This window comes from Cynocephalus volans, chromosome 12 (genome assembly GCF_027409185.1).
Source record: "Cynocephalus volans isolate mCynVol1 chromosome 12, mCynVol1.pri, whole genome shotgun sequence".
NCBI lineage: Eukaryota > Metazoa > Chordata > Mammalia > Dermoptera > Cynocephalidae > Cynocephalus > Cynocephalus volans.
Window position 1 is genome coordinate 91,131,819 of NC_084471.1, and position 72,089 is coordinate 91,203,907.

The following is a 72,089-nucleotide window of genomic DNA, read 5'->3' on the forward strand; positions in this document are numbered from 1 at the left end:
CTGCTTGCTCTAATGTTTTCAAAAATACCCTGGGATATAAGTTGGCTCTACAGTATGACCCAATTAAATTTGGGCCATTTTGCATTCTGAAGGAGACCCCAGGAGATCTCATCTTAGCTGTCTTTTCCCCTGGTTCTCCCTGGTGAGCAAGATGGCCTACAATCTATTTTATTGTTTTCATGGAGCTACTACTTGCTTACCACCAAAATTTCCATTGTTCTCCAGAGCACCCTTAGTCTTGAACTCCCCTCTACCCACAAAATTTTCTTCTAAATAAAGTCAGTTCCTTTGGGGAGAGCTTCAGAATTCTTTGTTCTTATATTCCACTTCTCCCTCTGGGCAATATCTCTGAGCCTGTACCCTGGAGCTTGGAATGGGAACAGTGGCCCATTTCTCTTGAAGTGACAGCCCCATTCTATGAGCAGGGCTCTAAAAGGGGTGGTAACCACCGGTCTTCTTGGCTTGCTTCTCCTGATGTGAACCTCTGGCCTATGAGTGACCTATGCCAGAGGCAATCAGGGCCCTTGTATCTTCATTCTGCCACACTGAAGGTAGAGCCTTCACCCTATGGGTGGAGGCTGGATGGAGGAAGGGAGCCGCCAAGCTCTTGGCTTCAGTCACCTGAAATTTAGCCTCTGCAAAATGGGCTGAAGCTGATGAGAAATGCTGAGGATCTGCCCTTCTCAGGGAGGTACAATAACCTTTTCTTGGGAGCCATCAAGAGAGGAGCCTCATGTTTTTTGGCCATACCTTCCTGTAGTGGGGTTTCCATGCTGAGCTGGCAGAGGTCATGACTGTGGCTCAACTTTGACAGACTCTCACTGTCCTTATCAAGGTTTAGTAGATTTTTTATTTTTCTTAATTTTATTTTGTCAATATACAATGTGGTTGATTATTGTGGCCCATTCCCGAAACCCCCCTCCCTCCTCCTTCACCCCCTCCCACCCAACAATGTCCTTTCTGTTTGCTTGTTGTCTCAATTTCAAGGAATTGTAGTTGTTATGTCTTCTCCCCCCCCACCCGGTTTTTTTTTTTTTGTGTGTGTGTGTGTGTGTGTGTGTGTGTGTGTGTGAATTTATTTATTTATTTTTAGCTCCCACCAATAAGTGAGAACATGTGGTATTTCTCTTTCTGTGCCTGACTTATTTCACTTAATATAATTCTCTCAAGGTCCATCCATGTTGTTGCAAATGGCAGTATTTCATTCGTTTTTATACCTGAGTAGTATTCCATTGTGTAGATATACCACATTTTCCGTATCCACTCATCCGATGATGGACATTTGGGCTGGTTCCAACTCTTGGCTATTGTAAAGAATGCTACAATGAACACTGAGGAACAGGTATACCTTCTACTTGATGATTTCCATTCCTCTGGGTATATTCCCAGCAGTGGGATAGCTGGATCATATGGCAGATCTATCTGCAAATGTTTAAGGAACCTCCATACCATTTTCCATAGAGGCTGCACCATTTTGCAGTCCCACCAACAATGTATGAGAGTTCCTTTTTCTCCGCAACCTCGCCAGCATTTATCGTTCAGAGTCTTTTGCATTTTAGCCATCCTAACTGGGGTTAAATGGTATCTCAGTGTAGTTTTGATTTGCATTTCCCGGATGCTGAGTGATGTTGAGCATTTTTTCAGATATCTGGTGGCCAGTTGTATATTTTCCTTAGAGAAATGCCTACTTAGCTCTTTTGCCCATTTTTTGATTGGGTTGCTTGTTTTTTTCTTGTAAAGTTGTTTGTGTTCCCTGTATATTGTGGATATTAATCCTTTGTCAGATGTATATTTTGCAAATATTTTCTCCCACTCTGTTGGTTGTCTTTTAACTCTTTTAATTGTTTCTTTTCCTGTACAGAAGCTCTTTAGTTTGATATAATCCCATTTGTTTACTTTTCCTTTGGTTGCCCGTGCTTTTGGGGTCGTATTCATGAAGTCTGTGTCCAGTCCTATTTCCTGAAGTGTTTCTCCTATGTTTTCTTTAAGAAGTTTTATTGTTTCAGGGTGTATATTTAATTCTTTAATCCATTTTGAGTTGACTTTAGTGTATGGTGAAAGGTATGGGTCTAGTTTCATTCTCCTGCATATTGATATCCAGTTCTCCCAGCACCATTTGCTAAAGAGGCAGTCTCTTCCCCAGTGTATAGGCTTGGTGCCTTTGTCAAAGACCAGATGGTTGTAGGTGTGTGGGTTGATTTTGGGATTCTCTATTCTATTCCATTGGTCAGTGTGTCTGTTTTTATGCCAGTACCATACTGTTTTGGTTATTATAGCTTTGTAGTATAGTTTAAAGTCAGGTAGTGTTATGCCTCCAGCTTTATTTTTTTTGCTCAGCATTGCTTTGGCTATGCGTGGTCTTTTGTTATTCCATATAAATGTCTGGATAGTTCTTTCCATTTCTGAGAAAAATGTCATTGGAATTTTGATGGGGATTGCATTAAATTTGTATATCACTTTGGGTAGTATGGACATTTTCACTATGTTGATTCTTCCAATCCAAGAGCATGGGATATCTTTCCATCTTCTTGTATCCTCTCTAATTTTTCTTTTTTTTTTTTTTTTTTTTGGGTATGTTTTAATTATTATTTTTATTTATTTATTTTTTTAAATTTTATTTTGTCGATATACATTGTAGCTGATTATTGCTCCCCATCACCAAAACCTCCCTCCCTTCTCCCACCCCCCCTCCCCCCAACAATGTCCTTTCTGTTTGCTTGTTGTATCAACTTCAAATAATTGTGGTTGTTATATCTTCTTCCCCCCCCCGCCGGTTTGTGTGTGTGTGTGTGTGAATTTATATATTAATTTTTAGCTCCCTCCAATAAGTGAGAACATGTGGTATTTCTCTTTCTGTGCCTGACTTGTTTCACTTAATATAATTCTCTCAAGGTCCATCCATGTTGTTGCAAATGGCAGTATTTCATTCGTTTTTATAGCTGAGTAGTATTCCATTGTGTAGATGTACCACATTTTCCGTATCCACTCATCTGATGATGGGCATTTGGGCTGGTTCCAACTCTTGGCTATTGTAAAGAGTGCTGCGATGAACATTGGGGAACAGGTATACCTTCGACTTGATGATTTCCATTCCTCTGGGTATATTCCCAACAGTGGGATGGCTGGGTCGTATGGTAGATCTATTTGCAATTGTTTAAGGAACCTCCATACCCTTTTCCATAGAGGCTGCACCATTTTGCAGTCCCACCAACAATGTATGAGAGTTCCTTTTTCTCCGCAGCCTCGCCAGCATTTATCGTTCATAGTCTTTTGGATTTTACCCATCCTAACTGGGGTTAGATGGTATCTCAATGTGGTTTTGATTTGCATTTCCCGGATGCTGAGTGATGTTGAGCATTTTTTCATATGTCTGTTGGCCATTTGGATATCTTCCTTAGAGAAATGCCTACTTAGCTCTTTTGCCCATTTTTTAATTGGGTTGCTTGTTTTCTTCTTGTAAAGTTGTTTGAGTTCCTTATATATTCTGGATATTAATCCTTTGTCAGATGTATATTTTGCAAATATTTTCTCCCACTCTGTTGGTTGTCTTTTAACTCTTTTAATTGTTTCTTTTGCTGTGCAGAAGCTTTTTAGTTTGATATAATCCCATTTGTTTATTTTTCCTTTGGTTGCTCGTGCTTTTGGGGTCGTATTCATGAAGTCTGTGCCCAGTCCTATTTCCTGAAGTGTTTCTCCTATGTTTTCTTTAAGAAGTTTTATTGTCTCAGGGTGTATATTTAAATCCTTAATCCATTTTGAGTTGATTTTAGTATACGGTGAGAGGTATGGATCTAGTTTCATTCTCTTGCATATCGATATCCAGTTATCACAGCACCACTTGCTGAAGAGGCAGTCCCTTCCCCAGTGAATAGGCTTGGTGCCTTTGTCAAAGATCAGATGGCAGTAAGTGTGTGGGTTGATTTCTGGATTCTCTATTCTATTCCATTGGTCAGTGTGTCTGTTTTTATGCCAGTACCATACTGTTTTGGTTATTATAGCTTTGTAGTATAGTTTAAAGTCAGGTAGTGTTATGCCTCCAGCTTTATTTTTTTTGCTCAGCATTGCTTTGGCTATGCGTGATCTTTTGTTATTCCATATAAATGTCTGGATAGTTCTTTCCATTTCTGAGAAAAATGTCATTGGAATTTTGATGGGGATTGCATTAAATTTGTATATCACTTTGGGTAGTATGGACATTTTCACTATGTTGATTCTTCCAATCCAAGAGCATGGGATATCTTTCCATCTTCTTGTATCCTCTCTAATTTTTCTCAGCAGTGGTTTGTAGTTCTCATTATAGAGATTTTTCACCTCCTTGGTTAACTCAATTCCTAAGTATTTTATTTTTTTGGTGGCTTTCTTGATTTCTCGTTCTGCATGTTCATTATTGGAGAATAGAAATGCTACTGATTTTTGTGTGTTGATTTTGTATCCTGCTACTGTGCTGAAATCATTTATCACCTCCACGAGTTTTTTTGTAGAGGCTTTAGGCTGTTCGATATATAGGATCATGTCATCTGCAAACAGGGACAGTTTGACTTCATCTTTTCCAATCTGGATGCCCTTTATTTCTTTCTCTTCTCTGATTGCCCTGGCTAGTACTTCCAACACTATGTTGAATAGGAGTGGTGAGAGTGGGCATCCTTGTCTAGTTCCTGTTCTTAAAGGAAAAGCTTTCAGCTTTTCCCCATTCAGGATGATATTGGCGGAGGGTTTATCATATATGGCTTTAATTTGTTGAGATACTTTCCATCTATACCTAACTTATAGAGGGTCTTTGTCATGAATGAGTGTTGAATTTTGTCAAATGCTTTTTCAGAATCTATAGAGATGATCATATGTTCCTTGTGTTTGACTTTATTAATATGGTGTATCACATTTATTGATTTGCATATGTTGAACCAACCTTGCATCCCTGGGATGAATCACACTTGATCGTGGTGAATAATTTTTCGTATGTGTTGCTGTATTCTGTTTGCTAGTATTTTAGTGAGGATTTTTGCATCTATATTCATCAAGGATATCGGCCTGTAGTTTTCTTTTTTGGTTATATCTTTACCTGGTTTTGGTATCAGGATGATGTTTGCTTCATAGAATGAGTTTGGGAGATTTGCGTCCATTTCAATCTTTTGGAATAGTTTGTAAAGAATCAGTGTCAATTCCTCTTTGAATGTTTGGTAAAATTCTGCTGTGAATCCATCTGGTCCTTGGCTTTTCTCTGTTGGGAGCTTTCTGATAACAGCTTCAATCTCCTTTATTGTTATTGGTCTGTTCAGATTTTCTACATCTTCATGGCTCAGTTTTGGGAGCTTGTGTGTATCCAGAAATTTATCCATTTCCTCCAGATTTTCATACTTGTTGGCGTATAGTTGTTTACAGTAGTCTCGAATGATTCCTTGTATTTCAGATGGATCAGTTGTAATATCACCTTTTTCATTTCTAATTTTTGTTATTTGAAGCTTCTCTCTTCTTTTTTTTGTTAGCCATGCTAATGGTTTGTCAATTTTATTTACCTTTTCAGAAACCAACTTTTTGATTCATTGATCTTTTGCATTGTTTTTTGGCTTTCAATTTCATTAAGTTCTGCTCTCTGATCGTAATGATTTCTTTCTGTCTGCTTACTTTAGGTTTGGATTGTTCTTGTTTTTCTAGATCTTTAAGGTGAAGTGTAAGGTTGTTCACTTGCCATCTTTCCATTCTTCTGAGGTGAGCATTTAATGCAATAAATTTCCCCCTTAATACTGCTTTTGCAGTATCCCACAGGTTTTGGTATGATGTATCATTATTTTCATTAGTTTCAATAAATGTTTTGATTTCTTGCTTGATTTCTTCTTGGACCCATATGTCATTAAGTAGAATGCTGTTTAATTTCCATGTGTTTGTATAGTTTCCAGAGTTTCGTTTGTTATTGATTTCTAGTTTTAATCCATTATGGTCTGAGAAAATACATGGGATAATTTCAATTATTTTGAATTTATTGAGACTTGATTTGTGACCTAGTATGTGATCTATCCTGGAGAATGATCCATGTGCTGATGAGAAGAATGAATATTCTGAGGTTGTTGGATGGAATGTTCTGTAGATATCTGCCAAGTCCAATTGGTCTAGAGTACTGTTTAGATCTTGTGTTTCTCTGCTAATTCTTTGCCTAGATGATCTGTCCAATATTGACAGTGGGGTGTTCAGGTCCCCTGCTATTTTGGTATTAGTGTCTATTTCCTTCTTTAGGTCTAATAGAGTTTGTTTTATAAATCTGGCTGCTCCAACATTGGGTGCGTACATATTTATGATTGTTATGTCTTCTTGATGGATCAGTCCTTTTATCATTATGTAGTGTCCCTCATTGTCTCTTTATGGTTTTTAGTTTAAAGTCTACTTTGTCAGATATAAGAATAGCTACTCCAGCTCGTTTTTCTTTTCTGTTTGCATGGTAAATATTTTTTCATCCTTTCACTCTTAGTCTATGTGAATCTTTATAGGTGAGGTAGGTCTCTTGTAGGCAGCATATAGTTGGGTCCTCCTTTTTAATCCAGTCAGCCAGTCGGTGTCTTTTGATTGGGGAATTTAAGCCTTTTACATTAAGAGTTGTTACTGAATAGTGTTAATTTATTCCTAGCATTTTATTGATTGTTGTTTGATTGTCTTAGGTGTCTTTTGTTCCTTGCTTTTTGATTTACTGTTTGGTTTCTGTGTTTGTTGGTTCCTTAGGTTGTACATAGCCTTTTTGTTTGTTTGTTTTCTCTTCATGAATGCCATTTTTATTTTACTAGTGGGTTTAGATTTTTCTTGGATTTTTATGGCAGTGGTAGTTATTTTTCAGGAACCAAACCCAGTATTCCCTTGAGAATTTCTTGTAAGGGTGGTCGTGTCATAGTGAACTCCCGCAGTTTTTGTTTGTCTGAGAAATATACTATTTGCCCTTCATTTCGGAAGGATAGCCTTGCAGGGTAGAGTATTCTTGGCTGACAATCTCTATCTTTTAGTATTTTGAATATGTCATCCCATTCCTTTCTGGCTTTTAGGGTTTGTGATGAATAGTCTGATGTTAGCCTGATTGGGGCTCCCTTATAGGTGATTTGATGCTTCTCTCTTGCAGCTTTTAAGATTCTCTCTTTGTCTTTGAGTTTTGCCAATTTGACTATAACATGTCTTGGAGAAGACTTTTATGGGTTGAATACGTTTGGAGATTGTTGAGCTTCCTGGATCTGCAGTTCTGTGATTTTTCCTATACCTGGGAAGTTTTCTGCCACTATTTTGTTGAATATGTTTTCTATGCAATCTCCTTTTTCCTCCCCTTCTGGGATACCCATGACTCGGATATTTGAGTGCTTAAGGTTGTCTGATATCTCTCTCAGATTTTCTTCAATGCCTTTGATTCTTTTTTCTTTTTTTTTTTTGTCTGCTTGTGTTATTTCAAACAGCCCATCTTCAAGTTCAGAGGTTCTCTCTTCAACTTCCACAAGCCTGCTGGTTAAACTCTCCGTTGTGTTTTGTATTTCGCTGAATAACTTCTTCAGTTCAGCAAGTTCTGCTACATTTTTTATCAGAGCATTGATTTCCTTGTACATTTCCTCTTTCAGGTCCTGTATACTTTTCCTTGTTTCATCATGATGTCTAGCTGAGTTTTCTTGTATCTCATTCAGTTTCTTTAGAATTATCACTCGAAATTCCTTGTCAGTCATTTCAAGGGCTTCTTGTTCTATAGGATCTAGAGCTTGAGATTTATTATCTTTGGGTGGTGTGTTTTCTTGATTTTTTGTATTTCTGGTATCTTTTCTTTGATGTTTACTCATTGTGGCAGGGGGTTTCACAGTCCACGGCTTTGACACTATTGACTAAGATGTTGCTGTGGTTGCCAATTTGGTATGGCTACCTCAGTGACTCCCTGTTCAGTGCACTCTGGCCCGGGGTTCTGGGATGCACTGAAGCACCGCAGAGCATGTGGTCTCTGCAGAGCTTCCCCTGCAGGATGTCTCCCTGCTCTGTGACCGCTAGGCCGGGCTTGGGATGGCACCGGGTGGCGGCGGTGAGTCCTACCTGCTGCTGGATTGTGCGGAGGTGGACCCCCACAGGGTGTGTGGACTCTACGGAGCTTCTATCTCCTTTGCTGGATGACTCTGTGCTCCGTACACATTGGGCCGGGCTGCTGGATTGCACGGCAGCAGCGTGGACCCGGCGGAGTTCCCGCCTCCCCTGCCAGACGTCTCCCCTCTCTGTGCACACTGGGCTGGGCTGGGAATGAAGCCGTCTGGCGGCGGTGAAGCCTACCTGCTGAATCATGCAGTGGCGGCCCCCGCAGGGCATGTGGTCTCCGTGGAGCTTCTGCCTCTCCCGCTGGACATCTCCCTGTCTCCGCCGGCGGGTTGATTCACTTCCAGCTCCAGGGACGGGTGGGTGGGGGTGGGGGGGTCAGAAGCCACGTCCCCATTACAGCCCGGGGTGCTGCACGCTGGCTCAGGCCTCCATGCTTCCACGTCTGCAGCTGCGGCTATGACGCGGGCCATGGTGCACCGGCCGGTTGCGTGCACGGGTTGGTGGAAGATTCCCAGTTCTCAGCAGGGTGGAGACGCCCTTTCAAAGCCTTTCCTTTGCGCCGATTCCACTACAGCTTCATCAGGCGTGGGCCTCAGGCCACTTCTACTCGTGGCAGAAATGCGGCAGGCAGCTCTCCTCTTCTGCCATCTTGACCTCTCAAGCTAGTAGATTTTCTTAAATAAATGTTTCTGCGTTTGCTGTCTGCTTTTAGGACCATTTCTAGAGACTTTAAATGTTTGTTTATTTATTTTACTTTTAAAAGAGCAGTCACCACTTATGGTTGTTTTATCAGGGAGTGGATCCACAGAGTTCCTCGTGCTGCCATTCCAGAAGTCAATCTCCCATATAGTGTTTTTAAATTTTCATTTTCTTAATGAAAAATGACTAATGATGTTGAACACCTTTCAAAGGCTTATTTATGGGTTTTTAAAAATCTTTTTTTGTTCTTGAGTTGTTTGAGTTTTTATTGTTGATTACTAGCAGTTCTTTAAAGAGCCTATAAATGAGTACAGTCTTAAATATATGTATTATAATATTTTATTATTTAATAAGGACCATATTTGCTATGTGTCTTGTTCAGAGTCAGTGTTTATAAATAAGTGTTAATAGATTTGACAAAAGATGTCATCCCAGAGCCAGTTAATGTTCTTCATAAATTCAAGGGTCTTCAGAAGAACTTCTGAATTCTCTGTATTCTTTTGATGCAAGAGATGATGTATTTCTAGTGTCCTACCCACAATCTGGTAAGTTTGTTTTAATGCATTTTTTTAAATGTAGAAATGCAATAATAAGAAGAATTACAAAAATATTTATTTTTCAGAATATTTCCACAGCTTATTCTACCTTACTTTCTCTTATGGTGACTTTTAATCAATAGAGGTTCTTAATTTAATGAAGTTGAATTATAAATATTTTCTTTAATGGTTAGTGCTTTTGTGTATCATGTTTAAGAAATCTTTGCCTTTCTAAAAATCATGAAAATATTCTCCTATGTTTTCTTCTAGACGATTTTTATTTTTAAAATTTAATTCTATAATCATCTTACATTTTTCTTTGTATGTAAGTGTAAGGTAGGATTTATTATACTCAATATATTAAGTCATTTAAATGAATACCATTCATTGAAAAAAAATTCTTTCCTCACTGAATTTCACCTTCAGCATGAATCAAGTGTCTGTCTTTTTTTGTATTCTTTATTCTATTCCATTGGTCTATATGTTTAGCCTTGGGCTCAGGCCACATTGTCTTAATTACTGTTACTGTGTGGTGAATCTGATAGTATAATTCTACAAATTTGTTCTTTTTTAAGATTTCATTGGCTACTCTGGGGCTTTTGCATTTCCATAGGAATGCTTGTCATTTTACAGACACAGATACACACACACACACACACACACACACACACACACACACACAGCCTGTTGCAATTTTGATCAAACTGAATTGACTTTGTAAATCAATAGGAGAATTTTGACATTTTAATAATATCGAGTTGTCTGATTCATGAACATGATATATTTCTCTATTTATTTAGGTTTTTAACTGGTCTTGGCAATACTTTGTAGTTTCAGTGTATTGCACATCTTTTACCAGATTTATTTCTTAAGACTTGATTTTTTTCATATTATTGTAAGTGGGGTTGTTTTTCCAATTTTATTTAATTGGTTGTTGCTAGAATACAAAAATACAGTTCATTTTCATGTATTGACCTCATATTTCAGCAGCCAATCTCAATTCACATGTTTATTCTAATTGTTTGTAGATTCTTTGGGATTTTCTATGTAACTGACATCATAAATTTCATTTCCGCCACTGTCAGGGATTATCTTTCTTCAATTATTTCTCCCACCGTAGATTGATAGTTTTTTGTGCTTGGTTAAAATGCTGATAGTTCCCTTGTTGTGTACATTTCCTTTGATGGCTAGACAAACAAACAAAGATTCCACTGTAGTTCACTGAAATAATTGGCACTTTGTGGCCATATCGAATTGAATTGAAAATATTACAATATTAGTCACAAAAGCTAAGAATGACTCAGGTAAGAGTTTATTTATTTCAACTTAAAACTTCTTGTTTATACACAAGTTCAAGATATCACTTCTCTGGCTTGTGTGACTTAACTGCCATGTTATCTTTTCTGGGCTGGCTGGTTAGCTCACTTCTTGATTAGAGCATGGTACTGATAATACCAAGGTCAAGGGTTCTGGTCTCCGTATGGGCAAGCTGCCAAAAAAAGAAAAAGGAAAAAAGACTTCATGTTATCTTTTCCAAAGTACTTCTCATAAGGTTTGTTTGTTTTCAGTCATAGATTTAACTGCCAATTCCTAGAAAAAATTTTATTACTCCTTTCTCACTCTATTCCTCCTCTTTCCTGAAATGCAATACTAGCTACTTCCTCTACTTAAAAAAAAAATCATATGTTAATACTAATAAGGAGAAATTTAACTTTTCTAATTATTTCCACAGTGAGGTACTTCATTATTGCCACTAAAAGCCTTTAGGCTAAAGAATCTGATTAATTTTAGTGCCTTAATACAATAATTACATTTTAATAGCTTGGTAGCTTTGTACGTAAGCAATCTTGAGAGTCAAGTTGTAGGAAACATTATGTAATATATGTTGGCAGTAAAACTGAGATAAAACCATTTTCACAGTCGACTTTGGCTCAGTTATGGTTTAGAAATTACTCTTGTGAAGAACTGCACATCGCATATATATATATGTTCCCCTAGTTGGAATGCCAGCTTAGTTGTTTTAAGATTACTTTGCCACTGAACTATCAAGGACCATACTTGCTCTGTGCCTGTCTAGAGTCAGTGTTTAGTAAATACTTTTTGATACATTGGACAAAATATGTCATCCCAGAACCAGTTTAATATTCTTCATAAATTCAAGGGGATTCTCTTTTCCGCTATGTCTTCTGAAGCACTTCTAAATTCTTTGGATTCTTTTGATGCAAGAGAAGATGATGTGTTTCTGGTGTCCTACCCAAAATCTGGTAAGTTTGTTTTAATGGATTTTTTAAATGAAGAAATACAATAATAAGAACTATAATAATAATTTTTATGAAATATTTATTATTCAGTATTTTTCCACAGCTTATTCTAATGAAAAAGTTTGCATTAGAGAGCTAAAAAATGTGCCTTGAAGAAGACTCAATTGGAAAAATTAAAGCTTTACTATGTTCTTGTTTCTCTTTTATTCATGAAGACATATAGATGTTGATATATATAATAAGCATAAAATCTATAACATTATAAAGTTCTCATCATACTTTGCCCCAGGCATAGCGATAACTAAATAATGTTTGTTCAACTCATATTTAATAATTGATTTATAAATGAACAAATTTTTTTTCTTTTGGAGTAAAAAGAACTTTTAATATTTTGATTGTTAAAGGGGTTTTACATTATAGTTTGCTCCTTCATATAGGTATACATCCGTGAAGGGACAATTATTATGAATATTATCATTTTGTAGATAATCAAAATTGTATATTATTTTTGTTTTTGAGAGATGATCGGGTTAGTATATAATATCCAACTGCCTTTTGCTATCTCCAGAATAGTGGGCATATGTGAATGGTCATATACCTGCTAGCATGAGTTGAGCAACTAAGAGCTAAGCTCACTTCGAGTTCTGTGTGCATTGTAATCTCTTCACCTGAGTCTGAAGAGGTCCTCCCTGTGGGAAGATGCAGAGTTCACATAGAGTCAGATCTCCCAAGGTGCTTTCTGAGAATAAATATAAACCATATACATATATACATACATATCTTTTATTTTGGAAAATATTGCTTCAAGGGGAAATTAAATGATTGCCCCAGAATACCTCAGGGTAAAATGTAACAGGTTGCTCTGTGAATAAATGTATCTTAAGTTGATCTATTAGTTTAGAAAGTAATTTATGATACTTTAAATGTTTTTGGAACAGGTGGCTAACTTATACCATATGTAAACAACCATACACAGGCTTCCACTGTACATGTTGGTGCCTGTAAGTTGACATTCCCAGTCATCTAAACCACTAGCTACCAGGAGGTCCCCTCCAGTAGCAAAAGCCATGTATGTTCTCTCTCTTTTATCAAAATAAATCAATATATTTTGTTAAAATAAAACAAATATTACTAATATGAGTCACATTTGTATGAATACTATAACTACAAATATTTTGACTTATTAACATTATAATCTAAAACAGTCTGAATATTAAAACATATAACGCAAATGAGAGCACTGTTTAAACTCTAAATATTTATTCAACTATAAATGTGTTAATATTGTACTTCATTGAAATTACAATGAGATAAATGGAGACTAGGCCTGATTTAAAGTCTTTGGAAACACTGCTTTCAAATTAGCAACACATCACCACCACCCCCTCGCCCCCGCCCCCTGCAAACTTCTATTTTCTGCTCCAGTTTACTATTGTCTGCAACACTGGAGCATGTCCACCATTTGCTTTATGTAAACATAAAGTTGTATTCCTTCCAGATTCCAAGCAGGCATGTACCCCTGTGATGTTTGAATACAGCATACATGCATTGTTCAAATGCTTTGTTTGCACAACTATTATATATCTGCACACAAACAGAAATGAGTCAGTATCTGTCTTCAAGAGGAAAATGAGGAGATAGACATGAACACAAACAATGCCAACTATACTCTCATGTGTACTCTGCTCAAGGTAGGATTTGGGTGCACTGGGGGAAGACAGGAACGCATGAGCAACTCTGCCAGGGGATGAGGATTCAGGAGACAGTTTATGCAACAGGAAGATTCATGAGCCTACAGGACCAGGAGGAATCATGTATGGAAAAATCTGTGTCAATCTGTGAATTGGAGAAGGATATAGGGGTGAGTGGTTACACAGGAGAGCATTTCAAGCCGGGAAACAGCACCTACAGTTTTCATATCCCTTTACTCTCTTTAAAATGTGATTCTACCAGTAAAATGAATTAGCATCTTAAGTGTTTCAACAGGTTTCAGTGGGTGTCGGGCGGTAATCATGACTATTTTTAATAAAATCAATGTGTTCATTGCTTTTATAAGATGCTAATTTTCTATATTCATTTGACCAAGAGTGACATTTAATTAAAATTGCATTTCATTTTATTTTTGCGTGAAGGCACTCATTGGATTGCAGAAGTTATTGAGAACATTCCTAATGCTGGAATTACTTTAACATCTCCCATTGAATTTGGAGACGTTTCTAAATTTGAAGAGCTAAAAATGTATTCTAAGAGAAGAGTAATTCCAACACATTTGAGCTACGATATGCTCCCCATGAATATTAAACAAAAGCAATGCAAGGTAAGTTCTATGATTAAGGGCAAAGACTCAGGAGTCAGACAAAACTGGGCTTGGATTCTTGCTCTGTCACACATCTTGAAAGTGGCAGAGCAAATGCCACTTATATTTTATCTATTTCATCTATCACTTTTGCAAGGGATTGTATAGGAAAAGAAAATAATAATTTGTAATATAAAACACTAAAGGACAGTTACCTCTAGCCATTTTTTATGTGCACGCAGTATTATTTTTTAAATGATTTGTAATTTAAAAGGACATTTTTTAATCTTATTCAAATTTATGTTTTCATGGAGAAATGCTAATGGGATAAGTAGAAACCATGTTTTTAAATCTATACATATTCGTCTGGCTGGCTAGCTCAGTTTGTTAGAGTGTAGCCTTATAACACCAAGGTCACGGGTTTGGATCCCTGTACTGGCCAGCCGCCAAAACAAAACAAAAAACCATATATACTGTCTAATCTGAATTTAGTTAAACTATATAGATGGATGCATTTAAAAAAAAAAGACAACACATAAATGTATCAACATGTCAAGTGGTTTTCTATAGTATGGCATAGGGCTGAATTTTATTTTCTTTAGAGAAATACATGCGAAGCATTTAAAAATTGTTTTGATCAGAAAAAAAGTTTGAAAAGTGAAGGCACGATACATGTCACAGCTGTAACAAGTTCCCAGTGATGAAACCTCTGCCAACAATGTCAGCCATATTCTAAACATAAAAACAAAAACAACCTGCCAGTCAAAGGTACCTAAAGCAAAGCACATCTTTCTCTGATGGCCACAGTGCCTCTGCACACACCATCTACGCTTCTGCCCACATGAAAGTAAACAGTCAACCTGAGGCAACATGTCAGAGTTGTGCCTTTATCTCCAGCGACTCTGTCAGAACAGGGGAAGGTGTATTAATGTGATGACGCTTTCACTCAACCAATCACTTTCATTTCAAATGGACTGTTTCTAAGACAGAGAGAAAGGGGGTTGAGGGGAGAAACAGAGAGAGAAAGAGAAACAGGGAGAGAGACAGAGGTAGACACAGATACAGACAGAGAGAAAGAGGAGGTAGAAGAGTGGGAGAGAGAGAGACTTGGGGAGAAAAGGAGTTGGGTAAGATCAGTAACTCTTACTCAGGGTAGTGCAGTAACACTGACGGCCAGTGGCTACTAGATACTAAGCTTTGTGTTTTATACATATTACAACAACGAGAAGTATAGGTATTGTCCTTTTATAAGCAAAGAAACCGAGGCTCAGAAGGGTTAGGGTGCTTCTTAACTACCACACTGAAGGCACAACCTTCAGGTGCATCCTCTTCGGCATGACCTTTAATAGGAACTGAGATCCTAGAGTTGCCCCTAGTCTCCTCAGAGGACGACCTGCCACTGTCGCTGATGGCTCAGCCCCTGAGAGCTTATGAGTCGGACACAAGCCTTCCCTGCCCCAGCATAGTCTGACAGACTGTTCCTCTTTCAGTCTTTACCTACCAACTCTCAACCCTACTTGGCCTTCTAAATTTTTTCCTAATCCTTGTTTCTCCTTTTTTATCTTTCTGAATTCTCTGGCATGAAATTTATGCTTTCTAGCTTATTTCATGATGTTTTGTTTAATATTTGATTTTTCCTCCTAGAGTATTATTCTTCCTTCCCTTAATATCCCCCAACCTCCTTCAATAATTCTTCTGATTTCCTGAGAATACATTCTTTGGCAAAATATGTATTAATGGGTTGCATTGTCTTTCCCAGTAAATGATACAGACATACAACTTAAGGAGATCTCCAAAGGCCCTAGAAAACAAATATGCCTGACTGAATGGCTGTGGCTTAAAATTCTGCCATTTTATCACTTTTTGTTAAGGCAGCACACTTTTTAAACTGTGCTTTCTGAGCCTTAGGGTTCTGTGAGTCTTTTCTGGAAGCCTATAGCAGTTAGAAAAAGCCTAGTGTGTTTGGTTACAATTATCTCTTGGGATAAAGTGAGGATATTAAGGGTGGAGGGCAGTAAAGGTGACTTCATTCCTGTATACAGTAGCCTTTACACGTCTCTCCAATAAAGAGCAGCAGGCACTGTTCATGTGGACCCACACAATACCTGGACTATGGACACCATAAAGATAGTCATGCATTACAAATGATTCAGCAAATGTGTGTACAAATACATCTACCCTGATTGTCAATTAAAAAGCAAGTAGAACATCTTGTCCTCATGCAATGTTGATGAGATTGAAAATACTACTATTACGTCCAGCTTTTCACACTGGTTTCTTGGGATTTCTTATAGGCTCCTTCTGCACTCTGCACTTCCCCTGTCTTAACCCTCATCACAACACTGCACTGTCAAGAACGTCTTTAATTATCCTCCTCTCTCACCTGACTATAAGTTTTAAAAGGGCTGGAACCATTTCTGTCTTGCTCATCATTATGTTCTGTGGACCAGGAGCACTGCACACGGCCTGGCATACAGTAGGTACTAAGGAAAGGTTTATTACATTGAATTAAATTGCAGTTGCAGTGTTCATGGAAACTGGGAGGGTATCTCAGATTCCCTACTCTTTCAGGTATTAAATTGTAGAAAAAGGAAATTCCAAAACATGATTTTTTTATAAATAAGAATAGAGAGTATTTTAGGTAGGATGAAGTTCTGGTGTTGCATTGCACAGTAGGGTGACTCCGGTTAACAGTTAAGTTTTGTGTATTACATAATAGCTAGAGAAGAGGCTTTTGAATTTCATCATAAAGAAATAATAAATGTATGAAGTGAGTGATCCATTAACCTCCTTGACCCAATCATTATACAACATTTATATGTATCAAATCATCAGATTGTACCCATATGTATGTACAGTTATAATGTGTCAATTAAAACATTTAAAAAACAATAGACAATTTGTAAGAGGTCTTGCTGTATGTAAATCAGCTTTATAATAGATGGATATTTAAAAAGTAATTTAGTCCTACAAATGAATAAGGTTTTCCTCCTGTGGGCCCCTAAAAGATAGAGCCAAATTTAGCACATAAATTTAAGAAGTGTGATTGGTGGGCTGGCAGTATCAGCATCACCCGGGAGCTTGTGAGAAATGCAGGGTGCCAGGCATCATCCTGGACCTCCTGAATCAGAATCTGTAATTTTACAAGATCCTCTGACGGTTCTTATGTGCATTAAGTCTAAAGAGACACTGGCCTAAGTCTATGTTTTTAATTATCCCTAGAAGCTGCCCAGCAAAATCATGACCTGCATCGGTAAATTTACCTCCTACTTTCTTTTAGAAAATGTTTAGTGTTGGCTTATTTCCATCCAAGAATAAATTGTTTTCTTTTTTCTTTTTTCTTTTTTTTTTAAAAACAGATTATCTACATTGTTAGGAATCCAAAAGATACAGCTGTTTCTCTATTCCACTACTACAAAGATAACCCTAACCTCCCCTGCATTGAAACATGGGCTACATTTTTAGAGCTGTTCCTAAGAGGAGATGGTAAATATCACACGATTTTTGTTCATAATGTAGAGGGAAATTTTTTGCTCAAAATGAAAGCATTGACCAAAAGTTTAAATGGATCCTAACTGCCTGTTTTCATAAATACATGATATAGATTATTCTTTCATTTCTTCTAAGCAAATTCTCACTTTGCTCTTTTACAGTCTTTTTTACCACCTATGGGTAGTACATATTAATGATTATTATTGAGCTGGTTTTAATGTTTTCAAAACTTATTAATTCTGTACAAGCACCTTTTGTTTTTCCATATACCATCAATCTTTTCAGTGAAATAATCACGCAGTGATTGGAGTGCAGAGAGATATAGCTGAAACCTGATTAGGTAGACTGAAAAATGCCTTATGTACACCTACTTAAAACAACCAAACACACACACACAATTTCCCCAAACAAACAAACAACTTGTGAAAGAACGGGTTTCATAAAAACAAACATAAAGTAATTTATCCTGAAAACACCACAGCAAAACATTTGATTGAACCATACAGCAAACCTTGACCTTTCAATTTATTTGTCTCATCCTGACTCAGGAATAACTGAAGCACTTAAAAAAAAAAAAAAAAATACTACTCTGAATGCCCAAGCCTTTCACTAAACAAAAATAATATACCAAGACATGTAGAATTTAGAAGAGATGTGATTTAGAAATGGTGGGTACCCAGAAAACCCTACCTCTTACTGGGTTTAAAATAGATCTTCTTAATTGCTAATTTTGCTCTTTTACTTGCAAATTGTTGAACATTTACTTGTGAATTTCAGAGAGGTCACAGCAAATATAATGATAACATGAGGTATTGGTAACTCACCAGCAATAGGTTTATTCCTTGTTTCACTTTATTTCCTATGGAAAAATATGCCATGCTCAAAGTATTTCAATACTTCTTTCTGATCTGTTTCCCTCCTTAACTAATGGCACACGTTGGAATCATAAAGTTTCAGGAATGACAGGAACGTTAAAGTTTATCCGGTCAAAATCCCCCGCCTGATATTTGAATAACTCTCACAACAACCCAAAGGGTTGTTATCGGTTAAGCTTGAACATCTTAACCCTGACAGCAGATCCACCACCCCTACAAAGCAACACATTATATCTTGGAACTGCTACATTGTTCTTTAAAAAATTCTTTCCGCTTACTCTGTGTTTACCATGTGATACAGACACTTAGCTAAGTGCTTGGCAAACATTATCTCATTTCATCCTCACTAGGATACCATGACATAGATGTTATTATCCTTATTTTACAGATGAGGAAAATGCAAACCTTGAGTGGCCAAATAACTTGTCTACAGATGCATAATTAATAAGGTACAAAGCCAAGATTTAAATTCAGCCGAAAACTCCGAAATCTTTGTACTTATTACTGCCATAAATTGTCCAGCAAAACAAAAGACAGAAAAAAAAAAAAAGGCCTCCTAATCATTAATTCCAAATTCCTCTTCTACATGATAGCCTTCTAAATATTTGAAGATGGTTAGCATGCTTCACTCTACCTCAATTCCATTTTTGGAGTAAGCAGAGCTTAAATACATAAATTATTTTTTTTCAAAAATAGACCTTGAGTCTGCTTTTCCTCAAGACTAGAAATGCTGTTTTGTCTCCCATTATTGCACACTGTGATTTCTCCCCCCTCTCTCTGCTGTGCGAGCTCTGGTGTGGCCACATATGTTACCATGCAGTGCCCAGAAGGCAGAACACACTACAGGTACGGTCTGCCTAAGGCAAGGTGGAGCCGCCCTACTACTGCTCCTGTTCTAGAGACTATTTTTCTGTAATTGCAGGCCCCCAAGAATGCCAGCTCCGGCCAGAGCTCAGTGATGCTAACCGGCCTTCCTGGAGCAACTGCCATTGTGACCATATTATCAGGAGTCATAGCAGAATATCTAGGAGGGGCAGAGTGTCTAGGAAAATATATCCCAGGTGATTCTCTTACACCTTCTTAGGTGAATGAATAGATTTTTAGCTGTAAAGGGATTTTGCTTATCAGTATGCTACATTTGGGCGATCCAGCCTAGGCAAACCCTGCCACCACCAGGAATCGTCGCTAAATGACTAATTAAAAAAAAAAAATCTATTCAGATGGGAGCAGTAGCTTCATTTTTTATCATTTATAAGATAGGGTTGTGTGTTTTCCTGTGCATATGTGTGCACATGTGCATGTGTGTATGGGTGTCTATGTATAGGTATATGACTGTTTCAAGGATGTTCTTCAATGACTTTTTGAAGGAAGCATTATTTCTCTTGCAAGTTAGAACATGATCTAGTAGAAAGAACAGGCAATGGAGGCAGAAGAACTGGCACTGAGTCCTGACTATAATTTATTCCCTGTGTGACTTTGGATAAGTGTCTTAAATATCCTGAAGCCAGCACTCTTAATATAAAACAGAATTAATCAAATGATCTACTTCCCAGGATTATTTAGAGGTTCAAATGAAGTAACGGCTGAAATACGCTATAGAAATCTACTCACCTATTATTCTAATAGATACAAGACTTTTATTAAACATTTCACCTTAGGGTGGAAATGTTGCTAGTAGGCATTTAATCTAAAAATGTTATTTTACAACTGAGCATCATGATATCCTGTATCCGTATCCAAATATAGTCATAGGTATAAGTTATATAGTGAGACAGTCCAAGAAAGAGATATAGATAACTAGACATTACATAACCACATAAGGTACCTTTCAGATAGCATATAAATACACTTTAGTTTTTCGAGTTTAAACAATAACTATAGATTATGTTCTGGTAATATCCTGACAGATCACCGTTTCGATGAAACTAATATCTTAGCATTTTATTCTTTTTGCCCCTAGAGCTACCTCTCCAATCTTACATTAGTACTTCATATTTCCTAGGCCACTTTATCTCAGACAGTTTTGCTTCTCTGCACAACTATCACGTCTTCAGAGCGCTTTCTAGAAACTAGAGACTAGGACACTTATTATAATCAGTTATAATACTAGGGCAGAAGGTTTTCAGAAAGTGTGGCAGGTTTGAAATAGCCAATGTGAATAATAGAATGTGTTGATGTAGGACAAGTAAGCTTCTTCAATGGCCTTTGAGCCCTTAAAGTTGGAAAAAAGAATTTGCAGTGATGTAAATACAGAGTTGTGTAAATTTCTCCAGCAGCACTCAGCAGGCACGGGAGAGAAGAAAAGGTAAAGTGTTTAGATTCAATACTGGGTGTTTTTTTTTTTTTTTTTTTTTTTTTAGGTGATCGACATAAGCAATAGAGAGGCAAGGAAGTTGAAGATTTTGGAAAGAAAACTGTTGAGGGGATTAACAAGGGGAAGAAAGTAGAAATAGAAGGGGACAGAAATGATCAGAGTAGAGTGTTGTAGAAGCTTGCCATTAAAGTCACTCCAGCTGATGAGGAGACACAGAAGTTTGTAACCTACGATCAAAGTCTTCAGTAACTAAGAGAAAGACCAGGAAGTTGATTTGTGACTTAAAGAAGGAAAGGGTGGTGTATTCAAAGGATATGAGTCTCAGAGAAAGCTGGATACTCTAGGAGGGGGAGTTCTGGAAGGAGTGAGATTTCTGACTCACTCTCCAGACCCTAAGACACTGCAGCAAGACTGAGCAACCTTTCTTCAGGGGCATTGAGGGAAGGAGTAATTTTGGAAAACAGAGAAAGGATAATCCAGGAATATGTTAAGGTCAGGAGGTGGTGGGATAATTCTGTAATTAACTGAAAAAAATGTGGAGAAAAACATTTCCCAGAAATAGGAGGTTTCAAATATCTGTTTTGGAAGCTACATCCTTTAAAGCCACAGGTGTACTAATGACCTGGACCATGAGGATTCTGATTTAAAAATTAACCCAACCTGTCATTTAAAAATTCTAACCCTTTTAAAAATACCTTTCAAATATATTAATACACTTTCCTATATTGTAAGGAAGCCACCAGTAGCCAATTTCTTTAAATTCTTTTGGCTGGCTAAGTCCTTTTGGAACAAGGTGTGGTATAAATTAATTAGTCAATAATAGGACAGCTGGCTCTCAAATTATGATCAGACTATGCTCCAAAAGTTCATTCTTAAATCTGTTTTGAGGCATGTTGCAATATATTTGCTACAGAAAACCCACAAAGGGCAAGGCCAATTACACCTAATAATGAGATGGAACACCGGGTCTCTAAGCCTGCCCAGCCTCCTGGCCACAGAAGCAAGGGCTTCCCTGACAATCTCAAGGGCTTCCACAGCATCAGCAACTCTACACAGTGACATCGCCTGGAAAGATGGGCTGTGGCTGCTGGTGAGAGGTGGGGCAGCATGTTTTCTTCATGAGCATAGTGTGGGGCACTAAGTAACTAGTTAACTTCCTAAATTTGCATGAGAGAAAATCAGTCTCCCTCCCACCAAGTCTTTGCATCTGGGAAAAGGTTGGCCATTCTTAGAGAATGAATTGATTATTCATTATTATTACTTATTACTGATATTGTCATTTGGGTAATTCTAAGATAAGGTGTTGTAAGTCACTGAAACAGCCCGAGGTTGTTGATAACTAAAGACTGTATCAGGGCAGCTCTTCTAAGCATGTATTCTCATTACATAACCTTGTGGTTCCATAAGGTAGAAAATCAGGCTGACTCTTTAATGACAACACAGTAGTCCTGGAAATTCTTGTTTTAAAAATACATTGTGGTTATTTTTGTGCCCTTTGTTTCCTCAAAAGCTGAGGCCATGAAAAATTGCAGTTAGTTTGAAGCTAATTATACTTCGATTTATTCAACGCTTGAATGTTCAAAATGTCTAGCACAATGTCTTGCAGACACTAATGGCTTAATAAATGTTTATTCAATGAATCAAAAGTCAGCAGACCTTCAGAAAATCATTAGCAGAGTAGCTCTTTTATACTTGGGGCGTTAGCTGGAATTCAAACTTCGGATGATGAGGATTCATGGACCCATGTACGTGTAGTATTTTAAAATACTATGTTTTGTGCTTTAGAACGTCAAGTTAGTCAACTTCACATGATGTCAAGAAGTTGCTCACTTTTTATTTTTAATCATCACTGGAGAAGATGTTATTTTTAATGATAATATTTTCCTTTTAAGCCCTCGAGGTTTTTTTAAGGCTGTCATTTAATAACAACAGTAAAGAGAAAATGTTAACTATAGATGAATCCCTAAGACTGTATTTTTAGCCTTAAACTAAGATAAGTAAAAAGAATCTTTTTTGAAGAAGTTTCTAAACTTTTTATGCTAAGAACCTATATTATGAAAAGCATGTCACTTTACAAGAAGAATATGATAAATTCTCAATGTTTCCCTATTTCTCCCAGGAGACAAAGCAATGATCAGAACACAATTATTGGGAAAGTGTATATCTCTTTGTTTCTGCTACTATTTCTCCTGATGATAAAAAAAAAAAATACTTACTAGCCTGTAATTATTTCTCCCATTTTAAAGATGTGCAAACTGAAGCTAACTCTAAGCACAACGTGTATTTCCTTTCATTAATAAAAGTAATATTGTAAAATCAAAAAAAAAAATTTACTAGAAATAAGAAAAAAACACCAATAGGCTTATTAAACGACATGGCCACCCAGCTTCATATTACAACATTGTATTTAGTTGAAACAATAGTGAAATTGAGCTCTTCTAAGAAAAACTCTTTCACTCCTGGGTCTAATATGTATGTGCTTACTTTCATTACTTCACCAAAGTGGGGAAAACCCAGAGACACAAAGCCACAATGTTTAATGTTAACACAATAATTCACTTTTCTTCCAGTTGTGTATGGATCCTGGTTTGATCATGTTTTAAACTGGGAAGAGCACGAAAATGACAAAAACATTCTAATTATATTCTATGAAGAAATGAAGGAAGTAAGTCCTCCCTAATGTTTTGACAATCAGATCGTAAATCAAATTAAGTTAAAACAGGAAATCAATCAATGAATTATGCTTTCAGGTGTTGGGGAATTAATTTGGTGTCTTGATAAGAGTTATACTTATTTTTGTTTATTTGCTTATTGCTCAGGATCTTTTTAAAAGCATAAAGAAAATAGCTACTTTCCTCGGTATAAATGTGAGTGACAGTGAAGTTAATAAGATTGTTCGGAAAACATCATTCAGTGAAATGAAAAATAATGCAGCCAAAATAAACTGTGACCCAAATCATACCATCTGTGCCCTCACATCCAACAGGAACCTGGTATTCAGGAAAGGTAAGCCAGAAAGCGATGTGGTGTTCGGGGCTTATATTTGGAAGTAGTTGGCGTTTTACCATTTTTAATCTCTCATTTGACCCTCATACAGCTCATCGCTTGCATGATGTACTGCAATCTGTTACCCCTTAGTGAATGCTTATTAAAAGAAATTCTTGAATTGCATTCTTTCCAGAGTTGAGACTTCCATGCTCAGTTAGAAAGCAGTGGCGAGAGAGACACAGAAGTCAAACAGATGGAAATGATAAAGCTGTTTGAGTGTTCCTCAAGTCTGCAGCCTAGCGTGTTTGCTAATAATTTACCCTGAATTATACGAACATACCCACTTAGTCACAGCCGATAGAACACAGCCCCCTCCCCCTGATGGGTCAAGCCACTTGAAAATGGTGGAGAGCTGAACAAGACACTCGTTCTCTTCAGGAGAGAGAAAGGAGCCAGTAAGTTTGGAGGGTGCATTTCCCCACACTCTATCCAGATAACTCACCCTCCAGAAGTAGGTGGGGAGAGAAGCTGGGATTATCTTCTTATCGGAAGACATTCCTCTGCAGGGAAACACAAAGAGAAGGAAATAAATCTGCCCCACTGATCCCTGAGGTTTAGAAGCAAGTTGTGTATATCTGGATATAGAATTGGTTGAAAGTCCACATGAGTTTTTAATCTAGATCTGGGGGGAAAATATTTCAATATAAGTTACAAACACAAAATTTTCTGCACTGATGTATTATTTGTTTCTTACTAGAAACACACATTTGTTTGCCTTCTTTGACTCAACTAAATTTAATTCCCCCAAAAGCAAAACATTTGCTAACTCACGTTGTACAGATATTGCAAATTATTAATGTCTTTTTTGGTGGTTCGTTTCTTATTTCCTTATACTTGCAAAACCAGGGCCAGGAGGGAGGTGGGAATTCAATTCAGCAAATATTTATTAGTAAACTATTACTTCTAGAAACTAAGATTCAAAACTTAATAAAACACATCCCTTTCCTTTAAAAGATCATACTCTAGACAGTAATGCAAGGTGATAAGGGCTATACTAGTAGTATGAACAGATGTGAATAGAAACATAGCTAAGGGGGAGGTAATTTTTCCCTAGCAAACTAGAGAGAGGACATCACATTGGACCCGCGACTGAAAGCACAGGCAGGATATTACCAGAAAAATGATGAGGAAGAAATACACTGCAGCGAGAGCTAACATCAAGAAGAAAAAGCTCAGAATCACCATGGAATTGGATGGCATTGTCTAAAAAGGGCAGGTAATCTCATGTGCTAAAGTGGTATAGGATGTGTGATGCAAAATAAGGGAGATAGAGAAAGATTGGTGCCAGAGAGCGAAAGCTTTGATGGACATCATGAAGAGCTTCCCCCACCCGCTGGTTTGTTTAGTGTTTTAAGAAGGAACCTAACGTGATCAGACCTGGGTCCTAGAAAATCATAGAGTCAGGGTAGAAAATTGATTAGAAGAGGATGAAAGTGGAGGCAGAAAGTCCAATTAAGAGGTTGTTGTAAAAGTTCAGGTAAGAAACATTGCGAGTCACAATTCTGGCCATGACAGGGGAATCACTGATGGCTGCAGCTCAGTTGAGGAGTTAGTGGACGAACCATAAACAGGTTGTGGAATTAGGTAGAATTGCCAGAGTGAGAGGGAAGGGCTAGTGGAGAAAGTGATCGTTGTTGGAGCCCTGGAGACCCTCACATCAGCAGGAAGAAAACAGCCCAAGGGAAGCCGAGAAAAGAGATCAGCCAGAATCAGGAGGAAAGCCAGGATCAAACAGGACAAGGCATTTATGATTTGTGAATTCTGAGAGCACAGTATCCATAGCAGTAGAGATGGGAGCCAGACTGAGGGGTATGAAGAGATGAGAGCTAAAGAAGGGGAGCAACGACTAAAGACCAATCTTCCAAAAAGTTTGAGAGTAGACGACAGGAACAAGGTAACGTGGGAGACTGAGACCGGCAGGGTCAAGGAAAAGATCTGGAGGGGTTGGGAGAGAAGATGAAGGGAGGACAGAAAACTTAGAAAAGGATGCACGAAGGAAGGCAAAATAAGCAAAGGGGAGAGAAACAGGAAGACAGAGAACATGGTGAAGAGGACAGTGAGAAACGAAGGAGTTCTGACGCTGAGCGAGTCCAGCGCTGCCCTTGGAGTCTTTTATCACTGTTCTTTGAGATTCTGATTAGCAAAATAATCAGTATTCACATGTTTTATCCTACAAACTTGTGAAATTTTACTCTAATGGGAATGGAGTTCATCTCTGATCTGCTACACTATAACCCTAGCAAATATCCCCAGGTGAAATTACATCAACATAATTGTAGCTAACAGCATTAACGCTAATGCATTTAAGTTCTATCTCATAAGCATTTTCCTTGTGCTGGATCTAAGCACAGAAAATTAGCAATGGAAACATCCTCCCTGACACTAGTTGCCATGAGTGCTTTTTGATAAATCTGCACTATATGAGGACTAAACACAACATGGACCAGTACAGCCCATTCACTTACTCCTTTCATTGGATGGATGAGGTGGGAGTTGGGAATCCCTACTCGGAAAATAATTGTTTCAAATAAACGACTTCACTTTACAGAGGAAAATTTGTGCCTGTAGTTGGCTTTCCTTTGAAGTGTGAAATAGAGCTGATATTCTAGAACGTGATGAAAGTGGCCATGGAGATAAAGTGGCAAGTGAGGATATGAGTGTCTGAAGTCCAAGGGCCCCCACATATTAAAAGGGGGAGAATTACAAGAGTGTGGAAAGAGGTATGGACAGGATGCATGTTGCAATATTGCTTATATCAGTGAAAACCTAGAATGCACTTAAATGGCCATTAATCAGTAACTCAAGTCATATCTATACAGGGGGTTACTATGGAATCATGAAAGTTATAGAAAATTATGTGAGAACAGTTAGCATTTACTAAGTGCTTTCTGTGTGCCAGAAAGTTTATCTTACTCTAATTTGACAACAGTCTTGAGGATGATATTCATGTTATCCACACTTTGCTGAGACACTAAACATCTGAGTAACTTGTCCAAAATCATAAAACTAATAGTTGGTAGGATCGAGATTTGAATCCAAACCATCTTACCTATTTGAGAGTGTGCTCTTTTTCTTGTAGTTAGTCTAGCTAAAGATCTGTCAATTTTATTTATCTTTTCAAAAAACCAGCTCTTAGTTTTGTTGATTTTTTTTTTTTGTCTGTTGTCTATATTGTTTATTTCTGCTTTAGCCAGCATTATTTCCTTCCTTCTGCTAACTTCAAGCTTAGTTTTTTCTTCTTTTTCTAGTTCCTTGAGGTATAGAGTTAGGTTGTTTGAGATCTTTCTTCTTTTTTAATATAGGTGTTGATCAATATAAATTACCCTCTTTGTACTGCTTTTGCTGCATCTCATAAGTTTTTGTATGTTTTGTTTTTCTTTTCATTTGTCTCAAGAAATTTTCTAATTTCTGTGGAGTATACTATAAAGCAAATATATTCCACAGGGCCTCGTTTCTTGCAGTTTCAGGTTTAGCCTGACTTCTTAAAAGTACATATAAAAATGTTAACCTTACAAAAGACAGAAGAGTTTCAAGATGGCGGCGGCTGCGGCGGCTGGCGCGGAGTAGCTGAGGTGGAAAAGGTGGCCACTGGGCCTCAGGCAGCCGGGAAACTTGTGGACCTTTCTCTGGCCATCTCTTAAGGGAGGACTGCTGCTGCTGGCCGGTCGTGGGGGCTCAACGCCACTTTGCCCCCGGCAGGAGAGGCTGCCTCATTTACAGGCAACAGCTTTGAAGTGTGGAGCAGGAAAAGAACTGATTCTTAGCTGCAAAAGCGAGTCTTGAAACAGGGAACACGGCGCCAGGGCTGCTGTGGATGCAGCCAGGATCCCGGAGGCTGGGGCCGCACTGAAGGAGGCCAGCTGCCCTATCCAGGATTCGAGGTTTCAGGCCGGCATTAAAGAAGACTCCTGGGAGCGCCCGAGCGGCGCCGCGACTGAACAGCCCGAGGCGGCAGCGCCGAGAACACGGAAGGCAACAAACCAGAGACAGAGCGAGCGCCCGACCTGGCACAGCACTGTGAGTGATCCCTGGCAAAGCTCTGTTCGGGGGGTGGATGCCCACGCGGCTCCCCGCCTGCACCACCAGGCCACTCATTGCCCCGGTGCTGCCTCCATTTTCCCAGGTGCGGGCAGCTCCGCCCTGCTCGGCCATCACTGAGCCCATTTGCTTGGCCTGGCGCGGGGCTTTCCGGACCCTGCGGGCCGACCTCCTCTCCCACTCCCTCCACGGTTCTCTGGCAGGGCTGGGGGTGTGGGGCGTCCCGACCAGTTTTGGGAGGGCTAGGAAGTACGGGCGGGCCGACTGTCACTCCACCACACCCTGGACTCCGGCCCCGGTAAACTTCCTGTTACTGGGAGGCAGATACCATCTCTGCGACCACCAGTTTGGAAAAAAGCCTAACGAATTTCTGGTTGGGAATAGTGTGGTAGGAGAGTTCCCAGGTCTGCTTGAACCTGCCGGAGAGCAGGCTGCAGGCGGGCACTAGACTCGGTTTATACCGGGGGGATACAAAGGTGAACAAGACCCGACACAGTGCTACAAAGGCACCCAGAGAGACCGGTCGTCTGTGCCTAGCAGAAACCTGGTAGACTTCCTGGGCGAGGCGGTGCTGAGCAGGGTCTTGAAGGCCCAGCTGATAGACGAGGGGTGCAGAAGACACGCCCCAACCCAGCACAGTGTGCACAGAGGGGGGAGACGTGCGGCCAGGGAGGCGGAGACTCGACAGAAACCACACACCCGGTGGGGTCGCCACTGTACGATCTAACAGCCTGGGCCAGAGCACACTGAACGGGGAGAAGTCCTGTACAGAAAGTGAAAGCTCAACAGAGATCACACACCCTGTGGTACGTGATCCACCAGCCCAGCAGAGTACAAGCTGACCAGAAAGGTGGATCCCCGGAGAAGCCCAAGACCCGAGGCAACCACACACACAAGACACTAGAGGCCAACTGAGCAGTCACGGCGGGAGCCATACCAAATTGGCAACCACAGCAACATCCTAGTTAGTCATTAGTCTTAAACCGGTGGACTGTGAAACCCCCTGCCACAATGAATAAACACCAAAAAAAAGACACCAGAAATACAAAAAATCAAGAAAGTACACCACCAAAAGTTAATAAATCTCATACTCTAGATCCTATAGAACAAGAAGCCCTTGAAATAACTGATAAGGAATTTCGAGTGATAATTCTAAGGAAACTGAATGAGATACAAGAAAACTCAGCTAGACATCACGATGAAATGAGGAAAAGTATACAGGATCTGAAAGAGGAAATATACAAGGAAATCAATGTCCTGAAAAAAAATGTAGCAGAACTTGCTGAACTGAAGAAGTTATTCAGCGAAATAAAAAACACAACGGAGAGTTTAACCAGCAGGCTTGTCGAAGTTGAAGAGAGAACCTCTGAACTTGAAGATGGGCTGTTTGAAATAACACAAGCAGACAAAAAGAAAGAAAAAAGAATCAAGGACATGGAAGAAAATCTGAGAGAGATATCAGACAACCTCAAGCGCTCAAATATCCGAGTCATGGGTATTCCAGAAGGGGAGGAAAATGGAGATTCCATTGAAAACATATTCAACAAAATATTGGCAGAAAACTTCCCAGGTATAGGAAAAATCACAGATCTTCAGATCCAGGAAGCTCAACGATCTCCAAACGTATTCAACCCAAAAAGGCCTTCTCCAAGACATGTCATAGTCAAATTGGCAAAACTCAGAGACAAAGAGAGAATCTTAAAAGCTGCAAGAGAGAAGCGTCAAATCACCTATAAGGGAGCCCCAATCAGGTTAACATCAGACTTTTCATCACAAACCCTAAAAGCTAGAAAGGAATGGGATGATATTTTCAAAATACTAAAAGACAAAGATTGCCAGCCAAGAATACTCTACCCTGCAAGGCTATCCTTCCGAAATGAGGGGCAAATAGTATATTTCTCAGACAAACAAAAACTGCGGGAGTTCACTACCACAAGACCACCCTTACAAGAAATCCTCAAGGGAGTACTGGGTTTGGTTCCTGAAAAATAACTACCACTGCCATAAAAACCTAAGAAAAATCTAAACCCGCTAGTACAATAAAAATGGCATTCATGAAGAGAAAACAAGCTAACAAAAACACTATCTACAACCTAAGGAACCAACAAACAAAGAAACCAAACAGTAAATCAGAAAGCAAGGAACAAAAGACACCTAAGACAACCAAACAACCAATAAAATGCTAAGAATAAATCAACACCTTTCAATAACAACTCTTAATGTTAAAGGCTTAAATTCCCCAATTAAAAGACACAGACTGGCTGACTGGATCAAAAAGCAGGACCCAACTATATGCTGCCTACAAGAGACCCACCTCACCCATAAAGATTCACACAGACTAAGAGTAAAAGGATGGAAAAAGATTTACCATGCAAACAGAAAAGAAAAACGAGCTGGAGTGGCTATTCTTATATCTGACAAAATAGACTTTAAACTAAAAACCATAAAAAGAGACAATGAGGGACACTACTTAATGATAAAAGGACTGATCCATCAAGAAGACATAACAATCATAAATATGTACGCACCCAATGTTGGAGCAGCCAGATTTATAAAACAAACTCTATTAGACCTAAAGAAGGAAATAGACACTAATACCATAATAGCAGGGGACCTGAACACTCCACTGTCAATATTAGACAGATCATCTAGGCAAAGAATCAGTAGAGAAACACAAGATCTAAACAAGACTCTAGACCAATTGGAATTGGCAGATATCTACAGAACATTCCACCCAACAACCTCAGAATATTCATTCTTCTCATCAGCACATGGATCATTCTCCAAGATAGATCACATATTAGGTCACAAATCAAGTCTCAATAAATTCAAAAAAATTGGAATTATCCCATGTATCTTCTCAGACCACAATGGATTAAAACTAGAAATTAATAACAAACAAAACTCTGGAAACTATACAAACACATGGAAATTAAACAGCATTCTACTTAATGACATATGGGTCCAAGAAGAAATCAAGCAGGAAATCAAAAAGTTTATTGAAACTAATGAAAACAATGATACATCATACCAAAACCTGTGGGATACTGCAAAAGCAGTATTGAGGGGAAAATTTATTGCATTAAATGCTCACTTCAGAAGAATGGAAAGATGGCAAGTGAACAACCTAACACTTCACCTTAAAGAACTAGAAAAACAAGAACAATCCAATCCTAAAGTTAGCAGACGGAAAGAAATCATTAAGATCAGAGCAGAACTGAATGAAATTGAAAACCAAAAAACAATTCAAAAGATCAACGAATCAAAAAGTTGGTTTTTTGAAAAGATAAATAAAATTGACAAACCATTAGCATGGCTAACAAAAAAAAGAAGAGAGAAGACTCAAATAACAAAAATTAGAAATGAAAAAGGCGATATTACAACTGATTCATCTGAAATACAAGGAATCATTCGAGACTACTATAAACAACTATACGCCAACAAATTTGAAAATCTGGAGGAAATGGATAAATTTCTGGACACACACAAGCTCCCAAAACTGAACCGTGAAGACGTAGAAAATTTGAACAGACCAATAACAATAAACGAGATTGAAGCTGTTATCAGAAGGCTCCCAACAAAGAAAAGCCCAGGACCAGATAGATTCACAGCAGAATTTTATCAAACATTCAAAGAGGAATTGACACCGATTCTTTACAAACTATTCCAAAAGATTGAAACGGACGCAAATCTCCCAAACTCATTCTATGAAGCAAACATCATCCTGATACCAAAACCAGGTAAAGATATAACCAAAAAAGAAAACTACAGGCCGATATCCTTGATGAATATAGATGCAAAAATCCTCACTAAAATACTAGCAAACAGAATACAGCAACACATACGAAAAATTATTCATCACGATCAAGTGGGATTCATCCCAGGGATGCAAGGTTGGTTCAACATACGCAAATCAATAAATGTGATACACCATATTAATAAACTCAAACACAAGGACCATATGATCATCTCTATAGATGCTGAAAAAGCATTTGATAAAGTTCAGCACTCATTCATGACAAAGACCCTCTATAAGTTAGGTATAGAGGGAAAGTATCTCAACATAATTAAAGCCATATATGCCAAACCCACTGCCAATATCATCCTGAATGGGGAAAAGCTGAAAGCTTTTCCTTTAAGAACAGGCACTAGACAAGGATGCCCACTCTCACCACTCCTATTCAACATAGTGTTGGAAGTACTAGCCAGAGCAATCAGAGAAGAGAAGGAAATAAAGGGCATCCAGATTGGAAAAGATGAAGTCAAACTGTCCCTGTTTGCAGATGACATGATCCTATATATCGAACAGCCTAAAACCTCTACAAAAAAACTGTTGGAATTGATAAATGATTTCAGCACAGTAGCAGGATACAAAATCAACACACAAAAATCAGTAGCATTTTTTTTCTCCAATAGTGAACATGCAGAAGGAGAAATCAAGAAAGCCTGCCCATTTACAATAGCCACCAAAAAAAATAAAATACTTAGGAATTGAGTTAACCAAGGAGGTGAAAAATCTCTATAATGAGAACTACAAACCACTGCTGAGAGAAATTAGAGAGGATACAAGAAGATGGAAAGATATCCCATGCTCTTGGATTGGAAGAATCAACATAGTGAAAATGTCCATACTACCCAAAGTGATATACAAATTCAATGCAATCCCCATCAAAATTCCAAAGACATTTTTCTCAGAAATGGAAAAAACTATTCAGACATTTATATGGAACAATAAAAGACCACGAATAGCCAAAGCAATGCTCAGCCAAAAAAATAAAGCTGGAGGCATAACACTACCTGACTTTAAGCTATACTACAAAGCTATAATAACCAAAACAGTATGGTACTGGCATAAAAACAGACACACTGACCAATGGAATAGAATAGAGAATCCAGAAATCAACCCTCACACTTACTGCCATCTGATCTTTGACAAAGGCACCAAGCCTATTCACTGGGGAAGGGACTGCCTCTTCAGCAAGTGGTGCTGGGATAACTGGATATCGTTATGCAGGAGAATGAAACTAGATCCATACCTCTCACCATATACTAAAATCAACTCAAAATGGATTAAGGATTTAAATATACACCCTGAGACAATAAAACTTCTTAAAGAAAACATAGGGGAAACACTTCAGGAAATAGGACTGGGCACAGACTTCATGAATACGACCCCAAAAGCACGGGCAACCAAAGGAAAAATAAACAAATGGGATTATATCAAACTAAAAAGCTTCTGCACAGCAAAAGAAACAATTAAAAGAGTTAAAAGACAACCAACAGAGTGGGAGAAAATATTTGCAAAATATACATCCGACAAAGGATTAATATCCAGAATATATAAGGAACTCAAACAACTTTACAAGAAGAAAACAAGCAACCCAATTAAAAAATGGGCAAAAGAGCTAAGTAGGCATTTCTCTAAGGAAGATATCCAAATGGCCAACAGACATATGAAAAAATGCTCAACATCACTCAGCATCCGGGAAATGCAAATCAAAACCACATTGAGATACCATCTAACCCCAGTTAGGATGGCTAAAATCCAAAAGACTATGAACGATAAATGCTGGCGAGGCTGCGGAGAAAAAGGAACTCTCATACATTGTTGGTGGGACTGCAAAATGGTGCAGCCTCTATGGAAAATGGTATGGAGGTTCCTTAAACAATTGCAAATAGATCTACCATACGACCCAGCCATCCCACTGTTGGGAATATACCCAGAGGAATGGAAATCATCAAGTCGAAGGTATACCTGTTCCCCAATGTTCATCGCAGCACTCTTTACAATAGCCAAGAGTTGGAACCAGCCCAAATGCCCATCATCAGATGAGTGGATACGGAAAATGTGGTACATCTACACAATGGAATACTACTCAGCTATAAAAACGAATGAAATACTGCCATTTGCAACAACATGGATGGACCTCGAGAGAATTATATTAAGTGAAACAAGTCAGGCACAGAAAGAGAAATACCACATGTTCTCACTTATTGGTGGGAGCTAAAAATTAATATATAAATTCACACACACACATACACACATACACACACAATCCGGGGGGGGGGGGAAGAAGATATAACAACCACAATTATTTGAAGTTGATACAACAAACAAACAGAAAGGACATGGTTGGGGGGGAGGGGGGGAGGGAGAAGGGAGGGAGGTTTTGGTGATGGGGAGCATTAATCAGCTACAATGTATATCGACAAAATAAAATAAAAAAAAAAAAAAAAAAAAAACAAAAGACAGGAAATTTTCCCCAGGCTAGTCTCTGTTGTAAGATAAAGAATTGTAGCACAGCAAGGTTGCTGGCTCAAGGACAAAGTTACTGATTAATATGTAAAAATACTGGGAAATTTCTGTAGGGAGAGAGAATGTCCGCTAAGATTAAGCTTTTGTTGGTGGATCGACTTAACCTCTTGCAAATTGCATTATGGAATGTCACCTTGCTTGTTTGACTGATATTACCAGGCTGTATTGTTAAACTATAACCCCACCTATGTTCTTTTCCTGTAACTTCCTGGTCTGGAGAATAAATGTGGGAAGAGAACCCCAGTTCTTGGTTAATTTCCCAAATGGAAGGAATGCCTCTGTCTTGAGGGTTCTGGGAGATGAATCCCTTCAAGGCTTATCACTGCTCAGAAGAGATGGGCTTCGAGTAATCCTTTGCAGCTCCATCACGCAGGGGAAGAGGGGTGACAAATCTGTGGGAGGCAAAGCAACAAATTTCCCTTTTGATTTCTTCTTTGACATATTGGTTGTTCATCTTACTCTACTCAGCCATAATATTTACTGTAATATTTAATGTGTATATACATTAAGATGGAAGATTATTGAGGTATAATAAGTGAACAAAGCAGGATGTAATTATGTGATTTTTAAATGTAGTTTATATGCATATATATTTTTGCAAAGAAGAGCATTTGGGATAATGCATACCAGCACATCTGTTAGCTGTGTTAACTGAGTACATTTCCTTGATTTTTAAATTCCTTTGCTTATATGTATTTTCTGTAACCTACCACATTATTTTAACTACCACATTATTTTTTAAAATAAGTCTTTTCTTAAAAAATCAAGTAAAAGAAAATCAGTGTGAAAGAACAAATTAGAAACAAGACAAGCAGACAAAAGACAGTCAAATGAAGAAAGATAACAGTAATTCAGGCAGACTTGATGCCACAGGTAGGGTCGGCGGGGCCTGATAGTTGGCCTCAACCCACCCAGTCCTCTTACCAGGTTCTAAAAAATTCAAGGGCAGAGTCACAGTAGACAGTGAGAACAAGTTTAATATCACAGATAAGAAATACAGGCTCCATAGAGAGTGTGGCATGTTGTGGAGACTGAGCAGGCCCACCCCAGGTTTAACACAGAAGTAAGTTCAGTACAGACATCAAGTTTAACACAAAAGCAAGAAAAACACACTTAATGCTCAGAACAGAGTGCAGGCTGGCTCAAGAGAATGAGCTGCTTGCTGAAAGTAAGTCAGATGCAAAGTAAAGTATACACACCTCAGCCAGTCAAGGGCAGGTGACCTCTAGGAAAGTGAGCAACAAGCAACAACCCCTCCTTCTGCTTGGATTCCACTTTTATAGTTTCTCTATCTAATGAATATTCCATTAAGGGGGTGGTTCCCAGTTATATGCACCAGGCATATTCAAGAATATTCTATGCTCTCTATTGAGCATGCCCAGCCACTGGATTTGCATAAGCCAGCCCCTTGTGGTCTCATTTTCCTCCTGTTGTGCTAAAAACTGGCAACAGTTACTGTCCTGCAGGGGAGAACTCAGAGAAGGGGGCCTGAGACCTCAGGGAGTGGCTGGAAACCCAGAGGCATGTCCTGAAACCTGAACCCAAGGAAACTGAGCACCTCCTATATCAGACTGATACAGAAGCTGGGAAAACTAGGAAGGACCAAAGAATATAAGTAAAATTAATATTGCTACAGGCCAAACAATTGGACTTCATTAAGTTGGCCTTGTGTCCCAACTGGTGTGTTTTAGAAGCTATGTCATTTCCTGACTCTGAGATCTTCCCTCTGGTACTATTCTGTTTTCCATTCCTCTTTGTTCCTTCTTCAACCCAGTCTTTTGGACCAGGAATCACCACCACCCAAAATTCTTACTTTGTAGTATATTTTTTTGCTGTACATGACATTGTCTGACATCCAATCAAGCCACATGTATTTATTGAGCACCTACTGGATGCTGGTCAGTACTGGACTGGGTGCCGCAGGATTACGCACAAACAATTCATCACAGTCCCTAACTTGAAAGACTTTATAAGCTAATTGGAAAGAAAAGATAATAGAAAGTAATACAAGACAGTCTGTAATGGAGGGATAAAGTGATATATCACTGGCCCCCGTACATGTAGACCCCAGGGATGAAGCTTGAGGTGAGAAATGGCAAAAAAACATGGTGGCCAAGACCGAGGGTTGGTGTTTGGCATAGTGTGCATAGTGGAGGTGAGAAAGGCAGTCCTGAGGGGTTGACCCCATGGTCAAGCTGAGGGAGAGGGGTGAGTTGTATGATCAGGAGAGGCTGCTGGACTATGCAAAGTGTATATCTTGTCTCAATCACCAAACCTTACATTGAACGTGAAGGTGTTGCACAAGTAACTTGGTGTTTATGTTTTCAGTCCTCTATCAATTTTGTAAAATAAATTTCCTTAAAATGAGACCAATTACCCACCGGTATGGCGTGTGATTAGTACAGATTCTGCTGTGGAGGTGCACAGGTAGGGAAATAAATAAAGTACCATTATGTCTACATTGTCTGCTTTATGTTTTTATTAAGTTTATGAGAGAAACTTCTTTTCCTGCTATAATAAAACCTATGACGTTGACATATTTTAAATTTTCCTTTTTTTGTATTTTTTAAAATTTTATTTTTTATATGTATATTTTTGATCTTCCTTTCTTTTTAAGAGATAACTTTTTAAACTGCACAAATTAATGCACGACCATTATAGAAGGAATAAGAAACAACAGACAAGTAAATGGAGGATTATCCCTTCTCATTTTATCACCAAAAGATAACAAATGTTCACGTTTTATTATAAAGCTGACAGAGTTGTTTTGTGAATATTATACATTTAAATTGGTTCTTGTCTGATACATTTCCAATTTTTCCAGGCGCAGTGGGTGATTGGATAAACTACTTTACTTCAAAGCAGAAGAGAGTATTTGATGAGCTATTCAGAGAGAAAATGAAACACAGTGAACTGGCAAGACACTTTGAGGACTACTCTTAATATAAATGGGAAATGAAACTAATTTCCTTTTCATGCAGTGCTTGGGGAATATGTAAATATTTTTCACCAATGTGGAAAGAAGATATTTCAGTGAAAAATAAAATTATGATGTATCAAAAGTACCATATGTGACAGACTATTAAATTTGGTAATTGAGAAATTAATAAAAGGAAGTACAAAATTTTTGAACTGATGCACTATATGTCTGTTGTCATGATATTCAGTAAGGCAAGGAGATTACTTCTGTTCAGAAAGAGCATGTTACTATCGGTGTTCTATAGCCTGCACTAACATACAACGAAAGAGGTGAGGGATTATCTAAAATAACAAATTCCAGCAAGAATTTACTTTCTGTCTATTGGGACAATCATAACCTCTAGATAAACATTTGTATTTCAACATTTCCTGGTGTCTGTGTAGAAATTTTTCCCAGTGTCCTAACTATGACAAACATAAACTTACTAAGGTGGAAGCACCTAACGGATAGATTAATCAAATGACTCCATTCCAGTATATTGGTGAGAATGAGGAACGAAAACATACTCTTTCACATTAACACCGGCTTAGCATTCCAGAATTTTCTTCATCTTTAATCAAGTCAAATTACAAAATTTTTTATTTTCCAGTTTTGAGAAGTATTATTTTCTTTGAAGTGTTTGTCTTTATTTACAGAGTTTTGAATATGTATACTTTTTTCCAGAAGCATATCCGACATTAATCTAATCTCTAGAATTCTCTCTCTCATAATGAGTGTTATTTTATAGTTTTAGCCTAGAGAATATTGTAATGAAATTCAGTGAATTTATTTTAGAATTATTACCTAAATAACAATATACATATTATATATTTTACATTTGTCATAATATCTAACAAAAGGCTTAATGGGAAATCAGAATGATATATTGTGTATGTCTCTTGGCTCTGAACTTAAAGCAATGAGCTGTTAGTGAATTTAAACACTTTGATTTAGTCACTTAATGTATTGTGAATCTTATTTTTAGTAACAAATCTGTTCAAGTCTTTTGCATCGTTTATCACAATTCAACAAAAAATTAGATTTTCACAAATCTTATGTATATGTTTGTGACAATAAAATTTATTCCTGTTGATTTTATGCAATACAGTTTTTTTCCTTCAAAATTAACATTTATAAAGATTTACTTAGACATCTCCCTTCTCCAAATAAACAAGGTTATTGAATGAGAGAGGCAATCAGGTGTGATCTTGGTCAAGTCTTCATGTTGTAGCTAAAATCACACATGTTGGAGCTAAAATCACAGCTGATATTGACGTGTGGAGAATGACAAAGCCATAAGAGTGAAGTAAAGGGGATCTATGAAGCTCACAAATGAAGAAAACAACGTCTGTAATGTTGGAGGAACCAAACCTTATGAACTTCCATCATCTTCTCACAACATTAAAATGATCATTGAGATCTAAAGAACTGAAATATTTAATGACGTCATAATATTTTAGATCTGTAAGGTAACTGTGGGATGTTGTAATTCAATTCTGATAAGAAATTGCTTAAGGTCAGTATCTAAAAGTGTCACCAAGAACCTCAATTCCCAATTCATTATCAAGCAGTCAAAAATATTTTTGAGTGCCTTCTCTGTGCCAGGCTCTGTTGTATGTCAAAAAGTAGGACAGATTCTCCAAAGAGGAGTGAGACACTCTGACACACGCTTTTATGGACCTATGGGATGAAGGAAGAGGCAGGAATAAATGGCTTTCGTAATGGCGGAGGTGAGAGAAGAGGGGGCTTGGACTGTGACTGTAGCAGCAGAAATGGGGGGAAATGGTCAGTCTTAGGATGTAATATGGATAGTGAGCTAGCTAACCTATTCATATAGGAGTAAGAGACAGAAAGGAACAGATGACGAAGCCTGGATATTTGGTTAACCAACTGAACATCTGAGGGTGGCATTTATTTCGATGTGAAGGCTTGAGAGCAGAATGATTTTGTGGGGTGGAGGAGATGTGTGGATAAAGACTTCTGTTTTGATTATGCTGTTTGAAAGCATCTACAGATCTAGACACCAGGTCGTTGCCTGGATATAAGAATCCTTGATGACTGGTGTGTTGTTCCCTGGGGCCCAGCGGGAGATTCGAGAATGTCAGGGGGTGTGAAAGGTTGAGGGGGACAGAAGATTTACAGAGCAGTATGGAAAATGAGAATTTAAACAATGATGAATAACCTGGGAATCAGGGACTTTTAATAGTGGCTGAGATAGTTTGGGATTAAATCAAGATAGATTGATCCTGCAAGTCAGAGCATACATAAATGGAGATGCTGTTCATTACCTGGATTGCTTCCATTAAAACAGATTAATGATACCTAACTGTATATGATGTTGAAAGTTAGCCTTCCCTATTTCATTTTCATGAAGTATTTTAATAACCAGTTTTAAAATCCTTTTCCTGGTTAATGTTTCTAAGATGAAAGTTTGGAAAAATTACTTTGTCAAAGCTTACTCTGTACCTATGAGTTCAATGCTACTGATAAACAACACCCAGGAGTTGTTTTGATGCACACAAATATAGCAGCATAAATTGTCAATGGTTCTTTCATTAAAGAGGCCAAAAGATAACTACGCTATCTTTAAATGGTCATTTATTATTTTTTTCTTTTACCTGCCATAAATGTCAGGTGCAATTAGGTACCTCATCAGTGGGCATCCACATTATAGTGAGAATAACTTTAACTCCCATTCACTGTGCATCTCTGCTTCTGGAGGACAGGGCAGGGTTGGAGAATGTACAAATAGACTAGTAATTTCTTTCGAACCCTACTACTCATCTTTTGCCCATTTCCTGGATCATTGCCCAGAAAATGGAAGCAATCACCAGTCACACCTATGGGGTGGGCTAAAGCAATCTGGGCAATCCTGGAGAGACCTGTAGAATGATTGCCCTGCTAGCCAGGCCCTCTGGGGTTTTTCCCTTTTTAAAAGTTCTGGATCTCTCTCCCTGGACTCTGACTGACCTACCCCTTTGCTTTTTCACTTCCTTGAAGGTTACAAAATAACAATATGCATTTCCTCATTCAAACTCTCCCATTTTCCCCTTTTGATTCCCTTTGTCACATACCTTTCCCTCTTCCTCCATTTCTCTGCCCTACCCCAGCCCTTTGTAGTCAATGAGTAACTGCTACATCTTAACGATGTTCCTAAGGTGTCATGCATGAGCCGGTGCTTTCTCACTTCCAAGCATTTGTTCGTGCCTTAAACACATTACACCCCACAATTGATGTAACACCAGCTCTATGAAAATCTGCTCTGATAATCCCTGTTCTTTACCCCTTTAATTTTAATATCTCCCTCTGTATCTCCCATAATTCTTCATTTGTATTTTACTTCCCACACTTAACCATTCCATTTGGGCCTTTTATTGTTAGGTAAATGCCCATCTCCTATGCTACTTTGTAAATTTCTTGCCAGGTAGAGTCCATGTTGTGTTCATTTTTGTAATCCCCACCACACCTAGCTCAGTACAGCACTCAGATGAGCTCAGCTCATAACAAATGTCGGCTGTGATTTGAGTTCATGGACCATCTGAAATTCTGTCTTCCAGAAAACTCCGGTCCAGTACTGCTGAAGAAAGTGAGCCAAAACTCCGGGTACCAATCAAGCTTTATTAAAGGAAAAGAATCTGCCGGGCTGTGCTCAAAATAGAGGGCAGCCCCAGGTGTGGGGGTGGGAGGGCTCATACAGGCGGTAGGGAAGGCTGACGTAATCAGGGAGGGGTTTGGGCTGGTGTAGAAGATAAGGCTGGCAGATTCCATCGAGTGGAAGGTTGCACCCATGTGGAATTAGAGGAGTTTCTATTTCTCAGAAAACACAAGGTTTCTCTTAAGGGAAAGGCTGGTGGCTATTTTGTGCTTATTATGTGCAAAATGGTGCTGGTCATGTCAAAGATCCATCATTCCCGCCTTTTAATTATAAGGAGAAGGGAAAAGGGGCAAAGGTCTCATTCTTCTGAAGCTACTTCTGAAGCTATCTCCTGCTGGAGATGGGCAAAGACATGAAAAAATAAAAGATTTATGTTGGTGGGTAAAACAATTAGGTGGCAGGGTATTGGTTTCATGTGGGGAGGCTGTATTCTTCCAGGGAAGGGTCGCTGATTCTGAGGGGCTGATATCCTCCTCCTATGAAGAATTCAGTGACCTTTTGATTGGTGACGGTCTGCATACGTTCCTCTAAGAAACTAGAAAAACACTGAAAGAGGCAGGGACCAAGAAGAGGGATAAGTCCCATCATGGTTAGGGGTCTGACATATATTGTCCTGAAGCCCTCCACATCACTATAGCCTAAGTGAGTGGTCTGGGTGAAGCAGAAATATTTTTATTGGCGGGGGGACTGGACTCCAGCAGAATCCCCTTTGGAAAGAGCTCTCCAGTCGTTTTTACCCCCATAAGAACATGGTGTGGCAGTTGTCTGGTCATAGCATGTTGTGGGAACATGTGCAGGGATGTGAATGTGTCCTGTAGGGTTCCCCCAAAGATTCTGGGTGGCTCGACCGGGGAGGTTGGAAAATGTCCTTCCACCCACCAAGACCTTTGGTTATACCATGTGTCTCTGTTAGGAAAAGAAGCAAGAGGAAGAGAAAAGTCAAGCGTTCAGGCGCTGAGAGGTTGAGAGGGTGCATAGTAGGAAAAAGGAGCAGAGGGTAGTCTCGTCAGGGGTGTAATCACAGAGAGCGCCCTGCCAGGCTAATTCAGTTACCCACTCAAGGATGTCTTCAACACTAGAGGTGGCAGGTTGGGACCAGTCTTGGAGCAGCTCCTGTATGAAGGACGCGAAGTGGGCCTGCAAGAGTGAGAGGATAATCGACAGGGGAAAGATCATCCTTCTTCTGGGATTGGGGGAAGAGTGGAGGTCCTGGAGATTTTCAATTTTGTGGGTCCTTACCCTACTCTTTGGGTAAAGTCTCAGGTGCTAGTTTTACCAAGGATAAGTGATACCAAGGGGGCCTTTCCTAGTACTTTTACTGCCGTGGGGGTGGTGAGAAGAACTGTATAAGGCCCTTCCCAACATGGCGAGAGAGGCTTTGGGATTTGAGTCTTAATATACACCTGCTGTCCCAGGCTCACTTTAAAGTCTGAGGGGGTGGTGAGGAAAGGATGAGGTGATAGAAGGTTGGCTTGTTCCCTAAGAAGATCCCTAATGAGCAAAAGAGTAGGGAGACCCTGGCCTAAAGGTGATGAGCTGGAAGGGAGAGGTGTGAGCGTGGCTGGATTTAGGGGAGGGCAAGGTTTGAAGGAAAACTGCGAATTCTCAGTGAACGTAAGGTGAATAAGTTGTAGGCAGGAAGGGGAGAGAATTGACTTGGCCTTATGGCTGAGAAGGTCTTGAAGATGATGGGGGGGAACAAATGACTGTTTGTTGTCCAAAAGTTAGTTTAGAGCTTTCTTGTGCTAAAAGAGGGACTGCCACCAAGGCCTATAAACAGGGAGCCCGTCCTCAAGCTGTGATGTCCAATTGTTTAGAAAGGTAAGCAGAAGGGGAGAAGATATCTCCTGCCTCTTGTCCAAAAACCCTGACCGCCAATCCTTGGGTTTCGGTGATGTATAGGATAAAAGGATGAGATAGGATTGAGAGAGATAGAGCTGGGGCTGCGAGGAGAGTGGCTTTTAATCCCTGGAAGGAAGAATGAATGGGCTTTGTAGGATCTAAGGGAACGGCAGGACCCCCTTTGGCTGCCTCATAAAGTGGTTTTGCTAACACACTAAAGTTGGGAATCCACACGCAAAGATATCCTGCAAGCCCCAGGAAAAAGAGAATTTCATTCTTTGTGGTAGGAGTTGGTAGTTCAGAAATTAAACTTTTGTGGGCCGAGCCTGTGGCGCACTCGGGAGAGTGCGGCGCTGGGAGTGCAGCGACGCTCCCGCCGTGGGTTCGGATCCTATATAGGACTGGCTAGTGCACTCACCGGCTGAGTGCCGGTCACGAAAAAGAAAAAAAAAGAAAAGAAAAGAAATTAAACTTTTGTGATCCACCATTATTTCTCTGGTGTTGGGGGTGAGGTGGACTCCCAAATCGGTGACTGAAGGAGAAGAAATTTGGTCCTTGCTGGGGGACACTCGATATCCCCTGGAGGCCAGGAAATTAAGGAGAGCAATGCATGGGCCTATGAATCCTCATAGGAGGGGCTACAAAGAAGGAGGTCATCCACATATTGTATTAAAGTGCCAGGAGTCAAAGGGAGCTCAGGTAAGTCTTGTGCTAAAGCCTGGCTAAAAAAGTGGGGGCTGTCCCAAAATCCATGGAGCAAAACTGTCCAAGTAAGTTGTTGGGAATGGCACGTGTCAGGATCAGTCCAAGTGAAAGTGAACAGGTTTTAGCAAGATGTGGGTGTAAGGGAATAGAAAAAAAATGCATCTTTGAGGTCAAGTACAGAGAAGAAATGGGTTCTTGTTGGGATTGTAGATAGAAGAATATAGGGTTAGAAATGATTGGGGTTATGGGTAAAATGGCCTCATTAATGGCCCTCAGGTCTTGAACTAAATGGTATGAGCCATTAGGCTTTATAACTGGAAGGATGGGTGTATTAAAAGGTGAGTGGGTAGGCCATAAGAGATGAGAAGAAAGGAGTTTGTGTATGACAGGTTTTAAGCCTATTAGGTGTTTGTTAGCAATGGGGTATTGTGGGACATTAGGGAACAAAGAGTGGTTCCCCAACTTAACAAGGATAGGGGAATGGTGCATAGCAATGGGGGAGAAGAAGCATCCCATACTAAGGTATTAACTTTGTCCAAGGGGAAGGGGAAGGTGGAAGCCTCAGGGGCCAGGTCTGGGGCAGTGTGTAACAGGAGTATTGTAGCTGGAGTTAAAGTGTTTAGCGTAAGGGAGCTTTGAATTTGGAAACGATGTCCCATCCCAGTAAGGGGGCTGGGCATTGAGGCATTATTAAAAATTTGTGTGTGATGTAGGGTGCAGGAAAGGGGTTGAGTGATCTGTGGGTGGCGTTCTGATCCTGTGACCCCTACTAGTGTGATAGAGGATGGGATTGTTGGTCCTGCATATTCAGGAAGGGTGGAATAAGTGGCCCCTGTATCGATGACAAAAGAGATCAGATTACCTGCTATGAGGAGAGTTACCCTGGGCTCACACGTAGTGATCTCCATGGCTGCCTCAGGCCCAGGGCATCATCAGTCCTCCTCTTGGGTGAATCCAAGAAGTTCCAGTAAGGATGGCCATGAAGCCAAAGGCTGTGGGTTAGGGACTGGGCCACTCCCTCTCTGGCAAGTGGAATGGTCAACACCCCAGTGACCTGGCTGTTTGCAGTGAGGACAGGGCCCAGGAGGAGGCCTGGGGTTAGGACAGGTCCATGCCCAGTGGCCCAGTTGACCACATGTAAAGCAGTTCCCGGATGGCTTGTCCCTAGAGGAAGCCAGCTTAGGGGTATGTGAGCCTTGTATGGCATTAGACAGGAATTGGTATTTGGCCCGATCTCTTTTGTATCGATCCTTCTTCTCCTCCTCCTCCTCCCTATTGTTAAAAATCTTGAAAGCTGTGTTGAGGAGGTCTCGTTGGGAGACCTCATCTGGCCTGTTGTTGGGCCATTATCCAGACCAACTCCCTGTCCTCGGGGGACAAAGTAGTAGTGAGAATCATAAGAATATTATGCCAGGTGAGATCATAAGACTGGGTGAGATATCTGAATTCCTTAAGATATGTGTCCAGGTTGGACTGGAAAGATCCCAGTCGTTTTTCTATTTGGGAGAGATTGTAAAGCAAAAAGGCGATATGGACCCGGACAATTCCCTCTATCCCAGCCACTTCATGGAGGGGGTATAAAGGAGCTGAGGTGAGGTTGTCATCTGACAAAGGGGGGGATGGGAGGGGTTGGGTGGCTGAGGGCAAGCATCTCAAGACCAGGTGTGGGGAAGAGAGGGGAAAAAGTGGAGGGGCTGGTGAAGGATCTGGAGCATAAGGAGGTAGTCAGGGAGCAGAGTGGTCTGACGGATCAAAAGATTGATCTGAGTCCAGAAGGGGAGGTCGGGCATGAACTAGGAGAATTTGAGATGTAGGACAGTTTTTGACAGAGAGAAGGATGTGATCAGAGATAGAAGAAGGCTTGAACATAAGGAATCTCTCTGGCTTGCCGCTTTGGTGACAAAACTTATCTAGGTCTCTGAGAGTATCCAAATCAAGAGTGCCATCTTCTGGACACTGGGATCCATTGTCTAATTTGTACTTAGGCCAAACCTGATTGTAGTAGAAAACGAGGCATTTGGGTTTAATATCTCCCTGGAGGCCAAGAGGTTGGCCAGGAGACAGCCCAGAGGGCATAGAAATTACAGTAGAAAATGAGATGTTTAAGTTTAATGTCTTCCTGGAGGCCAAGAGGTAAATTGGCCAGGAGATAGCCCAGAGGTGTAGAACATGGAGGTTTGGATTGTGAGGATCCCATTTAGAGGGTAAGAAAGGAAGTGATCAGTCCCAGTAGAAAAAGGGTAACACCAAGAAGCATCCTCATTGGTGTGTGCCTTCTTTTCAAGAGAGGAGCCACCGACCAGCTAGAGGAGCATCCTCCAATAGCTAGGGGGCATGAGAGGGGTTCCCTTGGCCAGGTGCCTGGGCTTCATAGCAAGTACACAGTAGTTGTAGAGAGTAGTTAGGGGAACCCATAAAAGTAAGACGGACCCACTGAGTCACCTTGAACTGAGGCCGATGTTGAATGTGTTGGTCTGAAACAGCAAAAGGAGAAAGTCCCAGAGGCACCCAGTTTGGCAGGTCCAGGAAGGGCAGCCAGGAGGGCCAATCAACCCAGGAGAGGGGATCGTCTGAAGGTCCTGGCCAGGATCCTTCCTGGGTTTTGGCAACAAAATGAAAGAAAATGAGCCGAAACACCGGGTACCGATCAAGCTTTATTAAAGGAAAAGAATCTGCTGGGCTGTGCTCAAAATGGAGGGAAGCCCCAGGTGTGGGGATGAGAGCTTATGTAGGCTGTAGGGAAGGCTGACATAATCAGAGAGGGATTGGTGCTGGAGTGGAAGATAAGGCTGGCTGATGCAATCAGGTGGAAGATTGCACCCACGCGGGAGTAGAGGAGTTTCTATCTCTCAGAAACCACAAGGTTTCCCGTAAGGGAAAGGCTGGTGGCCATTTTGTGCTTATTATGTGCAAAATGGCACTGGTCACGTCCAAGATCCATCAACTGCAACCTATACAGATACTATTTTTGTATTCTCCTAATACTTCTGTCTGCATTAGTCAAATTTTTTTTACCTAATCATATATTCCCTTCCATTATTACTCAACTGTTTCACATTGTGTAAATCTTTTCTTCCCAATTTTACTGTAAACTTACCGAGACCTGGTAGGAAGCCTCTGCAAGGGTTGATACAGTGTATTTCCCACAGAAATTATTCAATAAGTCTGTGTTGAATGGAAGAATTAATGAATGATTTAAAGAAAGAACACATTCCTGTCGCTTTATATACCTGCCCAGCTTCTTGTTCCTGTAGGCATGAATGCTGAGAGTTATTTAATTCTTTGTATTTTCTCCACATTCCAAATCAAACCAGTCACAATATACTATTGATTCTTGCTTTTCATTATCTCTTAATTCATTCTGAGTGTAATAAAAGGCATTACCAATCCTCCTTCAAACATAAAGGTAAGCAAAAATCAGTTATAAGTTATAAGAATAACCTGTAGCTACCACCTATATGGTAGATAAATCTAGTGGAGAAGTCTGTGGGATTCGTGTATGTTTTAACCCTTTCTTTTCTTTCTTCTTCTTTTTTTTTTTTTTTTTTTGGTTTTTTTGGTAGTTTCTCCTTGTAATGTGTAAGACAATAAAATAGAAATATTTCTGTCTTTCAGCAGCTCTTCACACATATACAAAATACTAAAGTCAGGTAACTGAAAATTTGTGCCAAAGAGGAATGATGCAGCATTAAACAATGTTTACATTGCTTTTATTTATTTTTAATTTGATTTAATAAGATAATTGTTGGTCTCTTTTCTAGGTGCACAAGTATAGGTCTAGATGAAATTTCCAATCAGCAGAGGAGGGAGTAGGAAATGGTTTTCATGGCTACTTTGGATGAAAAGCCACATGACAAATAGCTATATAAGGAGTCATAGTAGGAAACAAATTATGGGCAAACACAGTGTCCCACTAAGATAAGGACAATTTGGATTATTACATTTCCAAAGTATGAGGAGTATAATCTCAAGCTGTGTAACTAAACAGAGCTGGGTAAATAAATCAGAGCGTTTTTTTGTTCATTTACACTATAAACATTAGTAGTTTCAAATCTTCGTGACTTTTGGTGTATAGCTATGAGGGTTTACTAATCCTTAATTGTGGACTGGCTGTATTATCATTATCCCTGAGATGAAAACGAATCTCTCAAGTGGTCATTAATAACTGGAGTACAAATCTGAGTCAATCTGTCTATGACAGATACATATATGTATGTAAATTGCTAAAAAATATGATTTTGTTCAATTCATATTTGCTATTTATTTCAACAGTTCATATTAATTCACAGCAACAAATTTGCTCTCATAGAAATGAGAAAATGTGTCTTGAGATGTTCTCAATTGTTGAGATTGCTCCTTCTTTTTGTGAAAGTTTCATAGCTGACTAGGATCTGTACAAATGGTAACCAACCGAGAGGAGACGCAGGTGGGGAGAGGACATCCTAGCGATGACTAACTAGGTTTTAGGAAGAGAGACCATATTTCTGAGCAATTGGCCCAAAGGGAATTTTAATTAAAATAAATTAGTGTGACCAGTTAAATCTTGTAGTATGCAGCTGAGCTGGCAAATGATAGAGTGAAGTTTCCTTGCTCTAGACAAAAATATTTAAAAATATTATATAAACTAATAATGTTAAAATTAATTTTGCTCTAAAAGGAGTGTTCTAACCAATTCAATAAATATCTCATTTTATTCTTCTTTTGCTTACATAGTGAAGGTCAGCTGTATTCTGTCTTGTGCTCCTGATTTCAACTGTTTATAAGGCTTCTGTAGCCAACGGAGTGAAATGAATTCCCACCCCTGAGATTCATAAAACCTAAGTAGGAATCCCTTGAGCCCTCTACACAATGCAAGTAAAAGGAGTAAAGGGTAAGGAGGCTACAGGCCTGTCACAGTGCTCCTTCTGGGATGCCAATCAAGCAAGGGGCCAGGTACTGCAGGAAGGATAACTGGGAAGTGCGCTAGTCTAGCCTCATCTGGTGATTGTACTGCTACCAACAGTAATCTGTAGCCTCACGTAAGCTGCTGGCCTCAATCATAAATGTCAGTTCTGCAAAGCTTTGTCTATACCTAGGTTTCTGCTATGAAATGCAAGATATAAAATACAAAGCATTTGTAATGAGGAGACTGTACAGAAAGACCTCTGAGGGCCCATCCAGGTCAGCACCTTCCCCATACCCTGAATTGTCCCTCTCAGGGACACTACCCCTGAGAAAGAGGAAGAATGAGGAGGAGTGTGGGTGCAGGTGCTGATGGAGGATAAAGGAACAGGACACGGCGGGGAGAGGAGTCATTTCCCAAGCCACCTCGCATCCTGTCTCTGCTCCAACCTCTAACTCCGTTGCTCTCCCCTGTCTGTATCTCAGGCCTCTGCTAAGCAAGCACAGATTTCATTGAGGAGAATTAGCCCATTATTTCTACAAGGGATGGAGGAAAGATAGGGAGTCCTGTAGAATAGACTCCAGGTGCTGTACCAACCCCTAAAAATGCTGATGAATAAGCCAGATGGTGGTGTCTCTTCCAAGCTTTCATCTAGAAGCAGAAGGTGGTCATTAAACAGAAAAAGTGCAATGATAGAGCCCTGCAGACCTGAATCTGTGTGTGGAATCAGGAATGGGGTCCAGGAGGGAATCCCAGAGATTGCAGTTGGGAGGCAGTGGTCCCTCACACATGACCAACACACTTAACATGCAACTGTTGTGGTGGAAGAGGACCCAGGGTGCCCACGTAACCAATCAGGTCGCATCATTTGCAAATCTCGACCCTCTGGCTGAGTGGGTCAGGCGTGAGGACAGAGAGACTATGGCTGAACTTGATGGCCCCTTGACAGCTTCTTCCCACTCAGTCTCTGACACATGTACAAAACTGCCTGGTTGCTTAGTCTAACTTTAAAAAAAAAAAAAATTCCGAGGCACTCTTTTCTCAGCCCTACCTTTTTATTCTTTAAGACAGTTTCTCAAAGTATATTTTGCTGAATATTGGCATTAGAATCAATCACTTCTTAGGTTCTTGTTAAAAATCCAGTGTGAGAATTATTGCTCAAGAACAGTAGTTCTCAATTCCGGCTCAACATAAGAATCACAGAGAAAAACATTTTTTTTTTTAGTATCAGTTCTCTGGGCTCCACACCCAGAGATTCTGATTCAATTGGTCTGCATTAGCTCCAGGTATCTGCATGTTTAAAAGCTCCCTGCAGTGACTCGAGCAAGCAGTCGGGGTTGAGAAGCCCTGAGAGAGAGGGGACTCCACAGATGGTCAAGTGCACATCAGAGGCTGGGTGTCATGAGACCACCTGAGGCGGCTAGTAAGCAGCGAGAAGTCTCCAGTGCATATAAAGGAGGGTAGAGAGGGTTCCCGAGCCTGGATTCCACTCCTGCTATGCTTTTAGAGGGCCTCCTCTCTTTGCTCCCTTTCCAGGAGAGAAGACCTCCCCAACCTCACTCCTCAGCTAACAGCTTCTCAAAATTTAGTTGGCAAAAAAGTCACCTGATGGAATTTGTTACATGCAGAAACCTAGATCTTATCCCGGGGGTTCTGATTCAGTAGCTCTGGGATGGGGCTGGAATATACATTTGAATAATTATTATATTTAACAATTATTAGGAGAGATTTTGGTGAGGGTGGTTGAGGGATGACACTTTGAGGAATCACTGCCAAGACCTTTGTTACCCTTAGGAAAGTTCTCTGTCTTAAATTCTGGATCTCCCACCTAGTCTATGATCTCAAGTAGTTATTAACCTCTCTGCATCAATTTCCACATCCATCAAATGGAGGAAATAAAAGTGCTTACTTTGTAGAGGTTGTGAGGATTAAAAGAAGTTAGAATAGAGGTCATTTTTATGGACTCAGGTAACCAGGGGACCGAGCTGGTAGCTCTGGGAATATGTCTTTCTTTTCCCTTGGCCCTGGTCCTCCAACAAGGCAGCAGTACAACTGCTTACACGTCCTTACTCAGACTCAGCCTTCCTACTACACTTTCCAATCTCTGAAGGCCTACCCCAAACATGGTTAGAAGAAACTTTACTTCCATGAGATTTATCGTAGAGAGAGACTAAAGAATATTGAAATTATACTTCATGAAGAATTTCCTATGGTGGATATTGATGTTTGATGTATGAAGGTTAAACAGTGAAAATATGCTATTAAATCTCACTAGACTATTACTTATTTCCAATCAGCTGATGAAAACACATTTGTAAAGTTAGATCTGTGATGACACCCAGTGGCCAAAATGTCAACCACTGAGATTTTTAAAGTATATATTTTCCTCAGCATACAAATAATATTGCATCTACTTCATCTTAAAAATTTGAGAGCAATTCAATAACAAAGCATGAAACAGTACTGCATTAGGAATATCACTGATGAAATGTGGACAAACCAAAATTCTTTGGTGCTAATTTTAGCAGCAGAAATCTCCCAACCAGTTCAGGCATACAAGAACACCAGGTTATCAAAGGTGACATACTCCTGAAAAAAGCTTTTAGACTTGGAGAAAGTGATTTGTATCAGTTTGTAATAAATAAGCCAAAGACCAAAGACAAGAGAATACAACAGAGACTATTAAGACTTTGCAATAGTCACACATGACCCTTTAAATAATTAGGAAATAATCAACACGCTTACCTTGGAAATTCGGGTAATGTAATTATTTTACCTACTACCCATCCCAAATGGCATAGTGTATTTTGTATATTAATTCACGTACTCATTCAAAAAATACTTCCTGGTATCCTGAGTGGAGAAGCAGACTTTGAGAGGGAGATTAGTTTCCAGGAGGTTGGTAAAGGTGTGCTTTGGGATCACATTTACAGAAGAGAATGGAAAGAAGGATTGGAGAGATGGAAGAGATGGAGGAGATGGGCTCCTATGCAGTCTCAACACAGGCCTCAGCCGACCTCACAGGGAGCTCTGAAGCTAGCATGGCCCCTCAGTATCATCCCTTATTGGGGCAAGGGAGCAGTTTGAGTATGATGTGCCTGGTTGTAGGACTTCATTTTTAATCCTTTGTTATCTGGTGTTCTCTGGGCTTCCTGGATCTGTGATTTGGTGCCTTTTATTACATTTGGGAAGTTCTTGGCCATTATTCAAATATCCCTTCTGTCCTATTCTTTTTAATCCTTCTGGTATTTCCATTATGTATATGTTATACCTTTTGATATTATCCCCACTGTTCTTGGATATTCTGTTCTGTTATTTTTTTTTTCTCATAGTATTTTTCCTCTGAATTCAGTTTGGAAACTTCTATAACTGACCGGTATTCAAGTTTACTCATTCTTTCCTTTGCAGTTTCAAGTCTACTGATTAGCTCATCAAAGGCATTCCTCATTTCTGTGACTGTTTTGATTTCCAGCATTTCCTTTTGATTCTTTCTGATAGTTTCCATCTCTCTATTGATATTACCTATCTGGTCTTGCATGTTGTGTACTTTCTTCATTACATCCCTTTACAGATTAATCATAGGTATTTTCAGTGGCCTGTCTGATAACAATATCTGTGTCATATCTGAGTCTGGTGCTGATGATTGCTCTGTCTGTTCAGACTCTGCTTTTTCTTGCCTTTCGATAGTATAATTTATTATTGGTGTTGTTGAAAACCAGATATACTGTACTAGGTAATAGGTACTAAGACAAATCGGTCTTTAGTGTAAGTATTTATGCTAGTCTTGCCAGGAGCTGAGCTATTTAATCTTTCTTATAGCTGGAGGTACCAGAGACTTCAAATTCCTCCAGTGCCTTTTTTCTTTTTTTCTTTCCTTTGGGACTTCCTTTTGTATTTCTCCTTAGAGAAAGCCAGTCTTGCAGCTTTTTCAGCTGTAATTCAGTTGTTATACTGGAGATTGCTGGTGTGGTGTATGGTGTGGAAGAAGGGGAGCATTCGAAAATCTTCTAAGTCTTGGTCTTTTAGTGGGCTTGTGTCTTGGGTGTATGACCTTCACAAGCGTTTCTGTTCCTCCTCCAGGGGTAAAGCTTTCTTACTACTGCTGCCTACTGTTTTCCCTGGCTGTGGCATTCCTAATCTACTTCCTTGATGCCCTTTCTCCTGATGACTGTGGATTTCTCTCCCGCGGGTGAGACAGGAAAGTGGGTTGGAGTTGAGCAGAATTCCCCTTTCCTAGCTGGGCTGTTCTCAATATTGCCCTTTGGAGAGAAGTCCTTCCTACTGGAGAGTAGGCCTTTGTTAGAGAGAAGGATTTCACAGTGGCTATTCTTTCCCACCTCCTGCCAGGGCAACAAGGGATTCTTTGTGAATCCTCAGATCCTCCCTGTGAGAACCTGTCGGTATTCTTGGAGGGAAAGTATGTGTGTGCCGCCCACCCCCCGCCATGATAGCAGCCTCTGTGAGTTTCCCACTAGTCCACACTGAGCCTCCAGCAATTCATCAAAATTATCAAAATTACTAGTTAAGTGTTCCTATCAGTTTATAGCAACCAGCAGCTTCTCCTCCAGGTAAGTAAGTATCAAGTACTATATCTCTCTGGATGTGCCTCTCCCTCCAGATTTTTGGTGGTTGTTTGACAGAGCTGAACATATGATCCATTCTTCACAAGATTTCCTACTAATGGGAACACAGGAAGTAGTTGTAACAGTGAGGACTGAATTGTCTCCTTGTACTTGGATTTGGTCATTGGAATGAAACAATGACTCCAATATAATCTATATTCACACATAGTAATTACTTTGGGAGGTATTTTAGCAAAAGTTTTTTGAGGAATGAATGATTCATGCTGATGAAGGTAGGACTTGAGAAGGAATAGGCTAATAAATGCATTGTTGGAGAATTAAGCAGAATAGCTTGACTCGGGTGGAGGGACCCATAAAAATCAGGAACTATGGCTGGAAATATTAGGTTGTATCCAGACTACAATGTTTGGACTGAAGTATATTTTATTCTGTGGTCAGCATGAAGTCACAAAGATTTTGAAAAGGATAACAGCAAAAACGATGACAATTAATCTAGTAATAGTATTGAATAAACTGAAAGGACACTGGGCTAGTAGTATCAAGGTCAAGATTTGGTGTCTAAACAGAGACAAAAAGGGTAAACTGAGGAAAGCTATAATGTCTTAATACTGAAAAAATCAGCAGTTTGAGAGGTGAAGTTCAGTATTCTGGTCTATAACATAATGAGTTTGAGATGCAGGCAGACCTCACAACAGAGTATTGGGGCTGGAGATAAGTATGAGAGTCATCTGGAGGTTGTAGTTGAAACCTTGTATAGAGATGTGATCTCCGAGGAACAGCAAGACGTAGAGTTAGAACATTTGGGGATATGTGAAGTTAAGAGGGTAGGAGCAAATAAAGTCAGGAAGAAGAGTGTAAAACCAGGATAAGATTGGAAGGAAATTAAAATGGAAGATGATTCTTTTTATCCCTCCAACTTGTGTCTGTCCTATAGGAGCAGACACTGAACTGTGCAGATCCAACATGTCCTGACAGAAAAACAGCTTCCTGTGTAGCTTTGGCCTGCCTGAATGTCTTGCTTCTTGTCAAGAGTTTCATACGAATTCTTTTTATGGTGGAAATAGATGTAAACGTTTCACAGGAAATGGTTAGTATTTATCAGGTAAGTGTCCACACTGATGAGATCATGCCCCATTCACAGTATACAAAATCACGATTACCTCAGAGGTAACTGAAAATGATTTACTCTGCCTTCTCAAGTCAATATATAACAATATATTCACAATATATGCATTTATTTGGGTATTTGTATCTGTATGTATGTGCTATACACACATACATGTAAAGTACAATCAGATGCTTTACACCTGGCATCTAATGCCTTGCTTCTCATTAAGACTGCACGGTTAGGGGCTGGCCGGTTAGCTCACCTGGGAGAGGACAGTGCTGATAACACCAAGGTCAAGGGTTTGGATTTCCTTACTGGCCAGCTGCCAAAAAACAAAAAACAAAAACAAAAAAAACCTTGCATGGTTAGTGTTAAAGGAAATAAAGAAAATGCATGATAAACTTCTTTAGTCATAAGGCAGTTTTCATCGAGTTTGTGAAATGTAATTTTATTAATGAATAGAAGGGCATATTTACCAGACACACTGTCCCCAAATAAATAAAATCCCAGCATCATTGAAAGCACACAAACACACAGTTTTACAGGGTACGATAAAAAGTCAATTTTGATTATGTTCTTACCTGCATTTACTAAAAATCTGAGAAAGACTATTATTGATGTCTAAATAATTATCTTGCATAAAGAGAAAAGTAGAGCACAATTATTTCATAGTTTCTGGAATGATAATTGAGAAGACTTTGCTTTTAAATGATATTAACATATATCACAAAGCAAATCAAATCACATCCTCTGTAACATTACAACATGGAATTGTACTTAAAATAAAACAAAGTGGCTAAAGAAGGCTGTATCCTTTCTTTCCCAATATTACACTAGTTCTATTTTTGGCATGAATTATTAACCTTTTCCATTAGTAGGAAAATGTGCTCTGCAAACTCTCGAATGGCACCACGGCCACCATTACAATTGCAAATATATCCAACAGCCTTCTGGGCAGTGGAACAGGCATCGGCAGGAACGCCACTTAGGCCCACTCTCCTCAAGCACTCTTCATCAGACACTTCATTTCCTATCAAGTAAAATAAATACTGATTACACATTTAAAGTGATAAAGAATATTCTAGCTAAATAATACAAACAGCAACCAATAAGTAACTCTGGTAACTTTAGTTAAGACCTAAGGAACTGCATATAAGAATCTAAAGATTAGACAAAACAAAAATACTTTAAAGTATAATTGAAGTTTAGGGTTTTCCCTAAGCAATTAAAAATAAACTCTTATCAGCTAGAGGAGAATGGGAGTATACTTTCTGCTTGCCATACATACTACGATTATTAGAAAATCTCTACATAAATTACAAACTAAATTTCTTATTAAAGAAAATTTCAAACATATGCAACAACCCTAAGTTCATACTGAATAACTATCAACATTTTAGATCATTTATCCATACTTTTCTCTACTCCCTATCCCCTAGTTTTTTTGGCGGGGAGAGAGGAGGAAGAAATTCTCAGACATTATATTTTAACCCCATGATATAAAACTCACAAAATCAACGATAATTCCTTAATATCATCCAATAACCTAGAAAATGTCCAAATATCCCCAAATTGTCTCAAAATAGTCTTTTTATAGTTAGTTGCTTTATTTGAATCAGGAGCCAGATAAGGTCCACATGCTGCATTTTGTTGATATGTATCTTAACTCTCTTTTAATCTGTCATAGTTCTCTCTGATTTATATGCCACTTAGTTTTTGAAAAATTACCATTTTAAAAGAATTAAAATAAATACTAAATCACAATGACCTAATTATATCCTTTCTTTTCCCTTCCTCCTTTTTTTGGGATGAATTTCAGAAGCTCCCAGTACTTTAAATTCACCATTCTGAGTATAATTAATTATTACTATACTTTAGTTCAAATACTACAAATAAAATGCTGGTTAAGAGTGTATGTTTTAAATTTGTTCTACATTTATGTTCTACTGAAATTTTTCTTTTATTAGTAAATGTATTTAAATTTGAATTGTTTTCACTGAAAAGTGATAAAAATTAAAGTTAGTATTTCTTTGTATCATCCAGTCTTTAAGTTTTATTTGCTAAATTTTACTTACATAGTGTTGATATTTTTAAGTATATATTTTTAAATATATTTTATACACTTAATGTACCCCTTACAAAACACTGCTCTGATTTTTAAAATAAAAATTTGGAGGCTATTCTCTATTGTCTTCATTTTCTCATCTCTACTTTTTATAGTGTTTTTTAAAAAATGTTATATAAATAATGTATATCCTTGGTAGAAAACAAATTTTTAAATAAAGGCAAAAAGATCCTCAAATCATTCTAATTATCACTGTTTATGAATAATCATTACATTTGGCATATATAATTCTAGAGTTTTACCTATATAAATGATGCACTTATTATTACTACATGAGGGTACTTCCAAAAGTTCGTGGAAAAATAGAATTAAGATAATATGAATCTTTCTATGAACTTTTTGAATAGCCCTTGCATGTAGGCACTACATTTAGCATTTTATATTATCTTTGTTTTTCTTTCCATTGGCCATATAAATTTTGGTTTATGTTTATATTACAAATAGGAAAACTAAGATGTAGAGAAGTTTGCTTAAGGTCCCATAGATAAGTATAGCTGGAATTTGTTATATGTCCCATTATAACAGTTTCCTTCCTACAAAAATTGGATCATTCTCTAATAAATGCTCTGTAAGTGTTTTCCCCCATCGAATCTTGACATGTGAGTCAAAGACTGTTCCTGAAGTCCCCAGATGATATGCTTCCAAAGTACTCCTGTCTTGCTTCTTTTGAGGCTCCTATTACCCTTGTAAATATTTATTTCATATATGATTTATAGTTATCACGTATCTTAATTACTTGTCATTATTAATATTTAAAATGTTGATATCATTAGAGTGTAAGCTCTGTAAGCAGTAAGTTTACAGTTCCAGCACCCAGTTCCATGCCTGCATATCATAGGCACCTGATAAATATATCTGCTTACTATTTAAAGAGAAAAGCTTATTGCTACATCTGACCACATCAATAAATATAGATCATAGCATCATTTTCAGTAGTTACATAGTATCCATTTTATGAATATTCTATTTTTTGCAGAATATTTAGGTAGGTTCCGTTTTCCTCCGCTATTGGCACATTTGTACAATTTCTTTCCTGGAATTGGAATTTGGAGAGAAAAACTATATACGTTTTAATAATAGCACAAAAAATATTCAGAGTGTAATTCCTATTACTAGAAACTCTGCGAGGTGCTTTATCCAGATTATTTTATTAATCCCTACAATATCCCTATGTTGTCACATGTACTCTTGACATCTCCAGTTTACAGATGAGGAAACAAGGCTTATCTTATTCAAAACTGGGTAGTCAGTGGTGCAGTGCTGGTAATCATTCTACCAGGCTACGCTTGACATGTATTATCAAACAAACCTCCAGAAAGGCTGTTCCAGTTTAATGCTTTGGTCAGCAGTGTAAGAGAGTTCCTATCTCCCTACAATCATGTCAATTTGGGGAATTTTACTTATCTATTTTTCTTACAAAAAAAAAAAAAAAAAAAATCCTGGTTCATTTTACTATGGCTGAATAAAAAGGTACCAACCAAGATATGCCACTTCTTTCCAGCACAGGCCCATTTCCTTTCTCCATTCATCTACAACTGCTAGCTTGTCTGATATATTGACTTCCATTTTGCAGTCCAGTTTTAAGGAAGAGAGAGTCTGCTTTGAACAGGCCCTTTCTGAGATTAGCCTCACCTTTAAAAAAAAAAAAGGAAGAAAAAATTAGAAAGTGAAGGAAACAGAAATATGTAATAATAAAATAAAACCTTGTAAATAATCCAAGTCACAAAATAGCAATCCTTTGGACCTTCTAAAGGACCAATTATTTAAAATAAACTCATTTAAAAATGCTGACACTTTAAAATAAAGGTTGTTTTATTTCTAATAGTCCAATAAAGGTGAGACAGTTTTCTGCAATAAAATGGATTCTATCTACAGGTAAAAATATAACATACGTTGTTTGATATAATCTAAGATTCTCCTATAATTTAATTCATCCAGAGCAATGTCTCTCTTTCTTGTGCAGCTTAGCAACACATATTTAAGAAATCTAGTGAATTATAACAATAATTAGCCTTCATTTTTAAAAATACACTTAAAGTCATTTTGAATTAAAAATTTCATTTATAAGAATAAGCTACATTAGAAATCCACAGGATATGGTTTGTGCTGACTGTTCCACCCGGAAGTCTTTCTCAAATACCAAATAATTTCCCTGCATGCGCAGATTATATTTTTCCCTCTGAAAGTTTAATCTGAATGCTCAATGTTCAGTTGCCAAAGGCTGTGAACTAATTTCTCTTGTTATTGCCACTTGGTGAAAATGTCATCATTAGTGAGGCGGGAGATGCTAAAGAAGGGAGCGAAGGGGAGAAGAGGATGGGCAGGAGGGTCTCAGACCCTCCCAGAGACTCCTAAATGCCACAGCAATTAGAGACCTAGTGCCTGGCAAGGGGAGCTGCCCGTGTAGGGAGTCCAAGTGCAGGCAGAGAGCTCTCTTGGTCAGCATGTCTTGGGGACAGGCAGCCAGGGTCCTATGCGACCTCTGTAATAAGAAAACATCCCTGAACAATGGTTCTGCCTTTTGCAAAATCACAGTTCACTCTGTGACCTGGTATGGCTTATGTAAGGGTCCTTACAAAAGTGACTCCTTGCAACTGAGCCAGAGAAAGACTTTGCAGACAAACTGCCTGCTGCCTGTTACTGGTCAATTAGAACTCAGCCAGTTGTCAGGGTATACTCAAAGCTAAATTCTACCCTCAAAAATGCTTCCTATCCTGTGATGTCTGGTCATGTTTATTTTTTCTATTCTTTTAAATTATTTTTGCATCCCTGCCTTATATTTTATGTGATTTTCTTTGGTTTAAGAATGTATTTCTTAAAATTGTAAGATAATTTAATTTAAAAAACACATGAAAAATTTTTAAAAAAAAAAGAAAAGAAAAAAAATCCACAGGATATTTGCCATTTTCTAAACGCTGACACCTATTATCTAGAAAATCTTTCTTGTTGCAAGATCCTGTAAGAAATACTAGATAGCTCCTGTTTAAAAGTAATATGTTTACACTTATTAAAAAAACCAAAAAATATTATTTGCTGATGAGACAAATTACTAATTCTACTAATTAAAAATAAATAGTGTATTTTTCTAGGCAACTAGAGGCTATATTTCAGATATTTTAATAATTCTAAAAATTTATATATTTTAATTCCTTGCATGTTCTTTGGCGCTGAATCAAAATCTTATAAAGTATTGCTATATTCAGGAAGCACATACCTCAATACCACTTTTCTTTAATAAACTTATCCCAATAGCATCTTTTACATCATAAGATATTATTTCTTTCTGGTCTCCTGATACATAAATGTGGCCATTGGTGAGACATCCATCAATATTGCAAACCAAAAGTTTTATTTCCTTAAGCTTTTCTTTGCCAAAATAGCCATATCTAAAAGAAACCAAAATAGACCTTTGAGTACAAATGTAATACTAATCATTCCCTTATCAGTGAACTGAAAAACTCATTCTCCACTCAATTATTTAAACATCACTCTTCAAATTTACTTCACATATACACTTCAACTTACAGCGCAAGAACTATAAATACTTTCGTTAAACCAGACTACGTGTATCTTGGGCTACTGAATAAACCACCTAAAAGCATGTTTCGTACACATCTTTTCCACAGGAATAAACCAATTACAAAGATCCTAAGATGTTTGGAGTATTAGAAATCAGTGTCCAGAAGTACAGTTAAGCATATCAACTAAAAATAATGTTAGGTTCTAGAACAAATGCTATAGAAGTTTTTTTTTTTTTTACCTTAGTACTCTTTGCTCTGCAATAGGCCAATCAATATCCACATCTATATCCACACTGTGCTCAGCTCGCATTTCATAGTATGCCATTTTTCCACCCTAAAGATAGTACAAATGTCATGAGTACTGTTTTTAACATTCATTCACATAAACCAAAAACTTTATTATAACACAAAACAGTGATTTTGTTTCTACAGTACTGAGAAAAATTGATAACCCAGTAAAATCAGTAACCTACAACAAATGATTTTTTTATGGGAAAGTACACACAAAACAAAAAGTCTTAACACTTTTCAAATCTATCTACGCAGTGCAAGTTCCCTATTTTTATTTAAATAGATTTCTAGTTTAAGATTGAAAAAAGCAGAAATAATATCTACCCTCCAGTATTCTGACCACAAGGGATTTTCTGAAAATCCCTTAATTGTATACTCCTGTTTTCTGGAAGTCTCTCCCATCATCATCCAAAAGCAGTATAAAGGATTTTGGAACTTCTGTTCCAATTTGCAACTAACAGGCAAGATAGGGGAGGAAAAATAACCATAACATCTGTTGTACAGAACTGTCTCAGATCCCTGAATTACAGAGGAAGAGTGGATAACAGTTGTTCAGGTCACATATAGACAAAGGCAGGGCAGTCTTCTGATTTGGGGGCAAGAGGGCAGGAGAAAGGGCCTTTCCTCTCACAGTAATAATTTGAATGATCAGACCAATTACGGAAAATTTTGTTTTTCAGAATTGCCAAAAATCACACATTTTGTTACAATGAGAAACATCATTTTTATCCATACTTTAGAAAAGGGTTACACCACAGTGCTCCTTAGAAAAGAGCTTGGTGAGGGTGGTATCCATATGTGTCAAATCTAATTTTCCTGAACACTTGAACTTAACTAAATATGCAGTCTACAGTTTGCCTACACATTGACTAGAAGATTGGAAAACATGCTTCTTCCTGTTTTCCTCAGAGCATAAGTTACATTAGAATTTTTCTGCAGAGTGTAGATTTTTTTTTTTAATGCTACTTTCAGTAATACAAGGACCCGAATCCAAATCCTAACAGTACAATTTATTAGCTGTTTTCACCTTGAGTCAATTATTTCATTTTTCAGAGCTGCAGTTTCCTCCTCTGTAAAACTGGAATAGGAATGTGCACTTCATTCAACGGCTAAGCAGATTACATGAGACAACTATGTAAAGTGTTCGATATAGTCCTGGCTATATGCTAAGCAGTGGATAAACAATAGCTATAGCTAAAATTAATAAATTAACAAATATATGATGCAACCATGTAGGTTGTAAAGATAAGAGACTTACTTTAAAATGAGAATAATGAGAATCAGAATAGATAAAATGATGTATTCAAGTTTATAGTTAGATATAGAGTTAGAACTAGAACGTTGTGCCCAGGTTGATGCTCTTTCACCTCTCCTACATTGATTTTTGTCTTTTTTTAAAAGCAATAGAGGTTATTAAACCATACAGACACAACCTAACTGCAAAACAAACATGGATTACAGTTCTGGAGGGAATAATATGAATACCAGGATACGTGGAGACATTGAGTACTTGATTCATTTTTTATCTTAATGTTACAGTTGGAGAAGAATTCTTTTTGTATTTACTCAATGGATTGGAAAGATCACCCTGGGGTAAACCTGTAGGATAAACGCCTAAGATGAAAAATCTTATCGGCTATTGACTTTCCTCTACGGGTTGATACTGTCCTTTACAAACTGTGCCATATTCTTCCCTAGAACTCAAAGTACACATAGAAAAAGGCTTAAAAGGATCTTGCAAAATGAAGGTACAAACCTGTAAATAACCCATCTCTATCAAATGTCTTTTAGCAAAATAGAATGAGCCATTTTCATATAATTCTCCATCCCAGTCCTGTCTACGAGGCCGTTTAGCTGGATTCAAGTTCAGAGGCTCAGTCACTTCACGAACTAAAAGACAAAAGCTACAATAAGTCCACATTGCTTTGAATACAAAAAGTGTTCATTTATTAATTTTTAAAAAGCAAATAAAAATGAATTAAGAATGTAGAATATTTCTGTATCTAGATACATAACTGAAAAAAAATGTTTAAAGGAACAAAATATCAAATAATTCTGATGATTTGTATTTGCTTTCTAATTGTTAATAGAAAAATAAAGCATTGTATAAAGGAATTTGAAATAATTAAGGTTTTAAGGTATTTATACAAATATAGCGCTTTGGGACATCAAAGCAAAGTAGCTTCACAAGAACTGAACTTGTCATAAAATACCCATATTCAATATTTGAATCCCTGAATCTATTTCTCATCATTTTCATCTATAGAAATACAACATGTGGCTATGCCCAGAAGCAGGCAGGCCAGCAACACCTGGGGTCCTAGAGAGGAGCCGAGGGCAGCAACACTCACCCGTAAGCAGGCAAGAGCGCACACCGAAAACACCACTTCCACAGAGGTGGCCCACCACAGCCACCACCACTACAGCCATGGCTGCCAAAAAAGCAGCTTGGTGCCACAGCGGTGGAGGCAGCGGCTAGATACTCGACTTCAATGACACAAGGACAGTCACTGGCAGAGACCAGAAAAAGAAGAGGACATCTCTCTCTGCGAAGCCTACTTCAGAGTAATAGAAAAAGCAACTGCTCTTCTAGATGACCAGACATCAGTGTAGAGATGCTAGAAATACAAAAACTCAGGAAAATTACACCACCACAAGAATATAGTAATTCTCAAATACCAGACCCTATGTAGCAGGAAATCCTTGAAATGACAGAAAAGGAATTCCAAGCAACAATCTTAAGGAAACTCACAGAGATATAAGAAGACTCAGTTACACAGCATGATGAAATGAGAAAAAAAAAAATCTAGGATATGAAGAAGGAAATTTACAAAGAGATTAATACCTTACAAAAGAATGTAGCAGAACTCATGGAACTAAAAGATTCACTCAATAAAATAAAAAAAACACAACTCACAGCTTAAGCAGCAGGCTAGAACAAGCAGAAGAAAGAATTTCTGATCTTGAAGATAGCCTTTTCAAACAAAAAAAAAAAGGAAAAAAGAATTTTTTTTTTTTTTTTTTTAAGATCCGAACCCGGGGCCTTGGGGTTCTCAACACCACACTCTCCCGAGTGAGCCACGGGCCGGCCCCTGGAAAAAAGAATTTTAAAAAATGAAGAAAATCTAAGAGAGCTAGCAGACAACCTTAAGTACACAAACATTGGAATCATAAGTGTTCCAGAAGGGGAAGAGAAAGGAAAGGCATGAAAAACCTATTCAACAAAATAATAATGGAAAAGTTCCCAGGTAGAGAGAGAGAGAGAGAGACAGATCTTCAGATCCAGGAGGCTCAAAGATCCCTAAACAGATTCAACCCAAAAAGATCCTCTCCAACACACATTTAATGTCAAACTAGCAAAGGTCAAGGGAGAATCTTAAAAGCAGCAAGAGAAAAGCATAAAGTCACCTATGAGGGAGCCAATGTCAGACTAACAGCAGACCTCTCAACAGAAACTCTACATGCCAGAAGAAAATGGAATGATATATTCAAAATACTAAAAGAAAAAAAGTCAGCCCAGAATACTGTAGCCAGCAAGGCTATCCTTCAGAAATGAGGAAAAATAGTGTATTTCCCAGGCAAACAAAAACTGTGGGAGTTCACCACCACACAACTAGCCCTACAAGAAATCCTCAAAGAAGTCCTGCATCAGGAATCCATAAAACAATAATCACTACCACGAATACACAAAAAAGAAAAAAAACCCAGTGGTAGAACAAAAATGCAAACAAGAAAGAGAAAGAAACTAAATCTTACCATCATAAAAAACCATAATAACAATGTAATAATGCCCCTGCTTATTTCTGATTTTGGTAATTTTGGTCTTCTCTCTTTTTTTGGTCAGTCTAGATAAAGGTTTACAAATTTTGTTGATCTTTTTAAAGAATCGATTTTTGATTTTGTTGATTTGAGAATAGAGATATTGTATTTTAATCTCTATTTCATATATTTCTGTTGTAATCTTTGTTATTTCCTTATATTTTTGCTTTAGTTTGCTCTTCTTTTTCTATTTTCTTAAAGTGGAAGTTCATGTTACGGATTTGAGATTTTTCTAATTTTTAATATAGGTGTTTACAAGTGTAAATTTTCCTCTAAGCACTACATGGGCCCTGTATCCTATAAATTTTGATAAGTTGCGCTTGATTTTTATCTCAAAGTATTCTCTAATTTCCCTGTGACTTTTTTACCCACTGTTTATTTAGGAGAGTGCTGTTTAATTTCCACACATTTGTGAATTTTCTAAATATCCTTCTGTTATTATGGTCAGAGATCATATTTTCTATTATCTCAGTCTTTTAAAATGTATTAAGATTTGTTTTGTGGCAGGGCCAGCCTCGTGGCTCACTCGGGAGAGTGCAGCGCTGATAGCACAGAGGCTGCGGGTTCGGATCCCATATAGGGATGACCGGTGCGCTCGCTGGCTGAGTGTGGTGCAGACGATACCGAGCCAAGGGTTGCGATCTCCTTACTGGTCAAAAAAAAAAAAAAAAAAGATTTGTTTTGTGGCAAAACAAAACAAAACAAAACAAAAAAAACCCCTAAATGTTAAAGCTGCAAATGTCACAGAGCTATTATATGTACAATACATTTTTATTTTGCTCTCAATAAATTTTATTTTGAGTCTGTTAAAAAAAAGAAATACAATGTATGTGTTACTTTCCTGATGTGGTTGGAAAATTACTTTCATGTAATTATTACAGAAAACTGAAGCTTTCCCCTTTAAATTAGTAAAGCTTTTATATTGATGGACCTGTTTATGTAGTGTATTATACATTCTTACCAGTATTTAAAAAATTTATTACACATAATAATAAATAAATTGTTTGTTTATTATACTGATAATGAAGGCTCAGTAATATCAACATTAATGATTATAACATGAGGTAATAAATTAAGCTTTTGGTATTAGAATACAGAGATTCCCTTGCCTTTCACTAAATTTTTCCTGAATTTGAGTGTGGACATGTGTGGATACATATGTGCACAGGTGTGTGTGTTTAATAGTGGTGGTTATTGAGAATCTTTATTCACTTGTGGCTGTCACTTCTGCAGGTAAAGGCTTCTAGGGATAAGCTCTACTTACTTCCTTAACTAAATCATCCTCTATTCACTCCACCCTGGTGTTTGATATAACCTAGGAAAAAAACTCAGCAAACACATGCTGGATGGCTGCAGGTAACATTTATAGGCACTGGATACAAAGCAGTGGACACAACTCTCTCTACTCTCATGGAGCACACAATCTAGTGGTGGAGACAGGCAGTGAAAAAGAAACTAGATAATTCAAGTGGTACTTTGAAGAAAAGGAAAGAAATGACTCTTTCCTAGAAGCAGTGGCTCTTCCTGGGGATATTTGCTGAGTTTGAGGAGAAGGTGAAAGAAAGATCAAGTTTGGCATAATCAGAGGGATTCTTCCAGGATAAGGAGAAACTAGAAGTTTTTAATGGCCTTGTGGACTTGAGTCACAGATTGCCATCTGCAGAAACCCTATACATGGAGTTAGTTCTTCTCATCCAATGATTCCCCCTACAGGATTTTTGCTGAATGTGCTGTAGCACAGGAGGCTCGGAATGGGCTGGAAGGCATTGATCCTTACAGCATTGTGATGATTAGATTCCAAGTCCTGTTAGCAAGAGCAGAGTGAGATGGGTGTCAGCAATACACACAAGATATATCTCCTGATAAGACACCTGCACTGAGGTGAACTGAAGTTTCAACCCAGCCCAACTCCTACTTGGATTCAAGTGATTAGCCCCTTATACTATCTGTCTGATAGAAGAAAGAATATGCCCTCTTTGGAGGAAAACATGTACTCCAATCTCTATGTCAGGCAAATGATAAAATATGAGACATATGGAGAAACAGATAAATGTGACTCAAAATCAAGAGAAAAGCAATCATAGAAACAGAATTATAAATGACTGAGATGTTAGAATTTGCAATCAAGAACTTTCAAACAACTATCATAACTATGTTAAATAAATTAGAGGGAAAAGACTGCAAAAATGGATGTAAAGATGGAAAATTTCAACAGAAAATGGAATCCTGAAGAAAGAACTCAATGTACCTTACAGGATGGAAAAACATAGTGTCTGAAATAATTCACTGGATAAGACTTATGGTGCAGTGAACATGTCAGAAGAAATGATCAATGAATTAAAATATAAGTCAATAGAAATTACTCAAAATGAAGCACAGACAGATAAATGAATGAATAAATAAATAGTACAAAACCCATGTGAGAGACATGTGGCTATCATAAAATTGTTTAAAATCTATTTAAAAAAGAGAGGGGAGAGAAAATGTGGCAGAAAAATATATGATGAGATAATGGCTGAGAATTTTTGAAAGCTGATGACAGATATCAACCTATAGATATGAGAAGCTCAGAGAACACCAAACAAGATAAACACAAGGAAAACCATAGCCATACAAATCAGAATCAAACTATAGAAAACTGAAGATAATGAGAAAATCTTAAAAGCAGACCAAGGAGAAAAAGATACATTATTTTTAGAGAAACAATAATAAGAATGATGGTTGACTTCTTTTAAGAAGAAAGGGTGACAGAAGATAATTAAATGATATCTTAAAGATGCACCTTCAAAAGAATAACATCTTAAAAACGCAATCTTAAAATGCTGAAAGAACAAAAAAAAGGCCTACCAAAATTATATAATCAATTAAAATACCCCTCAAAAATAAAGGCAAATTAGAGACGTTTTTAGACAAACAAAAGCTGAATTTGTCACCACCAGCTGCACACTACAAGATGGAAGCATATATGAATAGGAATGAAGAACTGAAAGGATAAATATGCAGGTGAAGATAAATGACTATTTTAAAATGATTTTTAAAAGACTTATTGTTTAAAATAAATATAATAATGTGTAGTGGGATTATAATATATGTAGGAATAGATGGTTCTGATAATTGTACAAAGGGTAGGGGATAATAGAACTATATTGATGTGAGGTTCTTAATAAAGCTGTAAAATGCTAATTTGAGGTAGACTATAACAAGTAAAGGGTAGAGTGTAATCTCTAGAACAGTGCTGTCCAACAGAAATATAATGTGAGGCACACATGTAATTTTACTTGTTTATTTTTATTGTTTTTTTTTAACCTATCATATACAATGTAATTGATTTTCATGGCCCTTTACCAATTTCTCCCTTTCCTCCCTCACATATGTAATTTTAAACTTTCTAGTGGCTACATTTAAAAAATGTAAAAAAAAAGTGAAATTAATTTTAATAACATATTTAGCCCAGTGTATCAAAAATATTCTCATTTCAACATGTGATAAATAAAAAATTATTAATGAGATATTGTACATACTTATTTCATACTAAATCTTAGAAATGTAACATTTTACAGTCAAGGAATATCAATGCTAGTGGCTACTGTACTAGTGCAGTTCTAGTATAATGACTAAAAACAACCCCAAATGTTATAGATAATAAAGTAGAATAATCTTTAAAGTATTGACTAATCTGCTAGCACTTTCAGCAATATTGATTTTATAAACAAGAAACATAAGATTACAATCATAAGAAATATCAGTCTGGTTCAGAATCACTGTCCATCAATACAAGATATATCTCCTGGTAAGTCACCTGCACTGAGGTGAACTGAAGTTTCAACCCAGAATATGAAAAGACAAAGCTACTGCCTCTAACATTCTAACATTCACTCTTAATGTTAAAAGATATTTCGTCAAACATTGCTAATTTTCTTAAAAAATACTTATTAATCTGCTATTTATAGATCTGTCATCTGTTATGGTTTGAATGTTTGTCCCCTCCAAAGCTCATGTTGGAACTTAATCCCCATTGTAACAGTATTATGAGGGTGGGAAATCCAACTATGGTATTTGAAAGGCAGGGCCTTTGAGAGGTAAATGGATAATGAGAGCTACACCTTCATGAATAAATTAATCTGTTCATGGATTAATGAGTTAATGGTTTAAGAAGTTATCATGAGAGTAGAGTGGTGGCTTTATAAGGAGAGGAAGGGAGCACATTGGCACAGTCTTCCCTCTTGCCACATGATTCTCTATGCCATCTTGGGATTCTTAATTTCCCAACAGGAAGAAGGCCCTCACCAGATGTGTCCCTCAACCTTGGACTTTACAGCTTCCAAAACTATAAGAAATAAATGTCTTTTCTTAATAAATTACCCAGTTTCAGTTATCTTGTTATAAGCTATAGAAAATGAATTAAGACACTGTTTTAGTCCATTTCTGTTGCTTATAACAAAATAGCACTGAGTGATTTAGAAGAAAACAAAATTTATTGCTTACAGTTTTGGAGGGTAGGAATCCAAAGTCCAGGGAACACATCTGGTGAAGGCTTCCTTTGGTGGTGACTTCAGTGACGGCAGGGTATCACATTGTGAAAAACAGCAAAGCAGAGAGAGCAGAGAGAGAGAAAGACCTCTTCTTTTAAAGCCCTCAGAACCATGCCCCTTACCACCATTTTAAATTCATTCACTATTGCATGGTCCTACAATCCAATCACTTCTTCAAGGCTCTACCTTTCAACTACCACAATGGGATTTCCCACCCTCTTAACAGTCACAGTGGGGGCCAAGTTTCTAATACATAAAACTTGGGGGACACAATTCAAATTTCAATGAGTTTTGGGGGGACATAATTCAATCCACTACATTCCACCCCTGGCCCCCCAAAACTCATGTCTTTTCACATGCAAATACATTCATTTCATCCCCAAAGTCTTAACTTTTTTCAACTTACAAGTCCAAAGTCCAAAGTCCCATCTGTGAAATCATATAAGTTATCTACTTCCAAGATACAATGGTGGGACAAACGTAGGGTAATATTCCCATTCCAGAAGGGAGAAATAGGCCATAAGAAAAGTGTAACAGGGGCCGGCCTGTGGCTCACTCGGTAGAGTGCAGTGCTGATAACACCAAGGCCACGGGTTCGGATCCTATATAGGGATGGCCAGTTTGCTCACTGGCTGAGCATGGTGCTGACAACACCAAGCCAGGGGTTGAGATCCCCTTACCGGTCATCTTTAAAAAAAAAAAAAAAAAAACAGAAAAGTGTAACAGGTCCCAAACAAGTCCAAAACCCAGCAGAGCAGGCATTAAATCTCAAAGCTGGTGAATCATGAACCTTGACTCCATGTTCAACCTCCTCTCCACGCTGGTGTGGGGTTTGGGTCCCCAAGTTCTTGGGCAGCTCTGCTCCTATGGCTTTCCTAGTCTCAGGCCACACTTTAGCTCTCCCATGCTTGTGTTCACTCTGTTACCTCCGCAGGTCTGGGGCCTCCATGGCAGTCCTGCTCTTGTGGATCTGCTAGGCATGGCACTGTTGGGGTTTCTTTGCTGCCAACTCTGACCCCACATTTCTGCTCAGCATTGCTCTAGTGAAGGTTGTCTGTGGTGACTCCGCCCCGAGACAGATCTTTTCCTGAGCCCCCCCAGACTTTTTTCCATACATCCTTTGAAATCGGGGTGGAGGCTCCCAAGCCTTCCCAGTTCTGGCATTCTGTGAGCCTGCAGACCTAACACCACATGGACTCTGCCAAAGATTCTGGCTTGTATTTTCCAAAGCTGTGCATCCAGCCACACCTGGGCAGCCAAAGCAGCTGGGGTGCTGGTGTGGGGAGCAGCATTCCAAGGTGGCCCCAGGCAGCAAGCCTGTGGAGTGTGCCTCAGGCCTGTTCCCCAAGACCATTCTGTCTCCCTAGGCCTTTGGGCCTGAAATGGAAGGGTTGGCCCCACAGGCTTCTGCGATGCCTGTAGGGTCTTTTCCCCCTTCTCTTGATAATCCCATACTTTTGTGTTAATCTTCTGAGTACCATTGAATTTTTCTTCTGAAAATACTCTCTACTTTTCTACCACATGGCCAGGATGCGGATTTTCCAAATCTTTACACACAGCTTCTCTTTTAAATTCTGGCTTTATGTCGTGCCTTTGTCAACATAACTCTGCGTAGGCTGTTACAAGTAGCCATGCAGCTTCCTTAATGCTTTGCTGCTTAGAAATTTCTTCCACCAAATACTCTGGTTCATAAATCCTAAGTTCTAACTTCCACAAAGTCCTAGGGCATGGACACAATGCAGCCAAGTTCCTTGCCCATTCATAGCAAGGTTGATCTCTGTCCCGGTTTCCAATAAGTCTCTTCTCATTTACATTTGAGACTTCCTTAGAGTGGTCTTTATAGTCCATATTTACATAAGTATTCTGTTCACCACCATTTAACCAGTCTCTAAAACATTCCAAATTTTCCCTAGTTTTCTTCTGAGTCCTCCAAACTCCTCCAGCCTTTGCCTGACACCCAGTTCCAAAGCTGCTTCCACATCAAGTATTTGTTACAAGCAACACCCCACTTCTCTGGTACCAATTTTTGTATTAGTCCATTTCTGTTGCTTATAACAAAATACTCAGAACTGGGTGATTTATTTTAAAAAAATGAAATTTACTGCTTACAGTTTCTGAGGCTGGGAAGTCCAAAGTCCATCTGGTGGTGGCGACAGTGACTCAGGGGTCTCACATTGCAAGATGGTGGAAGAGAGACAGCTGAGAGATCAGACAGACAGACTCTCCCCTTCTTTTAAAGCCTTCAGAAGCACACCCCTGACCACCATTTTTAATCCATTCACTACTGCATGGTCCTACAATCCAATCACATCTTTAAGGCTCCACATTTCAGTTACCATAATAGGATTTCATACCCTTTTAACAGTCACCGTGGAGGCTAAGTTTCTACTACATAAAATTGGGGGACACAATTCAAGCTTCAGTGAGTTTTGGGGGGACATAATTCAATCCACTACAGACATCACCTATTTACTCTATGTAGGTCTTGAACTTATCTAACATTAAACATATAGCAATAAAGCTCAATATTCAGCTTAACTCTGGGTTTCCTTGATTTGCTCCAAAAATTTATTTTTTAAGATTTAAGAGATCTTTCCTAGATCTTATTTCTGGGATTTGGTAAATAAGTTCAAAATTTTATACATATAGCTTAACATAAAATCTGGCATAGAGAAAACAATAAATGTTTATTGAATGAAATCAATACATAAATGTATTCATCAATATATTTTATCGGTTTTGATAACATTCACATTTGGAGAATGGAAAATCATTTTTAATCTATCTTCATCATCTTGTATTAATTGCTCTTTTTTATACCTTCTCCAGTTTCATTGCATCTCCCTTACTATCTCCTTTAAATCACACATGTATTAGAGACAATCAGGCCAGTTTTCCTATGCTCAACAAATGTCAGAGCACCTAATAGAAATCACATTGCCTTTCCCCACCTATGTTACATTTACCTATTTGTTAGTGATTCTATTCTTTATTACATATTTTGCTATTTTATGTGGCTAGAAATCAGGCCCCTACTGAGCCCTACAGAACATTTCTTATACATGAAGTTACAAATTTGGGGAAGCAATTTGCAGTTTCATTCTTGAGGTCCTCCAGAACTTTTTGGTAGATGCTTTCTATTTCAATATGATTTGCATGGAGTTTATCAAATAAGGCTAGAACAATCAAAACGTATTTGATCTAGAAAAATGACATGTTTTTCTCAAAAGGCAAATAGAAATAGAGGGTTAGTATATACGCGAAAAGAGTAAAGCAAAGAATTAATTTGGTTTCGCTGTCTTGACTCAAAAACAAGACTTAGAAATAATTATACATGTCATTACCTACTGTAGTTATGAATCAAAGAGTCTCTTTCATTGTCCCCTTTCTACTCCCCTCACTCCTAAAGTATATTTACATATAAAAAATTGATTCTCAGTAAAGTAACAGATTACCTCCTTTCTGAATTTCACTCCATCGAAATTGATGGCGTCTCACAACAGAGAAAACAGAATCAAATCCTTCTTCTCGAATCATTTCTGCCACTTTTTGAAGGTCAGTGGGATGTAAACATGGAGAAGTAGCTTGAATATTTCCTACAATGTCAACCTCTTAAGAAGACAAAAGAAATGAAAAGGACATCAAAATAAAGTTCCTTGCAAGAGAGTAATACTAAGATCTTAAATTCAAATGTTAAAACAAGTCTTGTGAGGTGATAAACAAGTTGGATACTACATAAATTTTGAATAAACTATTAATCAAACTCATACCATTGTGATAATTAAGAAATTCTATGATGGCATCTAGTGAGGTAGAGCTGTCTTTTGAAACTTCAGAACTTCTTCGATGAACTTGTGCACCAAATTGTTTGGCCACATTCTCAATTTCATCATGGTCTGTTGAAACCCACACACTGTTCAGATATTAAAAAAAATAAATAAAACAGCTAAATCACCAAAAGAAATCATTAATAAAAAGGAGCTCTGCAACTCTAAAATACAGCTTACATAATGTTAGAATAGTTTTTGTACCATCAAAATGTTACAGATCCAAGGTAATATCAAATTTAAAGAATTATGAAGTATTTTAATTTAATTATATCAATATCTGAATAAAAATGCAGTCCTAAACATACTAGGTATATCTAAATAGATATAC

At 38.4% G+C, this 72,089-nt stretch overlaps 2 protein-coding genes across 2 annotated transcripts in view; one reads left to right on the forward strand and one right to left on the reverse strand.

Moving 5' to 3' along the window:
- The first annotated feature begins 11,388 nt into the window (after window positions 1-11,388).
- LOC134391887 (sulfotransferase 6B1-like) lies at window positions 11,389-36,852 on the forward strand. Its single transcript, XM_063115808.1, has 6 exons — window positions 11,389-11,533; window positions 13,663-13,847; window positions 17,186-17,312; window positions 23,078-23,172; window positions 23,327-23,513; window positions 36,734-36,852. Exons 1-6 carry the CDS (start codon window positions 11,389-11,391, stop codon window positions 36,850-36,852), a joined length of 858 nt encoding a protein of 285 aa, XP_062971878.1.
- Window positions 36,853-54,075: 17,223 nt separating this feature from the next.
- The window catches only part of CMAS (cytidine monophosphate N-acetylneuraminic acid synthetase), a 25,148-nt gene continuing 7,134 nt past the window's right edge, over window positions 54,076-72,089 (reverse strand). The window contains exons 2-8 of the mRNA XM_063075683.1: window positions 71,702-71,844; window positions 71,387-71,542; window positions 61,337-61,470; window positions 59,529-59,623; window positions 58,983-59,154; window positions 57,247-57,400; window positions 54,076-54,673 (exon numbers count right to left, since the gene is read on the reverse strand). Coding sequence (XP_062931753.1) covers window positions 54,483-54,673; window positions 57,247-57,400; window positions 58,983-59,154; window positions 59,529-59,623; window positions 61,337-61,470; window positions 71,387-71,542; window positions 71,702-71,844 — 1,045 coding nt within the window. The 3' untranslated portion in view covers window positions 54,076-54,482. The remainder of the gene's footprint in view (window positions 54,674-57,246; window positions 57,401-58,982; window positions 59,155-59,528; window positions 59,624-61,336; window positions 61,471-71,386; window positions 71,543-71,701; window positions 71,845-72,089) is intronic.

Coding starts and splice junctions, on each gene's coding strand:
- LOC134391887 (XM_063115808.1), top strand. CDS start 11,389: ATGTCATCCCAGAACCAGTTTAATATTCTTCATAAATTCAAGGGGATT. Junction 11,534..13,662: donor GGTGTCCTACCCAAAATCTG/GTAAGTTTGTTT, acceptor TTTTGCGTGAAG/GCACTCATTGGATTGCAGAA. Junction 23,173..23,326: donor TCTATGAAGAAATGAAGGAA/GTAAGTCCTCCC, acceptor CTTATTGCTCAG/GATCTTTTTAAAAGCATAAA.